This window comes from Cricetulus griseus (genome assembly GCF_003668045.3).
Source record: "Cricetulus griseus strain 17A/GY chromosome 1 unlocalized genomic scaffold, alternate assembly CriGri-PICRH-1.0 chr1_1, whole genome shotgun sequence".
Classification (NCBI taxonomy): Eukaryota; Metazoa; Chordata; class Mammalia; order Rodentia; family Cricetidae; genus Cricetulus; species Cricetulus griseus.
The window spans coordinates 165,732,397-165,804,485 of NW_023276807.1; the positions used below are offsets into that span (position 1 = coordinate 165,732,397).

Genomic DNA, 72,089 nt, shown 5'->3' on the forward strand with positions numbered 1-72,089 from the left:
GCCCTGAGCTACATAGTGAACTTAGTACTAGCCTGAGCTACATTTTTGCCTTCTCTAAAAGCGCAAAAAATTAAAAGGGGGGGGGGTGTTGTGGAACACTAGTGATAATATTGGCAACATTTCTGAATTCCTTTAACACTGCCCCCACCCACGCAATAGTGCCAGAGCAAGGAAGATGCAGAATCCTTCACAGAGACTCTAGAACCACAGCAACCGAGGCACAAAAGTTGTTCAATGTATACAGCTGCACTGATTCACTGGGCACGGAAACCACAGTCCTAGGACTTGAAAAACCAGCTGGTATGGTTTTGCACCCTTCAACAGCGGAGTAGAACAGTGGCACTAGGGCAATATACAAAACAGCTACAGATTTGTGGGCAGTATTACTATAAACTAATGGCCTAAGACCATGCAGAGCTGGGGAGGTTGGTTCACACTGTAACTCAGCTCCTGGGAGGCCGAGGCACGATCACACAGTTTAGGTCAGCTTCAACTACACGGCTCTAGAGATCTGATTCCCAGAACTGTAAACAAAACCCAGGTAACAGAACTGACACAGCAAGCAGACATTTCAAAATACACTGCTTAAAATGGACAACAATCAAACCTCAGTGTACATATACAACATACATAGACACAGAAAAGGAATAGGAAATTTCAAATAGCCAAAGAGAATACCTTACTAGTTTGCTGTAATAAAACTAAAGTTACACGAAACATTAGACTCTTTACAAACACATATTTCTAAACTTGAGACAAAGGGAAAATGTGTAACTAATATTTACAAATATTTTAAAGTGGATATTATATGTAAAATTTGTGCCAGCAAGTAAGTGTCTTTGTTTTGTTTCCCATTACTTGATGAATACTCTGACACGCATGTACATACACACGAGTAAAGGAAAAAGCACACAGTGGGTACCCAGAGAACACAACCTCCACTTGCACTGTTTGGGAGCCTCTAATGCTCACTGCTAATAACTCAGGTGGGGGAGCATCCTGCACTGAGGTTTTCTTTTTGGAGCAGAACTGTCCACCCATGTAGGGCAATTCCATTCAAACTTTTAAAATTATATTTTAAGATTAGTTGCATAGTGGGTTTGCATAAGGTATTTTCATATTTCCGTTTTGGTTAATTCCCCCACTACCCCTCTCCCTTTTCTCCCCTCCACACCCTGTCCAATCCCCACTTCGTCTATGAACCTCCAGTGCATTCCCCTCCTCTTTTATATTGCATGTAGTCTACCGTGCTCATCTATGAACCTGCAGTACACTCCCTCTTTTATATTACATGTATTCTGCTATGCCTCCACTTAAAGTTTTTAACTATGAGATGATAAGCTTCCACAGGCTTTTCATAATCCTTCCATTGGGTTAGCTTCCCCGCTTCAATTTCTTCCATGTCCATGTGCCTCTCTCCTGCTTAAACAGATTTACCTGTTATCTACCCCTTAAATCCTGGTATGAGAATCCACTGAAACATTCCTCGACAACATAACATGAATAGATACTAAATACTTTCTTTTTTGTCAGACATAAACAGAAGCAACAAAGTAAATTCTCAATTTTGTCAGTTACAAAATCATTTTGTACACTTCAACAATGTCTTATGTAGGCATTTAACAGCACTGTAAGTTCACAGTTCACCTGGAAATTAAGGAAATGAATGATACTCCTTAGAAGTTAAACAGAACATCTACTTAAACATCAAAAAAAAAAAAAAACAACTAGTTACATAAAACAGTGAAAAGACAAAGACAATGCTAATTTGTTTAGAAAGTCAGTGTCAATACAGTACAGTGTGGCTTTAGTGACCAAACGGGGGGAGCCACACAGAGAGGAGCCTAGACATGTGTCTTGAAGAAACAATACACAAGAGACTGGGTTCAGTGCAACAGTCCCAGCTTCATGGGAGGTGGAGGCAAGTGCATCACTTGAACCCTAGTTTTCAAGGCCAGCGTGTGTGTGTGTGTGTGTGTGTGTGTGTGTGTGTGTGTGTGTGTGTGTGTGTGTGTGTGTGTGTGTGTGTGTTCATTCCTGCTAGGTGATGGTGGTCCACACCTTTAATCCCAGCACTCAGGAGGCAGAGGCAGGTGGATCTCTCTGAGTATGAGGTCAGCCTGGTCCACAGAGTGAGTTCCAGGACAGCCAGGGTTACATAGAAACCCTGTATTAAAATTTTTCCCGGTGCATTTTCCACCCATAATCTCCATATTCTAGCTGTTTCACAGCATTTTTTGGTAGGTGCTGCTCCCACCTGAGGTGAATGTGAGGAGTCTCACCAGAGGTCACCCCTCATTTCTGTGCACGCCCTCGTCATCTAAGCATGCATTCCTCGTTCCCTATTCATACCTTAAAGCGTATCTTCTTTTTCTAACCTATAGAGAGACTACCTACTGACCCTGTTTGTTTTCTTCTGCTGTTGTCAGCCCCTTCAGGCTATGCTTCTGACTGCCAATGTTCCCTTTATCTCACATTCTTTTATGAGTACCTCATATTTCACAGGGGCAAGAGTACAGGCAGCATGTTAGATGACCTCTGTCTATTAAAAATCAGAAATGGAAGTACACACAAACTCTCTACGTATAACAGAATGCTACATAGAAGAGTCTGCTAAGAGAAATATTTTAAATAATCAAATGATATATTAAGATCCTTAGCCCTGACAATAAAAACATGCATGCCAGTAACCACAAGTGTCCAGCAATCTACTAGATGAGAAACTGACAGCAGCCACGTTTCAAGCCGTCCTTCACATTCAGCTAGATGTAGCTAGTCTGCCAAGTGTGATGGTTAAATGCTCTGAGGGCTGGCTGAAATACAGTTGGCTATACTAGAGAACACTGACCCAGCAGAACCTGCTCAGAGGCTTACACTAGCAAGCCACCGAGTGCTGCTTAACCTCCCTGAGATGCTGGCTCTGGAATTCAAGTTGCCATTCCTCCCGCTTCAGACCCAAGTGCTCCTCTGCCTCCTGAGAAAAGGAGCACAGCACAACAGGCCATGAGTTAAGATGCTACGGTGTCGAGAACAGGTGGGTAGACTCTAAGAGTAAAAAGACTGCTGCCTTGAAGATGGAAGGCAAATCATCCTAGACACCTTCCTAATGCAAGATACTCGGTTACTGCTTGTCCCACGATATAAAATGCCTGTGGTGGGAACAACTAATGAGAAAGCCTGATGTGATATTCTCCTGTCTTTCTGCTGCTTGCTATTTAGTCTTTTATTCCCACTTGCTGGATACTTAGACACAGAAACCACAGCTATCATGAACCATATAAAACAACCTGAGAATAGGGGGGGGGGAAGTAGCCTAATATGTGGACCTTAAGGTTTGCTGGATGAAAGGCAATGATGCCAGTTTGAGCACTTGGGTTTGTTTTGGTTTGATATGTCTGGTAGGCACTGGGCCAGAGTTCACATCCCCATTACTCACATGAATGCCAGGTAGGTGAAGCGACCTGACTATAATTCCAGCTCTTTGGAAATAAGAAGGGGATGTCAGGGGCAGGCCAGATGTATAGATGAGCTCTGGATTCTACTGAGAGTCTACCTCAGTGAGTAAGATGGACAGCAATCTAGAAAGTCTTTGATGTTAATCTTGTAACCACATATGAATGGGAACACGTGTACACGTGCCCATACAAATGTACCACACATATATACACATAAAAAACAGTAAAGAGGAGTTATGTCACAGTGGGATTATCAATATGCTGGGCTTCAGAATATTTGTAGAAATATCCAATTACGTTTCAATAAATACATTGCGAGATATTAAATAATGAGAAGAACTAGTATCCATTTTCTGTTTTTACCAACAATGTACTTTATTGACAAACTTAAACTAATCATCAAACTATACTGCATAAAAGGCTTCTGTAAAAATGCATTCATTTCCTGATAATAAATAAATCCAGCTTTGTACAATTAGAAAAACCAAGACAGTGACAAATAACAAAATAAGAAGAAAATGGGTCCTGGGACCAAAACCCAGCAACAAAGCTGAAGAACAAAGATAAAGGAACCTTTAGATTTCCTCCCTAGGTGGTCACAAATTCATACAATTCCTTTTCAAACTCTCTCAATGGGGCACTAGACTAAAGTGTTACTAAGCTGTTACTAAGACATTTTGCATGAGATGGGAGAAAAAGAAAACAACAGCCCTAACAGCCACTACACTTGGCGAGGGAGCCAGCATGGTTGCCTTCTAAAACTCCAAATAGAAATGAAGGGCTTCTTTCAGACACAGGTTTCAAGAATGTCACAGAAACACACATTTTCCCACTTTGTAAATACCCAAGAACTGAAAGTCATTGTCTAGAGACACAAGGCAAACATAATTCATCAGCACCATGTAAAGTGATCCTCAAGGGAACAGGCCCCAAGTCCCCACATTGATGAGCAGACTTATCCCTCCTGGGAAAAATCTACTGCCTGAAGTCATATCTTCAGGAAAAAAAACAGATAAAAGTCAATAAATTACATTTTATTCATCAAAATAAACAGTTATTTTAAGGTTTGGCACTACATGAAATGTTTTTCAGAACAAGAACGGGTTCAGAGATAGCCTACTTCCTGCCTACTTCATTATTTCTAGAGCAGGAAATGCCACGCGCACTTAGTGCTATGACTAACATTTCTCCAGCTATCAGTCCACAAGGTGAACTTACTTAGTATACAACAGCTGACATTCAACAGGACAGTATTGACAGTCACAATCAAAATGCTGGCTGTCTTCCCATCCATCACCTGTGGTTGCATTGTTGCTGCTGGGACTTAAATCACATGCAGTCAACCACATTAGTGGACCCATGACCTACATCTCGGATCTGGCTGGTTAAACAGTCACACACGGCTACACCGGCACCAGCTCTGCAGTGAGACACAGGTCCAACCAGCTCCCACCTGGAAAGGCAGAAGAAGACAGTCACCTCAGAGCATAGGGATCCTAACCAAAGACAACTTGGGCTAAAGTATAAGAACAGTGATGCTGGAAATTTTATTTCGTTATGCTACTAAACACGCTCCATTTTATTAGTAACTGCTAACCTTTCACCGTGCTAGTTTATGCACTGGACTTTATCTTAAGCATGCATGGACAGGGGAAGCAGAGCTATACACGTCAAGTTTGATTCTACCTGTGGTCTCAGGTATCCACCCAAGGAGGTTGATCCCAGAAGATAATCTGAGAGCTCAGCCTTAATACTGTGGAGTGATGAGGTCCGCAGGAGAGGAAGAGTGTGTTACTTACTTATTCAGCACTGGATCAAATGCTTCCACTGTGTTGAGGTATGCATTGCCATTATGACCACCAACGGCAAAGATTTTGCCCATCACTGTTGCGATCCCTACTCCACCTCTGGGAGTGGTAAGTGCTGCCACATAATCCCACTTGTTGCTTCGAGGGTCATACCGCTCAACGGAGCTCAAAGGGGAGTTATCATCAAAACCACCTATGAAAGAAACATCATTAAAATGGAATTGCATTTCACAAAAACTGACAACTAAATCTCAATTCAACAGCATATAATACTCAAGCTTTTTCTGAGCCTCGTAGAGCACATTCCTTTAATCCCAGCACTTAGGAGGCAGAGGCAGGCCCTACAAATCCCTGAGTTTGAGTCCAGCCTGCTCTACATAGTGAGTTTCAGGACAGCCAGGACTATGTAGAGTTGACCCTGTCTCAAACAAACAAACAAACAAAAAACAAAACAAAAAAACAAAACCCTCAAGATTTTTTGTTTGTTTTGTTTTCTGAGACAGGGTTTCTCTGTGTAGCCTTGGCTGTTCTGGAACTCAAGCTATAGACAAGGCTGGTCTTGAACTCACAGAGATCCACCTGTCTCTGCCTCCTGAGCACTGGGATTAAAGGCATGTGCCACCACTGCATGCTTTTAAAGCTATTTTAGAATGATTTACAGACAACAGAAAACAATTACCCTAACAGCTAGCTACCACCAACTACAGTTTTCTATAATTCATCTCTATTTAGTCAGCATTGTACTTTAGCAGTAGGCGTGGATCCTTTTTTCTCTTGGTTTTGAGAATGGGTTTCAAAACCTGAGAAGCCTGAGCCTCCTCAGTGCTGGGATTGTGGGTGTATAACACCATGTCTGGATTTAAAGTCTCAAAGGGAAAAGGAGCAGGAGTTGCTGTAGAAAAGTAGATTTATGGGGAGAGATTGACATTTCATAATCTGGCCTGAGATTCCTAGGAGCAAGCAGGATGGGGCTTTCCTCTCTGTGTGCCATCTAAGTAGCAGGGAGGCCTGAGACATACTAAACCTCACCAGAGAAAAGTGCAAGTTTTCCAGAGGTTTTTTGTTTTGTTTTGTTTTGTTTTGCTTTGTTTTTGGAGACAAGGTTTCTTTGTGTAGCTTAGGAGCCTATCCTGGCACTCCTCCGGAGATCAGGCTGGCCTCGAACTCACAGAGATCCGCCTGCCTCTGCCTCCTGAGTGCTGGGATTAAAGGTGTGCGCCACCAACGCCCGGCATTCCAGGGTTCTTCTTAAAACCATTCTTGCCAGCACAACTGCTGAGCTGGTGGGCTATGGCTGAATCCTCATCCATTTTGTCAAAGCCATGTCTTCCTCCTGTCCCATAGTCTGTGGTAAGGTCTTTTCAATAGAGGATGACTTAGCACATTCCCGAGTGATGCCCAGACAGTTACTGTAACCTCCATTCTTTCCAGGTCCCTTCAAGTGAGCAGCAGTCTCTTTAGTGACTCAACCTATTTTCCTGATAGGAGGAAGTATTGCTACTGTGATCATTTCTTTAAAAAATAAGGTCAGCTTAACTGGCTTTGGGTACATGAGAGTGGGAGAGCAAGCAGGCCCTGAACCTCAGCAACTGTAGCACTTGGGATAGCAGGAGAGTAGGCCCTGAATCTCAGCAACTGCAGCACTTAGGAGAGCAGGCACTATACTTCCACTAGGTAAAACAGAGCTGGCCCTGGTGGTATGGGTGCAGGTGCTGGCCCCTGAAGGTGTTGAGAGCAGGAGAACTGGTCCAGCTCCTTGCTGCCTGCTGTAGAGTGTGAGCTAGCCACAGCAGTGCTGGAGAGCTTGCCCTGGTGGTGTCAATGAGGGAAAGCTGGCGGGTTGACCAACCCAGCTATCACCCAAGCCCAGAACCAGGGCTATGAGTTGGCCCACCCCAGCATGGTCTGCTAGAACATGAAAAAGGGTCGGTCCCGCAGATCCAAAGCAGCAGGATCTCTATGACACAGAACAGCAACAGGACATCCCAAGAGGAGTCCCAGTGAGAACCTAGTATCAAGAGTGTAGCACAAGCCAGAGGCCTCTAACCAGACCAATGACGCATTGCAATGAACACTTACAAGTAAAGATGCATAGTCTAAAGGGTACACGGTGTGACTCTGTCACACTACAGGTCCACACTGAGGCTTTTTTCTTTTTTGTATGTTTGTCTGTTTTAATTTTTTTGGGGGGTGGGTGGGGGGAAGGAGAGGTTGCAAGGGCAGAGGACAGACATGAAGGTTTAGGATCAGGATGCATGGTGTGAAATCCATAAAGAATCAATAAAGTCTAAAAAGGGATCAGCTTTAAAAAATCAAGTAAAATATTTCTTTTTGATATTTTGTTTGGTTTTGGTTTTTGTTTGTGTGCGTGTGCTTTTTTTTGTTTTTGTTTTTGTTTTGTTTTGTTTTATTTTTTTTGATACAGGGTTTCTCTGTTGTAGCTTAAGCTGTCCTGGAATTCACTTAGAGATATCCACCTCTGCCTCCTGAGTGCTAGGATTAAAGGCATGTGCTACCCCTACCCAGCCAATTAAACCTCTTCAACAGGTTAATTTTATTATATCAATTAAAATGAAATAAATTCACTAATTTTATATACATAACCAGATGTATTTTGAGCAAATGCACATCGCAGTCTCATCACAACTATAATTCTTTTCCTTGTAATAAAATGTAGTTACTGCTCATGTTAATGTGGTTAGGTTTTTAGAGTTACATTCTCTGTAACCTTTTTTTTTTTTTTTTTTTACTGCTCCATGTAACCCTCCCTAGGTAATAAGAAAGAATCAGTGCTGAGGACGTAGCTCAACAGTAAAGTCCTTGCCTAGCAAAGGGATGAAGGAAAAAGTCAAGGCAGAGACAAGGCAGGTGCAGTCAGGCTGTTACTCATGCCTGCACAACATACTGCTGTTATTCACATTGGTTGTACCTGCGGGATGTGGATGTCCAAGAGGTTGTGTGTCGTAGTTCTCAGTGCTCACGATTGAAACTGAGCCTGCATCTAGGCAAAAGCTTTACCACTGAGCTGTCCCAGTTCCCAAGAGGGTTGCTTTAATGTTCAATCTGAGATGTTCTTTTTAGCTATAAAGATCCCAAAGACTTAATAAGTAGCAGCAAAGTGACACTCCTGTGGCCATGTCACACATGGTGGTGACCTGTCTATGGTTAGTCTGGAGGTGTGACCATATACTGTAAGAACTCTGGTTTCCACACACTCAAATTCAACCTCTACTTTTATCACTGTCTAGGCATGCCACTGTCTCTGCAAATGACTACAGTGTTAAGGAGGTGAGGTTGAGGTTAACTGTTATTTCCCATCTTTTTCATGCAAGAGCACAGAAAGACTCAGCATTGCTTCTACTTGCAAATGTTGAACACTAATAACAACCCACTCTTCTACAAAGAGCTATAAATTACATAACCCAACAGAACACTTTGGTGTCCAGGATGCAACGGCCTCTCTGTAAGGAAGATTACTAATTACAAAAAAGCAAGGCCTGTGCTGCGCACACTGGAGATGCTTAGGCTGCACTGTCTCTAACTCCTGACAGTTCTGATGGGGCATTCTCATCCTGGTTCACAGTTCAGTTATGGAAGACCAAGCTGCCTCCTTTCCATCCATCTGGATTGTTCCTGTGCATGCCAGGAATCTGAGAGAGCACAGCTAGCTCTGGAAGTCCTTCTAATTCAGCTCTTCAGCAGTCAAAAACCAACAGAAAAACTAACACATACTTCACAGGGAAACGCCACTGGCTTTCTTGAAATTGTAATTTGCTTTGAAACTAAGTAGAAGGAAAACAGGTCTTTGGGCCTTTTAGGGTTGGTTTTAGCAAAGTGCCTTTAATTTATGTTTCTACACTTACAAATATATGTCTCATTCAAATGCCATCCCTACTTTAGATATAATCTGAGTTTTGCTTTTTGAATTTTTGTTATTTTGAGACAGGGTCTCACTGTATGGCCCTGGATTGCCTGGACCTCACTATGCAGATCAAGGCGACCTCAAACTCAGAGAGATCCACCTGCTTCTGCCTCCTGAGTGCTGAGATTAAAGGTGTGCATCTGCCACCACATCAGGCAGAAGTTTTAACAATGAAAATTTAAATCAAGAAGCATTAATGTCAACTTTAAGGACTCAAAAGCACATCTCAGGACTGATTCTCCAAAAGATTACAAGTGATAATCATTTGTCACTGGGTTACTTTAAGGCATTTATCATCATGTCCCTTGATATGTTAAATTAGACAGATGGCATGGACTCACCAACAACATACAAGCAACCATGGAGTTCACTAACGCCATTGCCTGCTCTTCGTTGACCCATTTCCTTGACTTCTATCCACTTATCCAGATGGGGATGATACCTTTCTACACTGGACAAGGAGGCCACTCCGTCATTGCCGCCCACTGCATAAACATGGTTCTGAAGGAAGGAAAACATGCATCAGATTTTAAAGGGTTTATCCGCAGCCTAACAGCTGGGCAGAATGTGGGGAAGTCCGTGTTTCCTGAGCAGTTTGGTGTATAGTCAATCCTGTAACAGCTGATGTCAATCAGTCCACATTGACAGTGGATGTGATTGGTGCCTCTCCATGGGAAGTGGCTGTATAACTTACCACTAAAGCCACAGAGCCAACGCCTCCACGGGGAGTGTTCATTGGTGCCACTGTACTCCACTGGTCAGATTCAATGTCATATCTCTCCACATCACTGAAGCAAGTATTGTCATCTAACCCTCCAATTGCATATATTGGGCCCCCTAAGGAGGCCAAAGCAATTCCTCGCCTGCAAAGAAACAGTAAAGCATCCTTTGTTTCAGGAAAAAGAAGAAAACTGTAGCAATGTAAACCACTTCTGAGGATAACCAAACTGTGTGGCTTTCCTCCAGTGTTTTAGTGTGTTAACTTTTCTGAGCAGGTGCCCAGGTCCCATGACTCAGTACAGCGCCTGGCCTACACAGACCACTGGAAACTTGGGTCAAGCTCTGCTTTTCTTTCTTTCTTTTTTTTTTTTTCCTGGGGGTTGAGCCCAGAGCCTTGCATCTATCAGGAATGCATTCAACCCCTGAGCTACATGCTAAGCCTAAACTCAGAACAAATAATACAAAACCCAGCAAAACAGTATAAAGAAACCCAAAGTGTTGAACACCAAATAGACAATTACATAACTGAGGAGTTAATGGGTTGATAAGAGAGCAGTCTGCTGTGGACTCAAAAGGCCAACTCCAGTTCGGAACCCACCAGCTCTTGTATTACATTAACACACAGTCCAAAGGACATTCACGTTCCTGCCACAGGCTTTCTATGCACTGCTTCACTTCTCAAGAGCGTTTGTTTCCTTTGAAAGGAAGACTTCACCCCTACTCAAAGTTACCTCACTGCTATATGAACAATAAAAAAGGACACATTATAGCCACCAAAGGCTGAGCTATTCTAAACTGCTACAGTAGCCTTAGAGGCCTCTGAGGATAAACCCTTCACCTAAAGTTGGCTTTGGATCCCACCTCCCATTTCCCTGATAACACTAGAAGAGTAAAGTCTGCTTTGCCACACCTTAAGCTTCTTGGTCTGCAATGCTCTAGTCCCAGTGGACACATGCAACACGGCAAATAAAAGGACCCTGTACAGATATTGGGGTTCAAGCTGAAGATCAGGGAAGCAAAGCAGCCAAGCTACTAGAGAGCGCTTACCTCTAACAGGGCCGGGCTGTCAATGTGGCTAGAGAATGAATGTCTTATACTGAGACCTTGCTCCTGTCTTTTCTCAGGAATCCTGGGATTAAAGGCTTGTGACCCCAAGCGCTGAGATCAATTTCGTGTAGTCAGTGTGGCCTTGAACTCACAGAGATGCATCTACCTCTATCCTGAATCCTAGGATTAAAGGGGTGTGCCACCACCTCCTAGCTTCTGGCTGCTGGGATTAAAGGTGTGTGCTTGGCTTCTATGGCTTGTGGCTGACTTTGCTTTCTGAATCCTCAGGAAAGCTTTAATAAATCATAAATAATATATCAACATGGATACACACATTCATCTACTGTCACACAGCATGTTCTTGGCTGTATTCCTAATTGGTTAGTCTTTCCTTAATGTAGCCTAGGCGATTATCCCTATGTTTACATCATTCAACTTTTTGTGCATCCCTGGATACACTTTATTTTCAAATTATAAACATATTTTTCTGTATATACATATTACATTAAATGCAAAACATGCACCTAAAGTAAATGTTTAAAAGTTGATAGAAACCAGGATAAAGAACAGCACTGCTCTCATCATATGGAGAGTACAACATAAACAGCAGTATCACTGTAATCCCCCCTGAACCCCCTTCTGTTCTCTGAATGTGGGCAACTATTCTGTTAACACTCTATCCTACCGCTTTAATGTAGGACACTGTAGTGTGAACACTCTATCCCATCCCTTTAATGTAGGACAGTATAGTGTGAACACTCTATCCCATCCCTTTAATGTAGGACACTGTAGTGTGAACACTATCCCATCCCTTTAATGTAGGACAGTGTAGTGTGAACACTCTATCCCATCCCTTTAATGTAGGACACTGTAGTGTGAACACTATCCCATCCCTTTAATGTAGGACACTGTAGTGTGAACACTATCCCATCCCTTTAATGTAGGACACTGTAGTGTGAACACTCTATCCCATCCCTTTAATGTAGGACACTGTAGTGTGAACACTAACTCATCCCTTTAATGTAGGACACTGTAGTGTGAATGGTCTATGTCTCACACTTGCACAAGCCAACTACTTTACTCTGCACAAAACATCCACACACCCAATCTCCCACCTCACAGTCCTGTTATAACGGACATAATTTAGGTTTAATATCTACCCTCATTTGACACTTTTTAGAGACATTTGTCTACAGAATACTTTGTCTGCTTGGTTTTGCTGCTGCTGGCTGTCACTTTGTGGTGCTGGGGAATTCCACTCAGGACCACAAGCACATTAAGTAAGCACTGTGTCACAGAGCTATGTCCCCAAGCCTACTGACTTTCTGAATCCTGTTTTGGTGACATGATTTTAGTTGCTCTTTCATCTCAGGATGTTCGAAGTTACAATTCAAATTATTAATAAAAATTTACAAGAGGCTTAATTACTGAATCATGTAAATAACAATTTCCCCTTCAGACAATCAAAATATAATTCAATTTATTATAGATAGGAACTTAATATATCTTAAAATCAGCAATGAAAACAGAAATTGAGAGAACTATTTTGTTAAGATAATAATAAGCCTTAGTCCTAGTTAGTATCATATTTAAGAGAAACACTACATGCACTTTGATTAAGGTCAGGAACAAGATAAAAATATGTGTTTCAATTTCTATTTATACAGTATCAAACTACCAGCTAATAAAGGAGGTATGTGAAATAAATTAAAAACCTAAGAATGTATGAGGAGGGGCTGAAGGGATGGCTCAGTGGTCAAAGGCACTTGCTGCTCCTGTGGAGGACTGGAGTTTGATTTCTGCCAGTCCTGTTAACCTGCTCACAGACAACTGTAACTCTAGCTCCAGAGGATCTAATGCACTCTCTGGCTTCAGTTGGCACTTGATTGCATGCATGCACACACACACTGCATTGGGAAATTGGCAAAAGCTGACAGCATCACATCAATGCTTATCTCTGACATGCTGTGAGATGTTAAGGTACAGGATACATGGATATACATTGGCATGACTGGAACTTCAAGCCAGGAAACCCTTTGCTCTAGAGGGCTGCCCTCCAGCATTGGAGGGTGTTCAGCAGCATCCCTGACCAATTCCTGTGAGATACTAGCAGTAAACTGTCTGGCAGAGGAGGTAATGTGATCTTCAGCTGAGAATACCTGATACCTATAACTCTACATTTTCTTGCATAGCAAGGGTGAGGACTGTCTGCATGACATGAGATCCTGTCTTGACACAACACAACCAAGCAAAACACCAAGGGCTGTGGAGGTGGCTTGGGCAGATAAAGGCACTTGCCACTGGGCTTGATGACCTGAGTCTGACCCATGATGGAAGGAGAACCGACTCCTGTGAGCTTTCCCTGACCTCCAAATGTGCACCCCTGGTGCAGGCGTGACATGCACCTCCCTTCTCCTCAGCCAAAAAAATTCTTTTTGAATGCAAAAAGAATTTTAAATAAAATTAAACAAAACAAACCAACAACAACAAAAAGGAATGCCACCTATTTGCAACTTTTCTGGAAAAAAAAAAAACTAAAGTCATTTCAAATACAAAGTATTGAAAAGAGCAGCAAGGCTTCCTACAGAAGACCATGGCTGCCATAACAGGAACTAAAAGTCAAGTCCATTCAAACCAATTTCAAAGTGTGTGAACGGTTGTGAGCTGCTCAGTGTGGGTGCTGCAAACAGAACTCAAAACCTCGGGAAGAACAGCCCACATCTTAACTGCTGAGCCATCTCTCCATATCCTTATGACTCCATTCATTTTTTAAAAAAGATTTATTTATTCTATGTGCATTGGAGTTTTGCCTCTGTGTATGTCTGTGTGAGGGTGTCGGATCCACTAGAACTAGAGTTACAGAAAGATGTGAGCCACCATGTGGGTACTGGGAATTGAACCCAGGTCCTCTGGAAGAGCAGCCAGTGCTCTTAGCCACTGAGTCATCTCTCCAGCCCCCTATGATTCCATTCTTAAATCCAAAAACTTGTGACAAAGCATTGCTTTGGATGCTTTCACTGGGTTTGAGAAGAATAAGTTTCTAAAAATAGAAAAAGCTTCAAAATACGATTTTTCAGTTGTTTTTTTAACTTAACATTATCAATTCACTAGGAATCCCCATGGTGACCTACCTCTTGGTGTTCATTGATGCCTTCATCATCCACTTATTAGTGAGAGGATCAAACATCTCCATGCTTCCTAAGTGTTCATTGCCATCATGCCCACCCACTGCATACACTTTACCTGTCAAATAAAGAAGTATTTATTTGATTCCCAAGTGATACCAATGTCATTTATATGTAAACAATACATAACTAGAATGTCATGATAAAGTAACTTTTTTTTTTCAGACAGGGTTTCTCTATGGCTTTGGAGCTCTTGTAGACCAGCCTGGTTTCAAGCTCACAGAGATCTGCCTGCCTCTGCCTCCTGAGTGCTGGGATTAAAGGTGTGTGCCACCACCGTATGGCAATAAATTAACTTTTAACATTATTTTCTGTTCAACATTGAATTGGTGTCATCATGAGGAAGTGAAAATCAGTGTAAGCTATCACTAAACATGCCCTGTGGGAAACGCTATAATGCTTTCAAATGCCATTCTTGGGTTTCATCGATTTTTATTAAATAGCAAATGAAATCATTAATTTTGCCTTCAAAACAGGTCAATAAAATGGAAAAAGGCTAGTAACATAAGGAAAATACAAAATAATCACCTTTTATCTTAGTGAAAAACAAAAAGCATACAGAAAGTGAGAAGGCCGTGGTCTATCACCGAGCTATAGCCTCAGGACAAGCCTCAGTGTCTTCCTGCACTGTATAGTTATGGAAACTAGATTTTAAATCATTACTAAAAATTAATTAATTGAAGAACCATAGAAAAATTATCAGAAAGATTTTAAGAATCACCTTTTCCTCATTCTATAAGAGGACAAATTTTTCAGAAAACACTGGCTCGGGGATAGCTCAGCAGTTAAGAGTGCTTGGTGCTCTTGCAGACAAGCCAACACCACCACACTGAGGCTCAAAACTGTTCGGAACTCCAGTTTCAGTGAAATCTGATGCTGTCTTCTGGCCTCTTCTTGCACTAGGTATACACATGGTGCACATCCACAATGCAGGTAGATAGTCATACACAAAATAAAAATAGCTGGGCAGTAGTGATGCACACCTTTAACCCCAGAACTCGGGAGGCAGAGGCAGGAAGATCTCTATGACTTCGAGGTCAGTCTGATCTACAGAGTGGGTTCTAGGACAGCCAGGGCTACACAGAGAAATCCTGCCCCAGGAAACTGAATAAATAAATAAATCTCTTAAATATATATAAAAATAACATAGGAGCTGGGAATGCAGCTCCGTTGGCAGAGTTCTTGCTCTGGGACAGCTCCCAGCACTGTGTAAACTAGATGTGCTGGTACACACCTGTGATCCCAGCCCATGAGGTAGAAGCAGGAGAGTCAGAAGCTCAAGGTCAGCCTCAGGTACATAGTGAGTTCCAGGACACAAGGGACTGTCTCTTAATAAAAAACGAAACTGATGTAGAACTAAGGATTATAAGCATGTGCCACCATGCCCAGCCATACGAATTTGGCTTTCCAGCTACTTATTTTTAAATTTATATACTAACATGCTAATTTATATACCGATTTGCTAGTTTATGTACCAATATGCTAATTTCCACACCAACATGCCAAGCATTTGTGGAAAGAGGCAAGCAAATGACCACCACTCCAATATTTCATCAATAAATTACTTCACAATGAATATGTTTTTCTATAAAAAGAAAATCTCAAGCTCATGTAATTAAGAAAGGCACCATGGTTTTACGACATCAACTTCAGCAACAGACCCACCTTCCACAGAGATCACACCCACATGTCGCCTTCGACTATTCATTTCTGGTCCAAAGAACCAACTGTTTTTGTTGATAGAATAGCATTCAATACTTCGGAAGGGGTCGCCAGATCCACCTCGGCCACCTACACAGAACAGTACACCTGAAGGCAAAGCCACAGACACACATTAGTACCATGGCTTTTTTTTTTTTCTTTAAATGGATTCCTATTTTATTCCCCAAAGAGGAAAAAAGGACTGAGAAGTTCCTATTGGCTTCGCCCATCTGCCTTCCCTTCTCAACTTCCTCTTCTCACGTGTTGGGGACATGCATAAGTACCATGGCTTTTAAAGCTTTATTTTTTAATTTTTTATTTAAATTAGAAACAAGCTTGTTTTACATGTCAATCCCTCTCCCTCCCCTCCTTCCCTTCCCCCCACTAACCCCCCTCCCATTATCTTTCTGCTCCCCAGGGAGAGTGAGGCCTTCCATGGGGGATCTTCAAAGTCTGTCATATCATTTTTGGAGCAGAGCCTAGGCCCTCCCTTGTGTATAGGGATAAATACCAGAGGCCCCATGGACTGCCCAGGTTTCCTAACTGACACCCATGTTCAGGGAGCCTAGTTCGGTCCTATGCTGGTTTCTGAGCTGTCAGTCTGGTGTCCATGAGCTCCCCCTTGTTCAGATCAGCTGTTTCTGTGGGTTTCTCCAGCCTGGTCTTGACCCCTTTGCTCATCACTCCTCCCTCTCTGCAACTGGATTCCAGGAATTCAGCTTAGTGTAAAGCTTTCTTTTTATTTAGTGTGAATTAAATTTCACTAATTAAGTCAAATTCTGAGTAGTGTTTGTTTTTATAAGGATGAGTTATGAAATCTAGTTTCCTTCTGCCGCCTCTCCTTGAACTCTTCAAAGAACATGATTCATCAGCTATCTATCCTTTTTTATATATCCTCACTCACTACAAGTGTCAGAATCAATAACTTATTTTGCTTTAGGGAAAAAGGCAAGTGTATTCACATAAGGCCACTGCAGAGCTGTCTGCCTCAGTCACCTCTAATGTTTCCCTACTGAACACAGAGTTAAATACATTTGTTTCCTGTTGGGAAATATCCTTTCTTTGGTGCCTGTGACATCCAGGCCTTCTTCCTGTTTTCACGGTCCACCCACTGCCTACTCACCACTTATTATAGGCTTAGAAAAGGAAGTGGCACTATTAGGATGTGTGGCCTTGAGTGGGTGTGGCCTTGTTGGAGTAGGTGTGGCCTTATTAGAGGAAATGTATCACTGGGAGGTGGGCTTTGGGTTTTCAAATGTTCAAGCCAGGCCAAGTGTCATTCTCTGTACTGCACGTGATGTAGAATTTCAGCTACTCCTCCAGCACCATGTCTGCCTGCATGCTGTCATGCTCCTGGACATGACCATGATGGGCTAAACTGCTGTGGGAATGATCCTTCTGTATGCTGTGAATATGTGTTGTTCTCACAGTTGATAATAAAAGCTAAATTGGCCTGTAACAGAATAAATCTAGGCTGGAAAGTAAAATGGAAAGAGAGGGAGGAAAAACAAAAAACAAAACAAAACAAAACAAAAACCAAAAAACCTCTGAACTGTAAGCCAGCCCCAATTAAATGTTTTCCTTTATGAGAGTTGCCATGGTCATGGTGTCTCTTCACAGCAATAAAACCCCAATAAGGACAATCTGATAAAAGACTATTTCAATACTCTCCCATAGGCTCTACCCTAAAAAGTTCAGCAAATGCTCTGAATTGAAAAAAAAATGATTAGGATGTCTTATTTTATATCTATTTACCACAACTGGAAGAAAAGCAACTTTAATGTGACTTGGAATCAACTGAAGGTATAAAGCACAGATCTCTGGTTCAGTCATCTGTGGAAAGGTTTAAGGACTGTATTTCTAACAGGCTCCTGTAGTGACTGTTTTCATCACACTCTGAGGAGCACTGAGTGCCTTCAAGGTAAAGCCCTAAGACTAGAGACACACTCAGGGTTAGAATGCTTATTTGAGGGCTGGGATTCATCCCCAGGACTGCAAGAAAAAAAATGACACCATTAGCACAGCATAAACACCCTCCAGTCTAACCCTACCAGGAGGTCAAGCTCCTACACATGCATCAGTGCCCATCCGTGGTGCTCCCACAGCACTTTTGGGACCTATCACTTACACATGATTGAAATACCCATATGCTGACAACTGCCACCCTAAACTAGAGTACAACTGAGACAGTGAGCATTACACACTAACTAGACAGTGCCTGGCATGTGCTCTGCACTCTGGGGAGGTAAAGGGGGCTGAAGAGCATTTCCCTAACTGGTATCCTAAAGTTTATCTGTTTATTACTTAAAACAAAGGCTGAAGTTTCTTTTCTCTTTAAGACTTTTCCTGTCCCTAACAAAGTAGCCACTGCCACCCTTTGCAGCCTACACTTGGTGGTCACACAAAGCACCTGCAATACTCTACTGAATTTATCTGCTCATTTGTCTTTTCACTACACCAGACCATTTCCCCCAACACAGGATGTATGTCTACATTTCCACAGCCTATCCCAGAGCCTGTAAGAGCAGGCATCCAATGTCTGCTGAGTGACTACAGAAATGAATGGGTTTACCCTCCCATGCTACCTCTTACCCTATAGGCAACACTTTGAGTCCTCGAAGCTCAAGTTAGAGGAGACCTGAAAGATCACAGAGTCTGCAAGAGTTAGTTCCAGGACAGGCTCCAAAGCTACACAGGGAAAAGCTGTCTCAAACAAACAAACAAACAAAAATCACACACACACACACACACACACACACACGCACACACACACACACACACACAAGACACTCAGACTGGAATTATGTGACTATTAAGTTTAGGCATACATAACCAGTAGCCCTCAGCTATGTTAAATGCTTTCTGGAAAGTTACTGAAATGAGTAATTTGCTTACCAGCTGTATGCTTCCTTGGGGTAGTCCGGACCGTGTACTCAAAGTCAGGGACAGGCTTGCTGCTCAAATGAAGGTGATAGTTCCTTGCTTCATCCAATAGATCTCTACATTTTAGATTTTGCTTGACAATCTGTTCTTTTGCCACAACACCCATAAGAAAATCAACCGGCAATAATGGCAGACGAACCTAAGATCATGAACAGTTATGTGCAGTTAGAAGTTGAAAAATAATTGTTACACATGCTTTAAAAAACCTAATTATAATCACACTTTGAATATGTCTTCTTCCTGAGTAAAAATATAAATAATTTTGCTTTTGGTAACACCATTAAATTTGAGCATAACTGAGCATGGTGAACTCATCTCTGTAATCCCAGAATATGGGAGGCCGAGACAAAAGGATTCTGAATTTGGGAACAGTCAGTCTAAGCAACAGAGTGAGTACCAGGCTAGTCTGAGCTAGACAGACTCTGTCTCCAAACAACAATAAATTGAAATTAAGTACCCAACGTTTTTAGTTGTTTTGTTTTTTTTTGTTTGTTTGTTTTGTTTTTCTGTTTCATTTTGAGTCAGATTTTAATGCAGCCCAGACTGGTCTCAAAGTTGCTGTGTAGCCAAGGATGCTTGCCAACTCTGCTCCTCCTGCCTCTGTCTCCTCAGTCCTGCAATGGCAGACACACATCACCATGTCTGACTGTGCTGTGCTGTGCTGGGGGTCAGAGGCCAGGGCTTCACTCACGGTAGGCAAGCATTCTGTTCACTGAGCTACATTCCTACCCTGACCCAGGACTTTTAGCAACTACAAAGTTTTAACAAAGCATTGATTTCAGAAAAAGGTAGGTGACTGAAACTGTTCCTCTTCTAAGTAGCTTCATTTCACTTCTCAGTAAACAAAATGAACAAAATGAGGAAGAGGTGGAGGGAGAAGGAGAGGAGTCAAGAGAGAGGGAAAAGGGAACACTCAGGGCACAGACCCTGGAAGGCCTGTTTGTTACCTCCTTATCCAAGGCACCTCAGTACGGTTAAAAACTTTAACAGTCACAGCAGACAATTTCTGAGGTTTCAAAATAAACTTTAGCATTCACAGTGATGCTATGTGTTTTTTTTTTCTTTTCTTTTCCAGAATAGGGTCTATAGGTCTATAGTCGCTAGGAATAACTACACTTTCACTAGGAAAATGACTCATCAAAACTTAGAAACTTCATTACAAAGTAAGATATAAGTTACAGGCAGAGCTGTTTCCTAACACAGTATCCATTACTACTTCACATGGATAATTTAAATATTGGAACTAAAAAGCATTCAAGCACAACAAATCCAGATTACCATTAGTGTAGGAACTGCACAGGATATGAAGAGTTAACTCCAGAGCATTACACCCTTCAGGTAAAGGACAGCACACAGAAATGGCACAACGTGCATTTGGTTCCATGTCACCTGTCTCCACACAGTCCTGCTTCAGCCCTACCTGTGCAAGTGTCTCATCCAGCCATTTAGAATGATGCTGGGGATTGGCAAGAAGCCACTTGATAGCAGCACTGTAGACCTGCTTTTCACTGTCGATGTTGAGGTCGCTGGAGGACAGGAGCTTGTGGAGGTGTTGGGGTGACACACTCACAAAGTCTTCACATTCCACCACTTCAGTAAAGTGTTCACAGGCATACTGGTCTGCCATGTCCATTAGGTCTATTCGGTTGTGACTCTCTGCAAAGGCTCGTACTGCCAGGCAGTTGGAGGGATGGAAATGTAACTTCATGTATTCACAACAAGCTCTGGCCACCAGTTCAACCTGCAGGATACATGCTGCATAGAGGAGAGGCTGGACGTTGTCCACCGTCAAAGTGAGCCGTGAGGAGTACACGAACTTCACCAAGTCCTCCACGGCATCACCATCAAAGTCTCGGATCTCAATCAGCGCCTGCTTGGCTTCAGCCATTTCAGAAAGAAACATGGCTCTGAAGTAGGGGATCACACAAGCCAGCACCAGTTTGTGACAGGAGATCAGCTTTGAGCCAACCTGTTCAAGACAACAAACACACACACTGAGAAGGCAGCCAAGAGCACATGCTGGAGATGAGGACAAAGTTCCCTGCAGCTCTGACTCAGGATCCATTTGAATAATGCAATCCTTCAGCTATTTAGCCTTCAGTCTAAGCCAGTTTCTTAAAGTCAGGTAAGTTTCATTCCAAGTTCACCATGCTGAACTACTGTTTTCTATATTATCTCATATATGAGGATCATTTTGTGAAATAGAAATTTTTAAGATAGACTAAAACTATTTTAACAATTATCTGAGAGCTGGGTTTATAGCTTAGTTAGCTGGTAGTGGGTTTGCCTTGCATGTGTGAGGCCTTGAGTTGAATTCCCAGACACAAAAGTAAAAATTGACAACACTCTATTATATAATAGCGTAATTTCCAGAGAATTGCTAATTTCTCAGTCAGGCTGTAAAAATCAACAGCCAGAGTGATGGTTTGCAAGAGAATGTCCCCCATAGACTAATATATCTAAATCCTTGATTCTGAGTGAGTGGAACTGTTTGGGAAGGATTAGCAAGTATGGCCTTTTCAGAGAAGGGCTTTGAGATTTCAAAAGCCTGTGCCATTTCCAGTTAGCTCTTTTTCTCTTTGCCTCTTGGTTGTTGTCTCAACATTTAAGCTCTTAGCTACTGTTATAGTATTATGTCTGCCTGCTACCACATTCCCTGACACGATGGTCATGGACTCACCCTCTGGTACTGTAAACCCCCACAAATGACTGCTTTTATAAGTTGCCTGGGTATGATGTCTTTTCACAGCAACAGAAGAGTAACTAAGTCAAAAAACCAATTATTTTCGCGTAGATTATAATAAAACTTTGACCCTTCTCCACCTCTATTTCAATCTCTTGATTTAAGAGAAAAAAAATTTAAAATGTGGGCATGCCCTCTCAACCCCAAATGTTCTCTTTTAGAATATCTATCCATCCTAAAGTCTAAAGAGCTTTGGACAACCATATATGAAATACACACAAAATAACTGGCCTTTTTCTATACTAATTTTCCTGTGGTGTCATATATTTCATTATATTCCATAAAGTTTATTTCTGCATTTTCCTTCCTGGTACATAAAAATAATTATCAGTTACCAAAAAATATTTAATCAGAAATTAGATGCTTCAAACTGGATTTAAAAAACAAACTACAAAATAACTGTATAATCTAGCCACAGAAATAAGAACAATGAAATATATGATACATATGATATATGTGTATCCTCAATACTAGTCAATTTTCTTGTTTACATTTTTGTTAGATCAATGAACATATGAATAATTTAATATAGTAAGAAAAAAATTCATGTCAACCTTAACCTTTAGTAAGATATTTAGAACATCATTACTGAAATGATTTCCTATTAAAACATTTGAAACATAAACTGAACCTGGCCACTATGGATCAAAACAATAAAACAAAGGCTTCTAAACCAGTAAAGAACTTTCCTATCTCTATGAGGATGTGGGAGGCAGAGGGCATCATGTAGGCTCTCTTTCACTGATGACTCCATACTCAGAATCATAAACTAAGAACTCTAGTTCAGTAAGTACCCTGCTGAATTATGATGTGAAATAAACTAAAACTGATGAAAAGAACACTAATAACCCTATTTACTCTCAGTTCTTGGCTTATTTGACCTTTGAAAACAGTTTTTCCCAAGACTTTTTCCTCTGTCTGAAATGCCAAGTGAACACAGAAAAGCACAGAGGTTTTACTCCCAGTTCAACTGCCAACTTGCTAATACATTGCTTCAAAGACTTCTATGCAAGTAGAAAGAGAACTGAGAGTTTCCTGAAATATAGTTACCGAGCCTTTGCAACCCTTCTATGCATTGGCTGGCTGCTCTTGTTTACAGTAGCTGTAACACATCATTTGATCATCTGAAATTAGCCACTTAGGTCATTTCAATCTTTTATTAGTTTACACACAAATGATACCTTAGAAAAAGATGGGTATTTTTTCTTAATTTGGGGATGCCTTTGGAGCCCCCACTTTTTATAGATTGTTACATTCTGTGAAGCTGCTTGTCAAGGACACAGAAAAATTTCCACACCCAGCAACAATGCTTGTGACTTTTCATTTTGGCAACACTTACAGCAGTGTTCTGGTTGACATGTTGAAAATGAACCTTTTTCATGTTCTTTTTTCCTTTATTATTTAACTATGCCACACTTTTCAATAATGTGGTCATTCTAAAACAATTTTTCTGTTAACAAGATAATAAAAACAAACCTGTATCTGAACCTCTTTTTATATCCTTTATAAGTTATATTCTAAGTTTTCAGTTCAACCTCTGGTTATTTTGCTCTATTAATTATACTACTTTTTAAAAATCAGCCAATTTAAATCACTGAGTGGCCCAAAAGCGTTTTATTGTTAAGATCTAAAATGGAAGAGGTTAGGCAGATTCACCAGTCTCAAAATAATCTTAACTTGTACTAAATGTGCATATGACAGTAACTAGCCACTGTCCTACAATAATTAGCTTCACTCCGATTCATTTTAAATTACATAATGGAGATAATCCAGATGGCATTTAAGAGTAGAAATAAAAATCATGAAACAGACATACAAAACCCCCACCCCCCCAAAAAAAAACCGAGTTACCAGCTGAATAGACAAAAGGAGACTTCCATAAGATTCTGAAGACACCTGAACTACCTAAGAATGGCTGCTGGGCATGGAATCAAGGGGATCTTCTCCATAATCATTCCTTCTTACTAAATTATAGCTGAGATATGGTCTCCCATGTGGTGGGTCTTTGGGAAATGAAGAAATCACATAGGTTCTGAGCTCATGAAAGCAATGGCTTATAAAAGGGTAGCTGGACTGGCTTAGGCCTTTCTCCCCACTGCCTTCCATGAACAGGGATGAAGGAACCCTCACAGATTCATCCTTGGAGGAGGAGGCAGCAACCATTTTAGGAGCACAGAGAGCAGCCCTCACCAGACACCAAACCTGCTGTGTCTTGAGCTTGAATACCTCTGCCTTCAGAACTGTAAGAAATAAATATCTATTATTTATAAATTACCCTATCTATGGTAATATCATGGCAGCACCAAGGGATTCAAACAGGCTGCTTTCAGGTCAGAGGTCAATAGTGACAGGAAGTCAACTCATTTTCTCTCCTTTGGGCAGTGTTACTATAATGCACATTGCTTCCCCATCATCCTTTAGAATGACTGTTCTTACCTTGGGAAACATTAACAGAGCCTATGAACACTGGCTTAAAAAACTCAAATGTTCCTTTTTTTAAAAGTTAAATAATTTAAGTACTATATAGTCTGGTAACATTAAGAGTTGCTACAGGGCTGAGGCTAGAGAGATGGCTCAGTGGGTAAAAGCATTTGCTGCTCTTACAGAGGACCTGGGTTTAGTTCCCAGCACCTACATAGTGGGTCACAGCCTCCTGTAACCCTTTTTTTTGGTCTCTATAGGGACCAGGATGTATACATACATACATATATGGAGTCAAAACACTCATGCACACAAAACAAGCAAATCTGTTTTAAAAGACTTGGTACTGGGTCTCTCCCCACTTTATTTCTATTACATGTTTCTAATAAAATTAGCCTGAACCTTTACTAAGGGGAGTGGTGCATCCTCAAGCTACATACATGTGAGTGTTGATGAGGTGTTACTTGTACTGATCTGCACAGAATCCAGAAATGGGTGCTATGAAAAGACTCTTCAAGAGGAATTCTTCCTACAACTTTCCTCGACAAAGCAGCTGCCTTCAAGTAGCTCCTCTCAGAGGTAGGAGAATTTGTCTTAGCATGTGAATATTCTGTTCACTCACTAGCACCTAAACAATAAAAAGAGCTTTCCTTACATACAATATTTAAAAATATTCCCTTGCTGGGCGCATGCCTTTGATCCCAGCACTTGGGATGCAGAGGCAGGCAGATTTCTGTGAGTTTGAGGCCAGCGTAGTCTCCAGAGTGAGTGCCAGGACAGGCTCCAAAGCTACACAGAGAAACCCTGTCTCGAATATATATATATATATAATATATATATATATATATATATATATATATATATTCCCACTAGTAAACATCACAGAACATAAACAAGTTTACCTCCTGAAATGACCTTAAGGCAATATAATGGCTGGTTTGTAGGTCAACTTGACACAAGCTAGAGTCATCAGAGGAAGGAGTCTCAGCTGAGGAAATGCCTTCATGAGATCCAGCTGTGAGGCATTTTCTCAATTAGTGACCAGTGGTGGAGGGCCCAACCCATGTAGGGTGGTGCCATCCCAGGGATGATCATCCTGGGTTCTATAAGAAAACAAACTGAGCAAGCCATGTGGAGCAAGCCAGTAAGCAGCATTCTTCCATGACTTCTGCATCAGCTCCTGCCTCCAGGTTCCTGCCCTGTTTGAGTTCCTATCCTGACTTCCTTTGATAATGAACTTTTGATATGGAAGTATAAGCCAAATAAACCCTTTCCTCCCCAACTTGATTTTTGGTCATGGTGTCTCTTCATAGAAATGTACCCCTGACTAAGACAGGCAATGTATGTACTCTTAACATAAAATCCCTCTAACCACCTTTCAGACATCACTAATGGAGCAACCTCTAAGCTCCGTAAAAATGCCACTGGGTACCACTGAATTATGCTAATGTGCCATCTGCCTCAATTCAAGCTCCCCAAGGCAGAAGCAACCCAAGACTCACACTTACTTTTCTCCCCACCTAGGAAAAGTCCTAGGTGTCTGCTCTGGAATTTAAGTGAACAGTGGCTTCATCCATGAAAACAACCCAGCAGATTTTATGGTGCCCGTCCCAGACACAATTTGCATCAGTAAATGATCCTCCCATTGAGGCATGCATCAAAAGTAATGATTTACCAGGCCCTGTTTAAATCTTTATAGAAAGGCTTTAGTGTTAATTATTTTTCTTCGTATTCTTTTTCTCCCTTGTTCCCTATCCCCCACCCCATTTAACCTTTCAAATACCATTATTACCTTCCCCTTTGTGTGATATTAAGAATTGTTTATTTTCATTTTATGTGTATGTGTGTTTTGTATGACTGTATGGATGTGCACTACATGTGTGCAGTGCCTGCTGAGACCAGAAGAGGATGTCGGATCCTCCGAAACTGGAGTGACAGATGGTTGTGATTCATCAGGTGGGAAAAAGACCAAGTAACATGTAAAGGCAGTCGAATCAGAATGACACCTGACTTCTCTATGGAGACTCTGAAAGCTAGAAAGACCTGGACAGATGTTCTAAAAACCCTGAGGACACAGAGATGCCAGCCCAGATTACTATGCACACTCAGCAAAACTCAATCACAATAGATGGAGGAATAAGAAACTTCTAGAGTAAAACCAAATCTAAGCAGTAGCTACTAATCCAGATTTACAGAAGCTGCAAGAAGGAAAACTACAACCCAAAGAGGTTAACCACACTCAAGAAAAATAATTCCAGACCAGTCAATCAAAAGAGGAGGAGACTCCATTACACAACAACAAAACAACAGGAAATCAATAAACACTGCTCACTGATAACTCTCAATATTAATGATCTCAATTCCCCAATAAAGAGAGACAGACTACACCCAAAAACAGCATCCATCTTTCTGGAGCATCTAAGAAACACCTTAACATCAAGGATGACATCACCTCAGGACAAAAGAATAGAGAAAGATACCCAAGCAAGAGGACACAGTATCCAAGCTGGTATATCCATCTTAATATCTGACAAAATAGACTTCAAACTGAAACTAATCAGAAGAGATAGGGAAGGAAACACACTCTTCAAAGGAAAAATCCACCAAGAAGACATTGAAATTTTAAACATTTATACTCCAGATGCAAGAATGGTTACCAAATTCATAAAAGAAACACTGTTACAGTTAAGATTATATATTGAGTATCATACACTAACAGTGGGACACTTCACTACCCCACTTTCACCAATAGACAGGGATTGACATCTGAAGCAAGCTTGTTCCCAATTTGAACTAATAAAATAAAAAAAAAAAGTTATGAAATCCGCAGGTAAGTGGTAGGAGCTAGGAAAAAAATCACCCTGAGGAAACCCAGACCCCATCTTATATGTGGATGGTAGCTGCTAAGCCTGGGATGTGCATGCTACAATCCATACAATCACAGTGGTTAGGCACCTGGTAAGGGACTCCAGAGGAGAGATCTCCCTAACAAGGGGAACTAAAATAGACAGTTATGGAGAAACGGGGGTGGGTGGGAAAACTGGGGTGGACTGATTAAATGGAGAGGGGGATAGATGAGAGGAATAAGAGGAGAAATATGCAGAGGGACAAGTAACATTAAGGGCCATTTATGGGGTCTTATGAAAACTTACTACTGTATAAGTTTCCCAAATATATACATATACATAATACACACACACACACACACACCAAAGAAATCTAAATGGAGTCACCAAATAACCAGAGACAAAGTTTCAACTAGACATCTCTCACAGCCAAGTGAAACCTCCAGTGTCAGGGATAGGTTACATCTAGTTGAACCGTTGGCCCAAGGGGCCTTCCAGGAACTCCCAAACATCTCAGGCTATTGCCAAAGCACTTGCTTGTTCTCTGCAAATTGAGGGCAAGGTCTGATTGCTAAAGAGAAGACTTACCTATCTCTCATTGAACATAGAGGAGTTGAGCTGGTGCCTAACCAGAGGCTTCACTCCTACTGACTAATGTTCATGGTACTCTGCACACTATCAAAGGAAAAAGGGAAACACCAGCTTAGCTACAAACCTTGTGGTCTACAACCTGCCTGTAAGATATGCTAGTGAAATATTGGCACAAACACTGTGGTAGTAACCAACAAGTCTCTGATTGGAATTAAGGCCAACTCCATGAGATGGTACCCATGCTGGCACTGCTTAGGTGGACAAGAGCCTGAAACTGAGTAGATCATGGGTCTAGGGGAAAACCAAACACCACTGTTGTGCTAAAGGAACACAGCAATAAACTGACTCCTAATGACATTCTACTGCACCCACAGATCAGTATCTCACTCAGCCATCAGAGACACTTCTCTCCTGCAGATGGGAATTAACACAGAGACCCACGCTGGACAATATGCAGAGAGTGAGAGACTTTGGAGCACTTGGTTCTAAATGAGATATCTTCATCAAACCCCTCACCTCAGGGCCCAGGGAGCTATGTGGAAGAGGAGGCAGAAAGGTTTTAAGAGCCAGTGGGGATGGAAGACTCAAGGGCATCATGTCTTCCAGACACAACAGGGCTGACAAACATATGAACTGACAATGACTGTGGCAGCATGCACAGGGCCCACACAGGTTCAAGAGAGATGGAGTCCCGGTGCTGAGATGGGGAAGTGGACACAGGCTTCCACCCCTATCCAAGAAGCTATCTCCACCTGACAACTACTTCCAAAGGAAAAAATCAGTTTTCTCCAATGGAGTCTTACTGGGTATGTTAATCACACACACTAAGGGCAGGTTCCATGCCCAGCAGTACATGGCTAACACAAACTGATCTCACTGGTGTTTTTGTAGAATTTTTTTTTCATGTTTTTTTTGTACTAGTGTTTTGCTTGTATATTATGATTTCTGATTTTGAGAGGTTTGTGTGTGTGTTTCTTATGCCTCCCCTCCTAGGTTGTTTATAGTTTTGTTTGCCTTTTCATTTGAGAGAGAGAGAGAAAGAGAGAGAGAGAGAGAGAGAGAGAGAGAGAGAGAGAGGTGGGGAGTGGTGGAGAATCTGGCAAAAGTGGGGGGAGGGAATGTGGTCAGAATATATTATATGGAAATTGTTCCAATTAAAAAAGAATAATACTAAATTAGCCTAACAATGTGTCTATTTCCAGGCACTGTGCCACACATGCCTGTAATCGGATACTAAGGAAATACGAGGCAGGAAGGTCATGACTGGGCTTCACAGGAGACAATGATTCACAAAGAACTGAAATTAAAGTCATTCCTAACATAACAAATAAATGTGACACCTAAAATTTTTATGTAAGTTCAGAAACTCTCATTTTCCATACTCCACCAAAGTTGAGGGAAAAAAAAAGCAGTCCCACCTTTAGTGTGACGTCGCAGAGTTCCCCATTTTCATAGAACCGAAGGAGAGAGCTGTGAAAGTCTTTCCAGGCTTCGTTGGCTTCGAAGATGAAGGAGTCATCGCCCTCGCACTCGCTGACAGAGGACCTGCTCCTTGCGGGCTGGTGCTGATGCTGCCGCCTCCCCTTTGTCACATGACTCCTAGCTTGTTTCCCATTGGTAGATTCTGAAGCCATTTGCAACACTCTTTATATAGCTCTCTTCTGAAACATCCCATTTATTCTTTTTTTTTTTTTAAGGGTGAGAAGACAAGACAGATGTAGCCTCTAAACTTTAGACATCCTTCAAAATTCCTTCAGTTGTCATTGTACAGTTTGCTGAAATGTTAAAAAAAAAACGCAACGATAAACTAAAAGGTGTTATCACGATTATAATTTATCAATACGATAATTGCGACCACACATGGGACCATGGTTACACTGGAAATCCTGCAGCATTATTCTTGATGTCACATGACTCACTTCGTCTAACTACGTCAGTGAAAGAACGCTTTTAAAATTCAATACAAAGCAAAGGACATAACATTTGAAACACAGAATGCACTGGCTTCAAAAACAGAAGCTGTGAAATGAACTAAAAAGTTTAAATTTAGAAACTCTGAGGACTCAAAGCAAATTCAAAGGCTATTTTTAATGAATTCGGTTCTTAGAGTCTACGTCAGACTGATTCCACCACTTAGAAACTGCTTAAGTCAGCTATCTCTTCTGGGAAATGGGTACATCATTTACAGGAATAGTTCAAGAGTCAAAGATATACAGACAGAAACAGGAACAGCTGAACTGCAATGTACAGACCTCATTGTATCTGCATTTCCATATACAATTTATTATTTACAAAAATATCACATTTACTTCATTAATAAACATATTTGATGACTATTCATATCACTAATAGATATATGCTACAAATCTGCCTAATAGAAATGAAGGGATTTTTACTGGCTGTGATCTGTTTTGAAGGTTTTCTTGGCCCTTGGTTTCTCTATCTGTAAGCAGGACTATCCTGAGGGTTGCAGAGCTGCAGTAGACTTCAGGAGCACTTACAAAACTGTAAACAAAGCTGCAGATGTTTGTGTTAGAATGGAATCTTGGGATAGTATGTGGCTTTTAAAAAATTATAAATGCCTGAACCAGCATGTTACTTTTATGAGGTTCTTTTACTGTTAATCTCTTCTCTCAGCTTTTGTCAGGAAACAAAATGGGTGATGTAAATTCTGTACTGTAGTTACTAATCTGTTCTTAAAGTTTCTGTGGCTGACACAACATGATGGTGATCCCTAACAGGTCACATCTGTCTGTGATCACTTTGCCTGTAAGAACTGTAACCAACCTCTAAGCTACAGAATGGGGAAAGGTGATGGGTGTCATATTCTTCATTACATTAGGTACATAGAACTGTATAAGGAGACTAAAGAGAAAGTCTCTCCTGCAATCCATGGAGTTGCCATGTAAAGCAGCCCCTAGGACCTGAGGGAGGCCTCTGCTTGACAGTAAAAACCTAGGACCCTCAGCCACAGAGCTAAGAAGAAATAAATTCTACAAGCAAGACTTTCCCAAGGCTGAGATGTGAGAATGCAGTCCAACCACTTTTAATACAGCTAAGGACAGACTTCTGATGATCCACAGAAACTGTGCTATAAGAAGTGTGTTATTTTAAGTCATTAGGTTTCTGTAATTTGTTATACACAATAAGCACATCTATAGTTTGGATCTCAAAAGCCACCCAACAGTACATGTGTTACATGGTCATGCTGACAGACTTGTGATACTACTGGGAGGTGGTGAAACCTTTTGAAAGGGGTGGAACATAGCAGGATAGTCATATTAATGAGAGCAGGTCCCAGAATATGATGCTGGGCTACTAGAATCCCGGTCACTTCCCTTCCCTGTTTCCTGAGCAACGTAAAGTGAGCAGTTCCCTCTATATACACTTCACCATGGTGCTCTTATCTCATCACAGACCCAAAGGCTCCTGGACAGAACAAGTACAGACTGAAATCTCTGGGCTATGAGCCAAAATAAATATTTCTTCCTTAAAGTTGATTTTCTCAGGTGTTTTGTTCACACCAAACTACCACAGAAACTTTGTTGACGTTAAAATTTTACCCGAGGGAAGCATTTGCAAATATCCTAGTAGGTATCAACAACCTTAACAACGTTTTGTGTACGTGTGTGAAGGTGAAGTATTCTGTGTGTGCAGACTGGAGGTCTACATCAGGCATTTTAATGCCTTTATTTCTGAGGCAGGACTCTCAAAGAACCTGAGGGTCACAGTGTTAACTAGGCTGTCTCCATCCTTGGCACCTGGTTTTTACATGGGTGCTGAGGAAGGGAGCTCAGGTCATGCTTGTACAACAAACATCTTACCAACCCAGCTCTCCACCTCCCCCCCGCCTTGCAACTCTTTAGAGCCTGGCATGGTGGTGCACACCTACAATCTCAGCACTTGGGAGACTGACGCAACATGACTATCCTGAGTTCAAGCTACATCATGAACCCAATCATAACAAACAGAAACCAAGCCGGGCAGTGGTGGCACACTCGGGAGGCAGAGGCAGGTGGATCTTTGTGAGTTCAAGGCCAGCCTGGTCTACAAATTGAATTCCAGGACAGATTCCACAGCTACACAAAGAAACTAAAGAAACAGAAACCAAATAAGAACAAATAGAAAAAAAAAGCAGTACAATCAAAACCATTTTTGCAAAGGGTCAACAAGTAAGTACCTTTGGGTTTGAGGGCCATTTGTACGCTATCACTACTCAATTCTGCCTTTGTAATAAAAGAGGGTCCCCAAGTGAGTAAATGAAGGAGCACAGTTATGTTCCAATAAAAGTCTCAAAAGTCTTTTGTGGGTACAATTTGGTTGAGTCATAGTTTGTAAGCGTTTTGCAAGATAGACATCTTTAGTTTAAACCAAATCAACCCTGGTCTAAAAATATTAACAGAAACTTACCAGAAATGAACAATTCAAAGGTTTTGAACAGAAACTGGACATTCTAAGGAGAAGACAAGCTCTTGTCATCTCTGTCCACCCTGCTCAGGATCCTGTGTTTGCTTAGCATATCCAATCTTAGACATAGTCCACCCATTGGCACTTAGCAGTAGCTGTTGTGTATCTCGTGTGTGTATTCCAGGTAACCCATACGTAGTGGCCTAATGCTACATCCAGAACCACCACCCTTCTTCTCATTGCCTATGTATTGCAGTGCTGTCACCACAAGAAGAGTATTGTATATAGTAAGACATTTGAGAGAAAGGAAGAGACTGCATTCATGCACTTTTATTATAGTATGTTCCTAAAATCATGCTGTCTCATTAAATGCTATTATTACTGGGCTTAAGTTACAAGTTAGATTTCATGGATGATGATGGAATGTATGATATGGAAGTGGGCACCCATGTGTTATGGCACACATGTAAAGAGCAGAGGACAATACAGCAGAGTCAGTTCTCTCCTTCCAAGTATATATGTGCTCGCAAAACTGTCTGTTTGGAGATGATACAATCTATAGTCTCAGGTATCTATTACAAGTCCTGAGACATATTATGCATGAGCACCACTGTCTGTAATAGTCTCAAATGACAGGACTACAGAGATGGGGGTTCCAAGGAAAGGAAAAGGTGAAAGAGAAGGGGCTGTGACTTTAACTAGGTAACAGAAGAGAGCCAAACCACACTGATGGAACCGAACACAGTCCTCACTGCAGCAGGGATCACATGAATCTGCACATGATGGCACATACATACACACTAGCCAGAGCAGAAGACAGGTGAAATGTGAATTATAATTGCAAACCCTAGTACTGAAGCCACACAAAATGTTACCGCTGTGGGAAACAGATGACGAGTGCATGGGACTTACTGTGACCACTGAAAACATTGCCTTTAAAATTAGACAAACATTGCTAGATTGGATGAAAAAGCAAACTCCAACTATAAGATGCATACAAGGAAAAATAACCATTTAAGTCTCAAGACACAAATACACTAAACATAAATGAGATTTAACCAGACTAACAATATTTTTAAAAATGCATGCAACAGCTAGATTAAAAGACACAGATGTCAACACAGAGAAGCTACTGGGGAGTTAAATGGAGAAGGTAGAGAGAGAGGATACCAGGAGAACACAGTGGCGACGTGTGAACCCAGGACCTAGGAGGATTACAGGAGGCACGAGGATAAGAAATTTGAGGATAGCCTTAGCTTCATTGCAAGTTCAAAACCAGCTTGTACTACATAGCAAGACCTGATCTTAATAAAAAACAAGGGCTAGAGGTGTAGCATGTGTTTAGTCCCCACAAGAAAGAAAAAAAAAAAGCAACCAAAGAACCACCAAACAAACAAACAAAAAAAACCTAGTGAAAAGAATGAAGCTGGTCCCTTATTTTCTCCTACTGATGAACATTAACTAAAAATGGAGCTGGACCTGAACATAAGTAACACAGCCTGGATAATACAGCCCAGAAGAACCAGCGTTCAGGCCACAGACAGGGCTCAAAAGGAAAGTCCACGGCATAGCACAAACTGATTTATCTATCCCAGGGGTGAGGGAAAATACACTCATACACTTTCCTGATGTTTCCTTTCTTTATTCTCTCATGATGTCCCCACTTCCCTTTGTGCTCCACAGCTATGTATAACCAACAAAATCTTCCAGGCAATACAAGAGTCACACAGAAGGTCACAAACCATTTTTTTAAGTAAATGGTTAAAAACAGAGTCATCCTGACAACTCATGAAATATATCTAAATAACCAGCTATTTCATTGGCAAGCCGAAAATTGAGGTAGTAAAGAGAGAATCAATCATTTTGTTATCTAGAGAGGTAATCTTATAAAGAATTGTAAAGGAGTTATAAACCTAAAGTACTGAGAAGTCTAAGAAAATAAAGAAATTGTGTACTATAACCTATACTTCTGAGTGTATAATAATTTTAATCGTACATTCTGTGATCAACAATACCTGGCTTTCTCAGACTCAGAGAGCATTGTGTTTACTGAGAGGTGTGTGTCATAAATTTTTCAGTTTGGGCTCAGGGTACTGTATATCATTTAGTATCAACTCAATCAACACTCTCAAGACAAAGTGCCTTAAATCTCAAAATGCACTCTCTGCCTTGTGTGCAACCATAAAAAGGAAACTTGTAACTCTTTCTCAGGGCTATGAAGTCAAATTATTTTTGTAGCCCTGACCAGTTAGAAAAAACAGTTGGCTGAACTTTGAGTCTTCGGACTACATGCCCATATGAGAAAACTGAGGTTAGGAATTAGTGAAGTTATTCCTTTTAACCTTAGCTCAACAAGTCAGACAGTGCAGCCATATGTTCTTATAAGTAATATTGCTTTTCTGGGAAGTTTATCTTAACAGCCATTAGCAAGGCATCTGACCTAATCGAAAACTACTTTGAAGTTTTATATCAGCTAACAGTGCACAGCTATTCTGGCAGCTGGGGAAAATTCAACTGTTTTCCTAATTGTCAACCAGAGCTATGTTCTAAAACAGCTCCAAAGTGGAACTCATAAGCCCTGTGTAGCATTTCCTTGCATTCATTATTATTCATCAGAACTCTGTATAAGATAATATTATAGGTATCAATTAGACAATACAACTTGAGGAGTCACCTTCTAGACAATCTACAGATAAAAATGCCCGGCAGATCAGGATGAAATCATGAGATAAACACACTGCAGATACAGGCACTGGGGGGACTCCCCATAGCTGCTAGGAAAAAATTGCAATGACACATGTGAAATTATACACAGAAACAAAAGATATTCTGGAGTCTGTAGCCTTGTAGCCTTGCCTAACTGGGTTTTTCCCATCAGAGAATTTTCCTCCTGGTGGGCTGACACCTTGAATATTAATTACCATCTGCTGTTTTTATGGCATGGCCTCTGACACTTAAGCCCCGTCACTGTAGACTAATAGGGGACGGGGCATGCTGTAATCCTAGCACCTGAAAAAGGAGAGGAGCAATGAGAAGGAAAAATGTGGTGGGATATTATTTAAATGGGCAAAGATTTGTTTATGCCGTGTAAAGGTGTATTACTTTTGTTTATGCCGAATTTGTTTAATGAAGTAAGGATGTGTGCTTAATTATGTAAAGACGAGTTGCATCTGTTTTACTTTGCCTGCCTAAGGCACCTGATTGGCCAATAACTAGGCAGGAGAGGGACAGGCGAGGCTGCTGGGCAGGGAAAATATACTGGAGGAGAACTCTAGGCTTCAGAGGAGGAGCAATGAGAGGAGGAGGAGAAAATGAGGGACATGCCCATAGCAAGAAGCCAGGCAGCCAGACACGACAAACAGTGAAAGTAAGATACACAGAAGGAAGGAAAAGTAAAAAGAACCTAAGGCAAAAGGTAGATAAAGAGAAAACAGGTTAATTTAGGTTAAAAGAGCTAGCCAGCTGAGCGCTCAAATTAGTGAATCTCTGTGTCATGATTTGGGATCTGGTTGGTGGCCCAAAAGAAAAAAGCCTGGTACAGAAGAAAAACACTTAAGAAATATAAGTTCTCTGGTACAATAATCCATTATTGCATTCTTCCAAGAAGCAAAAAGGCATGAATTGGAAGGAAGCAGAATTGTTCACATTGGTGTGACTGGTTATGTGCAATCTCCTGGTGAAATTACAAATCATACTATTCCAGAGAGAGTAAAATGGGTGCAAATTTTACTGAAGGGAAGGAAAGGGAGATGATGGGAACAACATTGGTGGAAAAGAATCAGGTTGGATCTGTAGACCAGGGACTCTGTGTTCTTATTCTTTCTGCAGGGCTTACAGGAGGAGGCTGTCTGTGTGGATATGTATCAGAAGATATGTTCTCTATGTTCTGGCCTTGAGCGGGAAGCAATGAGCTTACACAGAAGCTATTATGTTCTTCCTGCTGGCATCTTATACTGTGTATAGACAGCCTACTGTGTAGTAACAGTGGGCCATCATTGTGGTCAGTATATACAAAAGAGTGGCAGAAATATATACATTGACATTTAACAATTAAGTGCCAGGACTTTGTTCCTTGTAGGATCCTCATGTCTCTCCTTTCCCCCCACCCCCACAACCACCCATCAACCCAGTTTAACTGTAGAAACATTGTGGTAGATATATCCCAGTTTAATGGCACACCTGATATTAAGGCTGATAAGGTGGGTGGGATAAGAGAGAGAGAACACGTCACAATTCAATGGCTAAGGTTATGAGAAAAGGCTCCAGATTTGCATATGCCCTTTGTCCCCAGGGAGGTCCCTTTATGTCCCATTAGCTGACATCAGCAATGTAAAATATTTCTAACAAGAAGGAGCACCTAACACTAGTAAGTTTACAAGGTCACAAAATACAAGGTGAACACACAAAGATCAACTTTATTTCTGTGTAGTAGCAATGCATGATGGAAACAGGAAATTTGAAAAGTTTATTGTTTCCACAAAAAAAAAAAAGGGGGGAGAAACTCAGGCATAAGCCCAGTGAAAGGTACAGAACCTACACACTAAATAGAGAGTTCCTAGGCTAGAAGGCTCAATTTAGTAAACATGACTGATTCTGATTTAAATCAATTCCAATAAAATCATATGAGAATTTTTATAATAAAGGCACTGGCATACTGAGTCTAAATTTTCAAGTGGAAAGGCAAAGAAGCCAGGATACATAAAGCCTTTTTGAAACAAGGTTTGAGGAATCGTCACCTCCAATGTAAAACTCAGTATTAAATGCCTTCAGCAACAGCGTCAGGTTACATAACCCCAAGAGAAATTACTCTGGCCCACGCCATGTTGGCATAAATATAACACACAAACTCCCCATGAACAACAGCTTCAAGCTGTAAGAGGAAGATTCAGGGGGAGAATGATGGCCTACTGTAAACTGCACTCTGGTTCATTCAATCCAGAAAGAGGAAGGGCGTAAGTGTGGAGATAGAAAAATGTCCAAATAAATTATGAAGACTTTTCACTCATATGTGCATGAATGTGTGTGCACATGTGCATGGCATGTATGTGGTGGTCAAAGGGCAAGCCTAGGTGTGAGTCCTTAGGTGCCTTCTACCTTTTGAGACAGACTCTCATTGCCTTACAACTCTGCCAAGCAGGCTAGGTTAACTGGCCTCACTTCCTGGGACCCACTTACCTTTATCACTGAGCTTGCCATCACTGTTGGAATTATGGGTACATGTCTCCACACTTTTATATGCCTGCTGAGAGTGTGAGCTTGGGCTCTCATGCGTTTGAGGCAAACGCTTTATAGACTGAACTATCTCCCCAGCCTTGAGATAGTTTACTCCTGAGGTGTGGTCTATATATAGTGGCACAGTAACCTCACTCTAAAGAGCACAGTACGAGACAGGTTACAACAGAGAATTAAGTTCACAGTGGTTCAGCCAGGTGACCAAGATGAACTGCAACTCACTGATGTCATGGACTTCCACAGCCTTGACTCAGCCAGCATGCTCCAGTGAGATAGCGTATGTCTACTGTCTCTGCTTCTCAGAGCCCACATCCTCAGTTTGGCCATGAGAAAAACATCAGATCAATGCCAAATGAGACACTCTACAAGTTATCTGACCAATACTCATCAAAGTCAGGAAAGACGAGGAAAATCTGGTTATCATGGCAGCCAGAAGACCAAGGAGACACAGATACTGAATTTACTTCAGCTTCCTGAATGGGGTCCTGGAACGGGGAAAAAAAGTAAAAAGCAGGAAATCCGAATAAAGTGTCAGCTGGTTAGTGTTTTTGTCAACTTGACATAAACTGTATCATTTGGGAATATGGACCCTCAATTGAAAAACTGCCTCCATCATATTAATATATCAGCAGTCTGTGGGGGTGTTTTCTTAATTGCTAATTGATATAGGAGGGCCCAGTCTACTGTGGATGATGCCACCCCAGACAGGTGAGCCTGGGCTGTGTGAGCCAGGGCAGTATGCAGACCCACTGGGGGCAGTGCCATCCCAGGCGGGAGAACCTGGGCTGTGTGAGCCGGAGCAGTAAGCAGCTTCCTCCATGGTTTCTGCTTCAAGCTCCTGACTCAGGTGCCCTAGATGACAGACTACACCTCTAAGATGGAATAAACCCTTTCCTCCCCAGTTTGCTTTTGGTCATGGTGTTACCAAGGCAACAAAAACAAACTAGGACAACTTTAATTAATAAAAATTCATTAATAAAAGCGTGTCCATTGATTGAAACAATGACATCAAACTAATATATAAGTAACAGGAGAAACTGGCTAAGGGGTCTATCGAAGTTCCAGTACCTTAATATGTTACTATAGTTCTCAAACCAATCTAAACCAAAATGACAAGATGGTAAAAGTCAATGCAGAGACATCAATGACACACATGAGATTCAGAAATAGACCTAAGCAAATACTGCCAATTAATTTCAAAGCAGCACAAGAGCAAGTCAATGGAGGAAAAAAAAAAACTTTTCAATAGATGATGATAAAACAATATAGCCATACAAACAAAAACTAAACACACCACTACACATTATATACCGTATAAATATAAAGCTTTAAAAAGTCATGATCGGGGTTGGAGAGATGGCTCAGCGGTTAAGAGCACTGACTGTTCTTCCAGAAGTCCTGAGTTCAATTCCCAGCAACCACATGGTGGCTCACAACCACCTTGAATGAGATCTGGTGCCCTCTGCTGGCATGGAGGCAGAAGACTGTATACATAATAAAATCTTTTTTAAAAAAGTTCTTTCATAAAAAAGTCATGATTTTATTTGGTAAATAAATGTTACATAAGTGTAATTACAATTAAAATTATAAAACTTTCAGAAGAAAACCTAGGAGAAAAGCTTCATGACTAGGAAATATCAAGTTACAGTTCTGAGATGATAAAAAAAAGTTCTTAGACATACAAAAGAAAAATTGTTGAGGTGGACTCCATTAAAAATAAGAGAACCTGTAGGCTTGGAGTGTCTCTCAGTGGTCAAGTGCCTGCCTACATGTTCAATGCCTGGGGGAACATTCATGTTTGGGGCATGGCAACAACAAAAAGTGAACCTTGCACTATGAAAGCAATACAGTAAGAAAACAGACACACTTAAGCATGAAAAACATCTGCGAATCACCTCACAAACATGTGTCCCAAATAAAGAAAGAACTTGCAAGCTCAATAAAAAACCAAATAAACAAAAACCTCAAATTAAAATATGGACTCAAAACACATCACCAGTGAAGATGGCAAATATCTCACAAAAAGATGTTGAGCATCACTCCTATTAGAGGAATAAATTTAAACTATGAGGAAAATACCATCACACAACTATCAGAATTTCTCAGATAAAAATATTAATATTATTAACATAGTTGAAAACAATCCCATTAATCAACAACTGAGGTCGCACGAAATTAAACAGCTTCTATAACACAAAGGAAATAACAGGATGAAGAGGCAGCCTAAAGAATCGGAGAAAATCTGCCAACTGTAATCTGATAAGGGATTATTATCTAGAATCTAAAAAGGACACAAAATACCAAACCTTAGTAATACAATCAATAAAGTGGCTGAACTGACAGATGACAACTGGGAAGAGATACACATGATCAACAAACACATGAAGAGTGTTCAACTCCTTTTGACCATCGGGAGAAGCCAAGGTAAAAGTGCTTTGAGGTCCATCTCACCTGTCAGAATGACCATTAATAAGAAAACCTGTGCCGGTGAAGACATGTGGGCAAGGAACCCTTTAGTGGGATATGTGTGGAAATATAAATTAAGTGTGGTCACTATGGAACCCAGTTTAAAAAAAAAAAAAAAAACTACTGTATGATGCGGCTATGCCACTCTTGTGACTCAAGGGTTCTAAATCATCGTCCTAGAGATCCTGGCACCTTCAGGTTTATGGCCACATTGTTTCACAATAACCAAGACATGGACCCACCTACACATCCATCAGCAAATGAAAGGCTAAAGAAAACGTAGTGCATGTATGCAACAGAATTTTATTTAGCTGCAAACAAGAGTGAATGATTACACTCACAAGAATATGGATGAATTGGAGATCGTTAAGTGAAATAAGAGACTCAAAAAGATAGTCTGTTTTCTTTCATATGAGGAATCTAGATTTAAATGTGTGTATCCACAAGTACATGCCTGTGTGTGTAGTGAGGGCGGGTACATGCGGCTCCATGAGAGCAGATGATGAGGTCTGAAGGGAGGAGAAGAATGCATATGTCATGAAGGAAGACTATTGGTTGAGGAGGACCGGAAATGTGAGAGGGGGAGAGGAGAGGGCAGGCATAGTGAATGAGAACAAGACAATAATATAGATGTATGAAGATGTCATAATGAAACACACTTATCTGCATGCTAACAAAAATTATTCTAAAATTTACAAGTGCTGATAAAGAAGTGCCTGAATATTTTAAACATTACTACTGAGAATACAAGACAGTTCATGTATTCTAAAATAGTTTTGATAATTTTTTTTCCATAAGCATACAGTATGACCAGGCAATCTGACTCTTGGCAATCTTCACTTAAGGAAAACTTACATTTAAAAATTTGCTACAAAATTTGATGACTGCTCTACTCACAACAGCTAAAACCTAGAAACAAGCTAAATGATCTGAGATAAGTGGATAAACTCATGGTGACACACCTACACGATGGGACATTAGTCCACAATAAAAAGTAATAAACTATATTCTATAAACCCACTTATATATTTTCAAAAGAACATAATCAGTGACCAGCAACAGTTGAGTAGTTGCTAAACTTAGAGGTGGGTAAAGGTATGACTAAAGATGTCACAAGGAGGTTTTAATGATGGAACTGTCGGGTATCCTGTTACAAATGTATAGATTTGCACACCAAAAATATCAACTTGACTATATGATAAAAACTAAAACAGACAATAGCATTCTAACATGTTCATTATACAATTCAGAGGACAAACAAACATATACATCACATGCACGCACACGTATGTATTCACAAGCCACTCTACTGCCCAATGGATAAGTCAGCTCATGGAACAAGGTAAAAAGGTGTCACCACCACCACAAAAATACAATTGTCCTCTAAACTATGAGCAGCATCTTAGTCACAGAAACAGTATCCAGCCACTGTCCTACGTTGGTGCTTTATGCATATTTAGCCTCCACTGCAGCTCAACGAGCTACAAGGATGCTTCTTTTGCCCTTTTTATAGATGAACTGAGGACACAGAGTAGAACCCAGCACCATGGTAGAGGCAAGATTCAGAACATGCAGCGGAGCCCTGTGGACTGCACCGTTTACCACCACACTCCTGTTCAGAATGCTGCATGGAAGGGAAATGAAGCAGACCATGAAGAACTAAGACTCCACCTTCCCTCCTAAAGCCAGTCACTTTCCAGGGGCAATGCCATCTTCCCAGTTCTAATTCAAAAGGTGAGTCAGGTTTGATTTCCAATTTTCACAACATGCAGGTGTCAACTTCTCTGGATTCTAACTGAAAATTTTCTTACACTATTTTCCTACTTCACTGAACAGCATTGTTCTTGGCATATTTTAGTCTAATCCACCTAGTATCTCCCCTGGACTACCTCACCATGGCCCTCCTACCAATGCTAACACCTAATAGCAATGCTGCCATATTTATCTAGCTTTGTCATCTCCAAACTGCTGAGAATATGCAGTACAGTTAGAATCACCTTCCTTGCTCCCTCTAACCTATCTTCTTTCTCCTCCATCAGTTTTTAATACAAGGTAGGGGGAAAGAAAAACGAGACACAAAGGTCCCTCACTAAATTGCTGCATGCCACCCACACAGGCTTGCTCATTTAGGCCCTAACAGAACAGAAGGCCTAACTGTCCCTATCTTATCAGGCGTCGTCCCATTCTTTTTCTAATGTGCCACGTACCTCATCAGCCTTGCAGAATTAAAAGCACAGGCGCTTGCTTGATCCATTTGCTGAAGGAATCATGTCAAGGCCCCACTTAAATAATGTGTCTTTTATGAAGTCTTCTCTAATTCTCCCAGGGATGTGTGAGCTCTTCCTTCTTAGAGACTTTGCATATCTCTGATTTCTTCTTTTATTTGTGCTTTAGATTTACTTGAATGATTTTGAATAATGCACACTAATATCTTTTGTTTTCTTCAAAAAAAAAAAAAAAAAAAAAAAAAAGGATTTCTCTGTGTAGTAGCCCTGGCTGTCTGGAACTCAAGGCACAAGTCACCACCGCCTGCTGTACATAACATCTTACAAGACAATGGTGGTGTGTTTTTCAGAGGTAGAGGAGAGGATTCAATCTAAAGTCTTGTGCTTGCATGCACTTACTATGCCAGTGAGCTATGTACCCAGCCCCAAAAGATTATATTTTAATCACATCTATGTAATTGCCTGGGTCATGAGCAATTAACTCACATGGACTTTTGTGGGCTAGGTTACCACATAAAATCTTGGTTGACTATTACAGTCATAATGATTAGGATCAGCAATTCTTTCACCTACTATTTTTGTCATAGCTAGATGATAAATAGATTGGATGGAGGCTATAAATGATAGATCTAGATATACAGATGGCAGATGATAAAGATAGGTGATAGATGTGTGGAAACAGATAGATGGGTGAGAGACAGGTAGAGACAGATACTGCTCTTAATGTCTGAGTATTAGGATAGCATGGATCACCACCCTATCTTTATGTTTAAATTCATGCGCTGCCACATCCAGTCCTAGAATATTCATTATTCTAAAATTATTTTTAAATTTGAAGTTAGATTTGGACCACATTCAAGAGTTCAAAACTGTCTATAAGGATAGAGAGGCACACCAATCAGTAAAATACTTGCCATACAAGATGAACAAGTCTGAGCTCCAACACCCATACAAAAAAATTGGGTCTGCAGCCAGTCAACTCAAATTGGCTAGCTCCAGATTTGGGGTGAGACACTGTCCCAGAATAAAATAAGGTGGATCACAATTGAGGAAGACAATGCTGACTTCTGGCTTCCATATACACTGACACACATGGGTACACCAACACTTACACCCACACAGCTGATTCTGATGGTGCAGACTTGTAGTCAGAGTACTGGAAGCAAAGACGTCGCTCCCTGGAGCTGAGTGGCCAGCCAGTCTCACTGCTGACTCACCAGTGAGTGACCCTGTGTCAAAAACAAAGGAGGAAGCGTCCGGAAGGAGGACTTCTGGCCTCTGCGCGCTCACGAATGCGCGCGCGCGCACACACACACATACACTCACTCACTCACTCACTCACTCACTCCATAAACACGCCTATACAAAAATGCCTATATGGAACCCTCTTTAAGTAGTCTATTTTAAATGCAATCTTTTCAACTTTGAAAAACAGCAAGAATGTTTCCCATTGAATGGCTGGGGTCTTTGTGGTGAACAGGAGCTCTTCAGGGCTCATCTTCAGCAATGCTCACTCAGTCCTTGATACAGCAGCAGGAGCAGCCTCATGTTACAGCTCTCACGAGGCCTCAGGCACCAGGACCTTAGCCCTATAGCTCTTTCTGAGGCTAGGACAACAGGATTCCTCAGTCCCTGCCGGCAGCTAGCACTTTAGCCTCTAGGTCTTTGACAACTGCATCTACTAAGCAAGGTGGTCACAACCCCATAGCCCTTCACGGTGCTTCAGTTCCCGGTCTCCAGAGGCTGCAGTTATTCTCTGGATCTTTTCAAGTTTTTCAGTCGTCCTCCTTTGTGTTTTTGCTCTCCACCATCTCTTGCCCTCTCTTCACATCTACCGCTTTTCTTACTCCTCCCCTGCCACCCTTCCCCGGGGCTGCCGTGGCCTTGCTGTTGTGACTTCCGTAATGGCTGCTGTTGGTGCTGGGGCAGCAGCCACCCTTGCCTTTTCTACCCTACTTCCACTTCTGCTCTGCTGCTGGCCCTGTGGCTCTGCTTCTCCTGTGGCTGTCAGAGCCTCTGGCTGCTTTCTGGCTGAGTTCCACTTCTGCTGTTCAGCTGCTGGCCTCTCCGTGTGGCTCTTGCCTCTCCTGTGGCTGTCTGCACCTCTGCCCCTTTTGCAGATGTCCCAGCCACTGCCATAATCCAGCTCCATCGCTTCTGCGGTTCAGATGCCAGCATTCCACTATCACTTCTGCCACTGTTCCACTTACTACCACCATTTCTTCATTCTTTGCATTACCAACAAATGGGGTGTGTGTGTGTGCGTGCGTGCGCGCATACAAGAAAACACTGGAGTGGAGAGATGCTTTTAATTGAACACAATATGTTAGGAGGCACAACAGGAAGACATTTGTATTCAGTTCACTATGTAAGTATAATAACCCGCTTTATGGAAACAGAAAATGGGTGTTTGCACCGTCACTTCAGATCTTCAAGTAAATTATCAACCTTGTTTTTACCAACTTTGGCTGTCCCTTATGAATAGTCTTCTATTAGGTCACCAGGGGAATTACTCCCTCTCAGGCCAGGACATGGTTGCATGGAAGGTCTGGAGTAAGATATTTTAAGCAGTCATGCCGGGAGCCACCTCTTTAAAAGCCAAGCTGTGCTTCAGCAGCAAGTGGCTTCAATTGTTGTGTAACTTCCTCAGGTGCCTAAGGAGTATGTAACACGGCATACGTGTTGTCCAGTTGGCTGGCTGGAACTCCTGTCTTGGGGGGAGTTAGGGCACCAGAAAAAGTTAACAGCCAATTAAGGCATCCAATCATCCCCCACAACATTTTCATTTATATGAAAATAAACCTCAGGAGGAGTGCTTACAGGAAGAACTTACTATTAACACCAATACTGACTTTGAACCATACTCAATGGTGCTTTAAGCAATGTTCCACATCTGTCCTGCACTCCAGGAAGAAATGGGTCTCTTGATTTGTCTCAGGAAGGCAAATGTAGGAAAATAATATTCCCTTAAATACATTATTCTGCCTAAAGAATTTAATGTAATTTGGAATTTATAAAGACTGTATCCTAAGGGCTAGGAAACAGCTCAGTAGGAAAGTGCCTGAACACGAGGCCCTAAGTTTGGTCCCCAAACCCACATAAAAAGCCGGATCTGTGATGAAGAAGCAGGAAGAAGTGGATCCTCAGGCTTCTAGATGGCCAGCCTAGCTGAACTCGCAGCCTCAGGTCTTAGTGAACAAACTAGGTAGGCATCTCCTGAGGATCAGCACCCTGTCCTCCAGAGCACACATACGTACATGCACATGCATCTGCCCACACAAGCACCTGCACAACACACAAGACTGTGTATTAGTATTCAGTAACAATGCAATTACATCTAAGCTCCAGAATTTAAAGACACCAAGAATTTCTTTTCAACTACATCTAAGATTCCTGACCCATATGGAGTGAGAAGAGAACCACTTCCCCTTCTCATAGTATGTTAAGCTGATTTAAAAAGCAGCAGCAGCAGCAACAGGAAAAAGGAGAAACGGCCATGTAAGTCTACCCCAAGATACCCTGGAGCACTAAGATACAGAAACATAACTGGAGCCTCCACTGCCTGAGCACCAATATCAACCCACAAGACATGTAGTGCTGAACCAAAAGTAGTATACAGAGCAGACCGGTTCAAATGACTTGATGTAGACACTGTAACAAAATGATGTTCCTAACATGCAAATAAAATGTACAATGACAGAAAACAAGACCAACAGCAGAGAACACAATGCTCAAGCAACCTAGCTTATTCTAACTCCTTTACTTTCACCTTCCAGCACATGGCATCACAATGGCACAATGCACTAACGACTAAGGCAACAACAGCAACTTCATTTTATACCACTGTAATGAGAAAGCGTCCAGAAGAAAGAACTCTAGATGAGTGTAGATGTTGTATACTTTTAAGACTCAAGCCTTCTCCATCCTGTAATCCCAGCCTCAAGCAACCAAGGAAGGAGAACTACAAAAGCTTAAGTCAGCTTGAGCTACATAATCAGTTCCATGACAACAACCAAACACACCTTAACAATCAAGTCTTAGGGCTGGAGAGATGGCCCAGGAATTAAGAGCACACACAGCTTCCAGAGGATATGAGTTTGATTCCATGTACCCATGACAGGCAGCTCACAACTTCAATTTCAGCTCCAGGAAGGTCCAACTCCCCTGGCCTTGGTGGAAACAGGCATTCATGTGCACATAACTTCATACATTCATGTGCGCCCCGCAAATACACACAAATAATAAAAGTAAACCTCTAAAAATTAATCAAGCCTTAACAATCTTCCGATTACTAGTCTGGGTTGGGTGTGCTTCTGTGTGCCCACCATAGTGTAATCTTATCTTTCCATTGCAGTCATCATAAAGTCGGTCATGTTACATACATCTTTTTGGCAACATTGAAAGTATCTGCAGTGACTGTGTTAGGTACTTCTCCAGCAGCTAACTACGTAAAAGAAGAGGGCTACTTATTTTTTGCTCATGGTTTCAGAGGCTTCAGCCCACAGTTTGTTGGTTCCATGAACTTCTGTAGAACATCATAACATTAGGATATATTGGTTACTATTATCATCTTAACAATGATGATATTACTAAAGTAATAAATGCCTTATATGACAGTTCTATTCAGGGGACTAGTTTATTTAGAAGGCACTCAAATCATAGTAATTACTTCATTGCTTGAACTGGATCCTTTAGTTTATTACAGACATGCTCTGAAAGTCTAGTACACAGAACTAACAGGACATGGATTTTATCTAAATATGTACATTACTTGTGGGAACTATGTTTTACAGAGGAAACCTACATTGCTTATTGCTTTTGAGAATGACATAAAGCTTAAGGCTAGCAAATGATCATCACTGAATACAAAGCCAAGCAAAAATAAATGTATCATCATTTGCTGCCAAGTATCATCTTACAGGCTATTTCCTACTGGTCATGTGAAAGAAAGGAAAAAAAAAAACAAAAACAAAAACAAAACAAAACAAAACCCCAATCCTAACTGGTTTAAAATCAATCCTAAAGACCTGTCGTTTAGAGTATCAGGTTCAAGCAGGTGCCAGCGATTGAAGCCTGATGTGAAGCCCGCCCTCCTTCTTTCCCTCCCTCCCTCCACACCTTTCAGGGTGGAGGCAACTTTAAGGGGTGGACATGAGTAGAAGTCTTAGAGCAGTGGTCCTCAACCTTCCTGTGACCCTTAATACAGTTCCTCATGTGGTGACCCCAACCAAAAAAAAAAAAGATTTTTGTTGCTACTTCATAACTATATTTGCTACTGATATGAATCCTAATGTAAATATCTGTGTTTATCCAATGGTCTTAGACGACCCTTGTGAAAGGGTTGTTCAACCCCAAAGGGGTTGTGACCCACAGGTTGAGAACCACTGTTTTGGATTATAGAGGCATGCTCTCAGAGAGGCTGTGGCACATTGAGCTTCCTGTTTGTTTTGCTCCAGGACACACTCGGGTCCCCCTCCCCTGTCCCATCCCTCCATGATGTCTGGTCTTAACACAGACCCAAAGCCAGCCAAACGAATCATGAACTAGAACCTCCAAAACTGTGAGCTAAAATTAGCCTCTTCTTTTTATAAACTATCTTCATAATTCTGTTATCATGATAGAAAGCTGAATAGCATGTGGCCAAAAAAGAATCAGTATTTTCCTAGGAGTCTGAAAGCTTTTAATTTTTACAGTATGGATACAACCCAAATTTAGTTTGAACACACAAGAAAACATGTGATGCTACACAGAAGTCATAGAGGTTTAAAAAACATGCCGTCATTCAATCATTCAGTTATCCCAGGCTCTGCTGTAGATTCAGAGGATGCAAGAATGAATACCAAGAGCGAGTCTACAGTTGGTAATGACGTAAGTGATGTAAATTTAAAAATGGAGTCTTTAGGAATCTAAATGACAAAGTGATACTTGAAAGAGCAGTTTCATATCTGCTGAATAATGTTATAAATTTTATGCCCCCTTCATTTTATTTTCATGTCTTTTATGAAAATGCTGTTTCACAGACTAGTCTTTGACCACAAAGAGCTTGAGAAGACTAACCACTGGTGCTCCAGAAAGGAGGACACCATGACAGACAGCTGTTAGGCAGAGAAGCATCTGTCAATCACCAGCTCTCACAAGCAAATCACTCAATGCCAAAGCTCATTCGATGCCTGAACCACTGAGTCTCCCCCTCCCCCCATCTAGATGGACTCAGGAATTCCAATGTAAAACAAACGACTCATAGAAAATCTGCTTCAAAAGAATCAGACCCCAAAGTCAAACATGGTAGCATATATTCTATATTATAGTCTATCACTTGGAAGGCTATGACAAGTGAATCACCAGTACAAGATCAGCCTTTGCTGTATATCAAATTCCAGGTCTGGGCTACAGAGAGACCACTCTTTTTTTTTGTTTGTTTGTTTGTTTTGTTTTTTTGTTTTTCAAGACAGGGTTTCTCTGTGTAGCTTTGGAGCCTATCCTGTCACTCGCTCTGGAGACCAGGCTGGCCTCGAATTCACAAAGATCCACCTGCCTCTGCCTCCTGAGTGCTGGGATTAAAGGCGTGCGCCACCAACGCCTGGCGAGACCACTCTTTTAAAACTTCCTTTTTAAAATTTGTATGCACAAGTCAGGCGTGGTAGCACATGGCTTTAATCCCAGCACTCAGGAGGCAGAGGCAGGTGGATCTCTGAGAGTTTGAGGCCAGCTGGTCTACAGAGTTCCAGGATAACCAGGGTTGTTACACAGATAAACCTTGTTTCAAAACACCACCCCAAAATCATGTACAAAGTAATCTTACTCTAAAACTGAAATAAGCCCCAAAATAATAATAAGACATGGTAATAACCCTGCTATTGAGGAGCTCCTTCATCCAGAGAAGGACAGACAGACAGCAGCAATAACTATGTGCTCAAGGCAAGAACAGAGACATACAGGCTAGTGCAAGTTCAGACGCTATAGTCTGGACAGCAAGTAAGGCTGCTAACTGTGGTGTATCAGCCCATGGGTCCTCAAAGCTCCCATCCATCCAGGCACAACCAAGTCTTAGACATTCTATGCCCCACATTTTCCACTGTTGGACTTGCTTCTTTAAGCTAGTTCCCATCATCAGCTATCCCTTACTAAAGGCTCTCCTTTCCCTCCTGACTAATATCACCCCCACACGGAATCTAATGACACTAACTGCTTTAAAAACTTTTATACAAACTACACAAGCTCTGCTTGTAAAATAAAAGATGTGACTGGTGTATACAATTCCTGTTTTGGACTCACATAATGAACTGATTCCAAAAGTTAAACAGAGCTATGTAGGGGAAGTTCAAATCGGACTAAAGAACTTTGGGCATGGGTCATGTGAACAATATTCCCAAAGCACTTCAAAGTAAGTCTAAGAAGGGAGAGTGAGTAAATGCTACTGTTATTCCAGCTGGTGTTTTAAACTGATTACTATCACACCCCTTTGTACTTCAAAATCCCGTGTGCAAGCATCACATCTGTTGATCTTACAGTCCTTACAAGAAGTATGATGGGTCAGCAGAAATGACAGTAGTGAGAGGTTATTCTTGGGATGTCACATTCTCTCCCGAGACATTCACTTACAAAGGAACAGGATTGGTCTAGCCTGGGAGCCAGCAATCTTTAGGGAGTACAATAGCCAGGCAGGAAATACTTTAGGCTACATGGGCTATACAGGGTCTATGAAAACTATTCACCATGGGCAGGTCCGACATGAAGGAGCACGTGTGTCCTAAGACATCTGCAGTCACAGAAACAGGCAGTGAGTCTACAGGCAACAGTCAGACCCTGGGTTTAAGTCAGTTTGCTTCTAGTTCTAAACCACTGCATCGTTACAGAAAACTGTTGCCTTTTATCTTTTGGAGAAATATGTTAGGCATGTCTAACACAAGGCATATAAAGTAAGGGCTCATAGCAGAGAGTTGAGAGTCAGACAGTCTGTATACTCTAGCTGTGGAGGCTTGCGTGACTCACAAAGATACTCTGAACTTCGGCTTTCCTTTAAGGTGGTTGTGAAATTCAAATGAAGTAATACAACAAAAAGCTTTTGGCTCCTGATTTAGTATATAGTAGGCATCTAATAAACGAATGGTTTTACTTTAATAAAGTATTGGCCCAGAGGTTTTTGGCTAGGAACACAGTTCTCCAATTAATACTTTTTTTTTTTTCAGCAAAAGAACAAAGTATGCTTTATAATGACTGACATTAGGATACATACATTGAGAATCCTCCATAGTAAAACACAAGAACTACTGACCTATATCACCCTGTTGTCCTTCTCTCTCTCTCTCTCTCCACCCAAACACACACATACACACACACACACACACACACACACACACACACACACACACAGAGCACATGTAGCTATGATGAACAAATACTTTATATGTATTCATCCCAATCCCACCCAAAGAAGAACTGTTTTTAACTGTAGTGGATAAAGAGGCTCAGAGCCCATCCACCAATCACACAGGTATAGAGTAGGGTACCTGCCCAGGAGTCACCACTGGTGGGCCCTGACTACAAAGCCCATGACTCACCACTAGTCCAAACATGACATCGATACTAGCTCTGTATTTGTGAGTGGGGAGGGGCCTATCCATGTCTCAGTGAGCACTAAAACAGTATTAATAATCTTCTCTCCACACATGTATTCCCCAACTTTTTAGAATTCTAAAGTAGAATACCCATTAAAAAAAAAATCACTGATCTTAAAACACCAGTATTCCCATCCATATACTGTGTTTTTTTAAATGATTACATTGGCTTTTTACATACAGCTAATTTAATTCACACTCTCACAACTGAAGTAAATATGAAGTAATAGTGTTATCTCGTATACAAGAAGCTCTCCACAGAGCTCATGTGACCTTTGCTCCAATTATCTGTATGAAAAGCAACTGTAGATGGCCACAGTTCTGTTCATTATTCCACAAATCCCTGAGCACTTAAGAGATTATGAACCTTTAACTCCAGATTTAACTCCAAATAAAAACACTGCCCAGTATGAAGGTGGAAAGTCCAAGGAGAAAGAGTTTTTATAGCATCACAGATCCCCCCCTCATCCCCTCCCCCCAAGCACCGTGAATGCTGTTGCTAAGTGATCTAAAAACAGGAGCTGGCTTCAGACTGTAAAGTCTTAGGAAGCCCAGCACTCTAATGCTACTCAGGGAAAATGGTGCATCCACATGTAGTTGGCTCCTAAATTCTATTGTAAGAGTAAATTCAAACTTAGAAATAGACTCCAATGTTGGAATATTCAAGATTAATTTAAGCTGTGATAAATTAAAACCATAAATTACAATCTAGTAATGGATCTATGTAAGATCTATGTTAAAATTTTCTGTAAAATATACCTTATACATTCTTTCTAAACAAACAGTACCGAATGTCAAAATAATCATCAATTAAGATTTGATAAAACTTTTTTTACATTCAAAGTATTATATAATTACAAGTATAAATAACTACTTTGAAAGGTAAAATAATTTCTCTTATCATTTGGTATTCTACTGAGACAAGAATGTCCAAATTTTAGAATTGGTTATCTTTTAGCATGGAAAATAATATTCCAACACACTGGGCTGTGATATGGTGCTGGATCACCAATTCTAATACCATCCAAGCTGGCAGGCAAGGTGGGAACAGACAGTTATCTACTAATGATAATGATCAATCAGTGGCCTTGCCTCCAGAAGACAGCACTGTATTATAAACATCACCCTCCATTGCTGGAGCCAAAGCGAGTACACTGCTCTACCGCCCACCCCAATTTAAAATAAATCTGCAAGTATTCTAGAGAGAAAACTTGGAGACAACAGAAGCCAATGGTCCTTGGAATCTGTGTGTGCGTGTGTAGTGTAGCTTGGCAGTAGAGGGCTTGCCTGTGATTTGAAAAGCCCCAAAATTCAACACTCACACCCTCTCCCATTCCAGTCAATTTTATGAGGTGTAGTTCTGAATACCTATAATCCCAGGGACTGGAGAGTTGAGGCAGGAGGATATCAAGTTCAGAGTCAGCCCAGCTACACAGCAAGATGCTGTCTCAAAAATTTAAAAAAAGGAAAGAAAGAAAGAAAGGAAGGAAGGAAGGAAGGAAGGAAGGAAGGAAGGAAAGAAAAGAAAAGAAAAGAAAAGAAAAGAAAAGAAAAGAAAAGAAAAGAAAAGAAGCTCTGAGGGGAGGAGGACCATGAACCCCTGTGAGTATGTGTTGAATCTGGGCTGCTTCTGCAGAATACAAACACACAGGGTCCTTATGCTCCTGGAAGACTACCTGTAGACATGCCACAGGATCCGACTAAGAATTACAGAGACAGGGAAAAAAGTTTCCAAGGTGTCTCCAATCCTTCCTAATTCCACCTGATTTACAGAAACCAACTACACAAATCATAAGCAAATAATAAAGCAGGGAAAGAGTTAAGTAACAATACTCTTGTATTAATAATATGCTTAATCCTTCAAAGACAAAACAAGGTGACTGTTTATAATGCACTGGCCACCAGAGAATAAACTGTAGGGCCGCATTTTAAAATAAAGCATTCAACTGGGGTTATCAACAAGGGTTGGAGATTATGGAGTATAAAATGCCCCCAAATATAATGATGATTAATCCTTAAAATTCCAGGAAGACAAGGGCAGACAGTATTTTTATCCCTCTTCCACAGTTAAGGAAGCAGAGGTTCAAATAACACGTTGCCATGATTAAACAGCCAATGAGTAGAGAGCAGGGATTCTAACCCAGAACTAATTGCAGAAGTGAGCTCAACCCCCTATTATATCCTCCTCAGAACAGAGAAAACACACCAACAGACCATACGTAAGTTGTTGGCAGGGAAGCAGTAAACAATAATTAGTGTAGTTTAAGTACTCAACTGAATTTGATCTCCAGTTTTGCAAAAAAAAATTAAAAAATTTAAAAATCCAATTTCCTCTTGCTTTATTGTTTAATATAAAACTTATTTCACAAAAAAGATACAGTGACCATGAAGAGCCTACTGCTGAAAACCATGACATTTTGTTGTTGTATCAAACATCTGTTCTTGCTCATGTCTTTTAATTCTTCATGTACAAAGATAAACTCTTAGTTGAGAATTCTCATAAGAAATGGAAAGCTTAGATAGGCACTTTGGGTTTTTTGTTTAAATTTTGCTGCTGCTGCTGTTGTTGTTTTTAGACAGGGTCTTATATAGCCCAGGCTAGCAGCAAACTCAAGTAGCTGAAGATGACCTTGAACTTCTGGCTCTCCTGACTTGGTCTCCCAAGTGCTGGGATCACAGGCACGCACCACCAAGCCCAGCTGTGCAGTGCTGGACATGGAATCCAGGTCTAAGCATGTACTCCATCAACCAAGTTACTGCTTCAACTCCTAAATGCCATCTGAACCCTAAGGGAAAGGACGAATTTTTGAGTGATAAGGAAATTGTCAAAGTAGGTTCTGATCCTGCAAGACATTTGCAGCAGGGAGGTTGAGTTTCCGTAGGGACAGGAAAATGATACGCTCTGCTTAATTACTCACTGCGATTTTAAATTAGGATTTGGAATTATTGTGGAATAATTGTGGAATAAATATGACGTTACAAATCATTAACACTATGAAATGCTGGAAGAACCTCTTTAAGTGCAAAAATTCGGACTGGATATATATATATATATATATATATATATATATATATATATATATATATATATATATATATATATATGCACAAGGCCCAGAGGGCGCGAGGGGGAGCGGGCAGTGGTGGTGAAGGGGAGAATAAACTGTGAGAATAAACATCAAACCAGGTGCATACAGCATCTTGTGATTTCTTTTTATATTTGTGTTTCTACTGTTCTAAAGGCATCATGACTAAAGTTTTAAGTAGGTCAGTTTGACTAACCAAAAGAGGTGCCAGGAGGAAGCAAGTGGAAAAGCAACAGCTAATGGCAAAGCCACCTACATGCAGTTATCAGGCTGAGGCACCATCAGCTGAGGGCTTCTGCTCAGCCAAGAGTATACCACCCGCCCCTTAGCACAGCCAGGGCTCACCGGACTTGCAGAAACAAGAGTGGAAACAATTAACTTATGTAAGAGAGAAACAGTATTTTAAAAGAAAAAAACCCACGTGCACCTGGCAGGTTAATTACTTGCAGTCACCCAGGTTCTAAGTATCCCCCACCCCACAAAGTATCCTCCTGGGCTAGCTAACAATAGCTTCAGGTAAGCAGCAAAATAAATCAAGGTGGTCAATTACAGCAGGTTAACAGGAATATTGAAAACTGCCAAGATTTCCACGCAGAGCGTGAGATCCGACACTGCCTGGAGGGGGGGGGGGGTGGATGTGACAAGCGTCCCAAACCGTAAACCTCAGCGTCAGGACCGTGCAAACCCGGGAGCCGGCTAGGAACCCCAAAGTGAGTACACACATCGTGCGCCCCCCCCACCCCCCAGGAGAAGGCTGCGAGCTCAGCAAGGGGCTGCGTCCGCAGGACCGCACCGACAGCCACAGCCCCCGGGAGCCCCGCCGAGGGGAGTCTCCGCAGGCCGCCCGCCTCGGACACCGAGCACCTGCGCTGCCGCTCGGGACAGCACGGCCCGCGAGGCCCGCCCGGTCCTCTCGGTTCCCTGGGAGACGGCGCCACCCGGCCGCCCCTCGTCGACGCGGGCGAGCGCGGGTGGCCGCTGCGGGCAGTCCGCCCGCGGGACGACGCGGCGGTTACCTCGCTGTCCGCGCCCGCCGCGCAGGCCGAGCCGCCACACCCGCTCCGCGCCGGCGCCGCGCCAGCCCCGCTCGGCCACCCGCTTGCTCGCTCGCTAGTTCGCTCGTGCCCTGCCCGGCGGAGCGCGCTTGAGAGCCGCGGGAGCGGGGAGGGGCGAACAGGACGGGGGCGGGGCGCGCGGCATACTGGGAAATGTAGTTTTCTGTTGCCTCCTAGGGAAGCGCGCCCGTGGGCACGCGCACTGGCCCTGGGCCGCTTCATTTCTGCGGTCCCATCGCAGGCTCTGCAAGACGTGTACAAAACAGCTTGTGTCTGCAAACTAAGGAAGGAATTGACTGAACTAAGTACCGAGTGATGAACATTATTGCTGGTAAAAAAAAAAAAAATGGCGAGATAAGACAAATCCTCAATAAAGTCGCTGGAAATGTAGGAAAAGAGAGCAAGGGAGTATTTTGGGATATTCCCCGAACTTCCCCCCCCCCCCCGCCCCCAGGGCATCCCAAAGTTCCCAGAATCTTCAAAACTTATAAGAATTGGAGCCATAGACTGGGTGCCAGTGTTGGTTTGGAAAAGTAACCTCAGCTGTTAGCATGCCCGAGGGCCGAGCATTAAGGTACAAATTGGGTCCAGCCTAGGCAATCTGGGGAGACCCAGCTGGGCCTGAAAGGGAGACAGGTGTAGTCCAGATCCCGCTCCCACGGGCCTTCTTAGGCAAGCTGGCCCCAAAGGATCTATAACCCGCTCAAACATCACCCACAGGTGGGAACCAGTGCCTTTGAGCTACTTCATCAGGCAGCCTCTACCATGAGGAGCTCAAAATAAATAAATCTCTGGTAATCTCTTTTCACTCTTATCTCTGAAATATTTGAAGTTCTTCCATTTCTGGCTGGGATTTTGTAATTTCTGCTTTGTTACAAGACATTTAATTACACTGTGTAAAGATAAGTCTTTGTGATTGGCTTAATACAAAGCTAAATGGCTAATAGTTAGGCAGGAGGTAATAAGCTGGGCTTACAGAGAGAGCTCTAGGAAGGAGAAAGGCAGAGTTAACAGCCAGAGGTTGAGGAAGCAAGATGGGCAGTACAGAGTAAAGGCAACCGAGCCACATAAAAGGATATAGATTTAAAAATATGGGTTAATTTAAGTTATAAGAACTAGTTAGGAACAAATCTAAGCTAAGGCCGAGCTTTCATAATAATAAGTCTCCATGTCATTATTGGGGAGCTGACAGCCCAAAGAAAAAGCCTGCCACACTGCTTCTTTTACCAATTTTGCCTGTGAAACCCTGACAGCCTTCCAAAATCACTTAGACTTTTTAAACAGGAAGACTTCTCACACCCACACAGTCTCTCCACACACATTGAGACCTATCTTTATCCTTACAGTAGCACTAACCTTCAAGCATTTTAATTGTCTTTTTCATTTGTGTGATAATTTTCTTAGACAGAAAAGAGAAGCATAGTACTTGTTATATAGTATATTCATAATAAATAATAAGGGAACAAATATCAACTTTGTGTAATAAATGGTTTTGTATGTATTTCTAGGTTATTGGTTTTGTTTACTTAAAGTCTGAAGGTTATTAAGGTTTTGGTCACAGTTCCTCAACTCTGCTTCCTAAACAACCATGATTAGTTCTCACCATGGCTCCAAGTATTTGTGTAAAAAGTTTGAATGAAAGGTGTAAGGGTGCTGCTCTGATTGAGGTGGCACTGTTGGGAAATTTATTCATCCAAGAGGCTCCCTGTTCTTATTTCCACTGAAGATGTATTTGAGGAGTTTGGGGATGGGTCTGTGGGTGAAACTGAAACAAAAGGCATCCTTGAGATTGCCACTGGGGCTTCAGTTATGCTCCTTGGAAATTCCCAGTGTTTGGTAAGGCTGTTTAGCTTGCTACCAATGTGCCATCCCTTTGGTCTTTGCCTTCTACTATTTTTTTCAATTTTAGAGTTTCAATTTTGTTATTCTGCCATGCCCAAGTCAAATGACCTTCCACCTGCACTGATCCTGCCTAGATACGCCTGACTCCTCAGGCTGCACATTTAGGGAACTGGAATTATTTTTGGAGCAATATCTGAAATGTGAAGGTAATAGCAGTTTGCCCCCATTCGAAACAACAATAAACAACAAAAATGAACAGCTAGGACTTGAACAAGGGGTGTAATTCAGAGATGGAGCATTTTCCTGGTATGTGCAAAGGCTTGGGTTTGTTCATCAGCATACATGCACACATGAATACACATACACACAAAGAGAAACTTATTTTTGAAATATATGTAAGATGCTTCAAAGAAAATTTTCATTCATACTTTTTTTTGAGACAGTATCTTGTTATCCTATAACTCACTATGTAGACTGGGCTGCCCTTGAACTCAGAGATCCTCCTGCCTCTGCCTCCAGAGTTCCAGCGTTAAAGGTGTGCACCACCATGCCCAGATTATTCATACTTATGGTTGGAACTGGCAATATGTTCTCATAGCAATACATTTCAAGTCCATGTTTTCCAAATTATGAAAAGCACTTCTTTTGTTGAGACAGGGGTTTTGCTATAGCCCAGGCTGGCCTCAAACTCTCAGCAGCCTTCCTATCTCAGCTTCCTAAGTGCTGGGACTACAGGCTTCACTACCATGCCTGGCTTTGGACATCCTTCTTTTTATTAAGATATTAATGTTATATTAATTCTCAGGTGTCACATTTATATCTTCATAATACACTCTATTTCTTATAATAAAAATAAATGGAATATACCCATGCCTTCATCCTTGTCAGAGAGTTCCCACACTTTATAGGGATGATTACAGAAGTTTACTTCTTCTTCCTTCTTACAGTTACTTTTAAAATCCAACCTGGACATGAGACATAAGTCCAGGTGTTTCATGAGACTTCACTGAAAGTTTTTTGAAAGGAATTGAGCAAGCTGATGGCAAGAGGTATTTGTCTTACAGTTTTACTTCACAGAAGGATTTTAGCAGCCACCTTTATTTATATATTTTTGAGCTATCTTGGTTTCATAAAGCTATTTGAGAATGGATGGAAGTCTTGTATCGGAGGGTGGACAAATGATAGAAGCATTGTGAGTCCCTGGTGTCCATTGAACCATTATTTCACCCTAAGATTATTCTCCTTTGGACAATGAAAGCCATTGTATTACTTATAGCCGGACCCAGCCCTGACTTAAGATCATGCAAAGAAACACGTGCAATACTTACACAATGGAGAATCTGTTGGGTATTAGGTTATGATAAATTATGTAACTTTCTTCTCCCTCGTGTGATATTAGTCCGATCTCCTGACCAATGATGATTGTAACTAGGTGGCCCTTGGCTTAGGCGTGTCTACCCAAGAAAACCCCAATAGTGGATCTGAACTCCAAATCTTCATGGTTTGGGAACACTGATGTGCCAGGAAGGTAACACATCCTAACTCCATGAGGAAAGCATACAGAAGTTCTGCTTGATATCTTCCCTGACCTCACCCTATATTGTCTCTTCATTTGGCTTATATTCATTTGTGTTCTTTATTTAAAATATAATTATCAATATAGTACAGTGTTGATTTGTTTATGATTCTAACTAATTACTGAACCCAAGAAGTCATGAGATCTCGGAACTAGCTGCTGTTCGGTCAGAAGTACAGGGGATGTGGGGCTCCCTGCACCTGAAGTGAAGGAATCTTCCTGGGCACTGTACTGCCCTTAATCAATGGATTCTACACTAATGTTGGGTGGTTTGTATGGGACTGCACTTCAAGATTGCATCTGAGGTGGTGGTTTGTATGGGACTGCACTTCAAGATTGCATCTGAGGTGGTGACCTCCACCAAGACAGCCTCATTAAAGACTCTGAGGCCCTGTAAGTCACCATTATAAAAGTATACTATTTGCATAAGCAAATTATATCTGCTTCCAAATTCCTGTGTGGCCTCCCAAATGTACATGTTTCCCTTGCTTGTAATAAGCAACATAAGATGGCCCTTTACTGTCAGGGAAGAAAGAAGTAATCAAGAGCAGTGTGGAGATGGAAGACAGAGGGAAACCACTGATCAAGAGACAACAGCACTGAGTAACACACAGGGTGTGTGTGTGTGCATTTACTTCACCAGATAGTGATCATTTTGCACAGAAACTCTTAAGTCTCATGTTGCAATCTTTGTAGATAAGGCAATTGTTTCCCTTCAGTCAAGTTGAGAATGGTTTGAAGCCACATCTAGAAGTCACACACCCACAGCCCTGGCACATATGGATACAGAGAGCGCTTCACATCCTCTAAGTGATTCCCTTTGGGGACTTATACACCAGTATTGAAAAAAGAAAGAGGGGCTATAATTCGATATTTCTTTTTCAAGGAAGCAGAGCCAGAAGGAAGCAATTCAGCCCATGTGCTCAGAGGCAAAGGCAGCCAAGTAGGAGAAAACAGCCTGTTCAGCCTGTTTGAAAGGTTTCAGTTGCTGCCTTAGCCATCAGCGGAGGCTTGAGTTACTACAAGTGCAGAGGGTAACTGGATGTGAGCCCAGCTGGTGCAGCACCACACACAACTGTCAAACCAAGAAGGGATGAAGCCAGAGAGCTCCGGGCAGAAGACATGTAGTCGCCTTTGCTGCAAGCTTATGGCAAGCAGCCATTTACAGACCAAGGCACTCAGGACTGTGGTGTGTGTGTGTGTGTGTGGTGGGGATTGAATCCAGGGACCTGCACTCTACTGAGCGATGACTCTCGGGACTTTTGAAAACTTTACCCAGAACAGTCTCCTCTAATCTATTTCTTTTAAAACAGGGTCTCATGTAGCCCAGGATGGCCTCAAACTTTGAGCTCCTTATCCCCCTACTTCCATTTCCCAAATTCTGGGATTATAGGCATACGCTACTACACACCCAACTTGAAATACTATTTTTTTTTTAGGAAAAAACCTAAATTGTAAATAAGTGTCCATTTGATCACCCTGCTCTACACACACACACACACACACACACACACACACACACACACACACACAGACCACCCTCTTTTGCAACCCGATGATCCCCCCCACCCCCAGCAGTAGCTACCTCATGTTCTCTCAGGGTCTGTGCTACACTTCCTGGGAGCTGCTAGGAAGCTGTTATACTCAGCGATATCAGCAATGTTAATAAAGATGCAGATGGAGTTTAGGGGAAGCTGGAGAAGAAAGAGCTGATGTGATAAGAGAGCACCAGAGCCTAAGGGGAGAAAAAACTGTGCAGAGAGCTGCCTGGCTATCACAAAAGATTTGACTAGTCATGTCCCCATGCAAGGAGGAAGTTAGAATAGAACACTCTTTTCTTCCCTTCCCACAACACCCTCAGGGGACACACCTGCCCTCAAGGAGAGCTCTAAGCTTGGAGGAGGAGGAGGAGGAGGAGGAGGAGGAGGAGGAGGAGGAGTCTTCCTACATAAAGACTGGCTCTTTTGACACTGGGCAAGCTGGAAAAAGGTTTGGATGGCTCTGTCTGGAGAAATGAAGCACAGCAGCTGCAATTACATTTTTCTCATACTGGGCTAGTCACTTAGAGCACCTCCATTTCCAACTGTCACACAATCCTCCGGCTTGCCCAGGAGTCAGTCGGTGACCTACTTTAAAGCCAGGAGCAGTGGCTCTCCATCGTTAGCACCTCACATCTCCTAATGCTGCACCACATGTGCACTCTGCCTTCCCTGTCTGCATAGGATTTGTTCCCTGAAGACCTTGGATACCAAACACAACCAATGCCCAAGACTCAGGATAAAATGCTATAACTCTGCATAAAACCCAGGCGTGCACCTACACACTTTGAATGGTTCCTGACTTTCTATAAAACTGAATACAATCTAAATGACATGTGAATGGTAGTCTCCATGTTCTTGTTTGGCTTCCGGGAGTAAAGATAAGAAGAGTCCTGTCCAGAAGGCCTAAGGGTTTGTGACACACAAAAAGCTACAGTTGATGGTATCTACACCTTGCTTCATACTTCTTGTGGTTTCAGTGTGGTGTCTGGCATGCACTGAGCTTAAGCCTTGAACTTCAGACCTTCCTGGAATTTTTTTCTGAGTGGTGTGCATGCAGGGGTGAGGGAGGGAGGTCAAAAATTAGCACTGGGTGTCCTTTAATGTTTGAGAATGAGTGTAGAGCTCCATGATTTGGGTAGGCTGACAAGCCAGCAAACCCCAGGACCCTCTTGTTGCTGTGGAGTATTTGTTTAACAATGAAAAGATGTGTTATATTTGCTTAATTATGTAAAGATGTGTTGCTGTTTCACCTTGCCTGCCTATTATTGATCTAATAAAATCCTGAACAGCTAATAGTGAGGGAAGAGGTATAGGAGGAACTTCTGGGTAGGGAGAATAAGTAGGAGGAGGAATTTATGCTCAGGGGAGAAAGAAAAGGAGATGACACGAGGAGCCACCCAGACAAACACAGAGAAAGCAAGGAAATAGGACATACAGAAAGAAAGGTTAAAAAACAAACAAAAAAACCCCAAAACAAACAAATAAAAAAAACACCCTGATACAAAATGTAGATGAATAGAAACTGGTTAAATTAAGTAAAAAGAGCTCCAGGGACAAGCCAAAGCTAAGGCCCAAATACTCATAATTAATAATAAGTCTCTGTGCCTTTATTTGGTACCTGGTTGGTGGCCTGAAGAACATTCCCTATTGCATCCTGTCTCTGCCTCTTCAGCTCTGAGATTACAGGTGTATGTGGCTGCACCCAGCTTTTTAAGGTGGGTGCTGGGGATGGAACTGAGGCCCCCATATTTGGGTGTCAAACACTTCACCAACTAAGCCATCTCGACAGCCCATTTTTCTGAATTGTTCTGATACGCAGTTGATTCTGGATATGGGATCCTCAAGTACAGACTATATCCTTTATTGCCACTTAAATGTCTCTGTGTATGTACATTAGCAGGAATTAATCTCATTAGCAGCTGTGCTAATTGTAAGCACAAAGGACCAGTAATGTGGGGAGTAGGTAATCAGTAGCAAGCTACAAGCTGGGGGGAAAACACAACTAAGAATTGTTTTTTAATGTATGTTAAACTTTTAATTCAAACCATATCTTGATCCTGTAGATGCCTCCACACAGCTTGCAGCCCCATCTAAAGGTGGCAACTGTCTCCTTATTCTCACTCTCCTGCCAAAAGAGGTGTGGAGTGTCACGCCTCCCACCTACAGCCAGTGTAAACAATGTATGTGCGCCTGCCCCACAATTGCTTTATAAAACACTTGATTTTGAGATCTTCAGAGTTTTTCAACTGCCACCGGCTTTGCAACTGTTGGGGAACCATTACAGGAGCAGGCCTTTTACTTTTTTTCTGGTCAACATCTTCAATGCCTCAAAAACCCATTATCTAAGAGATCGATTGTTCTCTAGAATTTCAGTTGGACAAAGCAGTCCATTTATGTTTAAGACCCAGGGGCCATAATTAAGACTCATATTTTCTTCCCCGACACACTAACTTGGGTCAAACCAGTTAAACTCAATTGTAATCCTCTTATGTCCCACTTTGCCCCTTTGCCCACTCCCTACCTGTCCCGAATAGACTTTTATAATGTTATGGGGAAATAATTTTAAGTCGGTGCCAGCAAGAACAACGGGTATGTTAGGATTTGTATGTAGTCCTGCAAGCGTTCCAGAAACTCGGGGGTGGGGCACAGCACTCCAATAGAAACTAAACTCCCACCCAGCAGGCATTGCAACTCTACTACAGGCTTTTTCTATCTACAAACTGGCATAACAGCAAGGGAGGCAAGGAATGCTGGGACATTTCTCTGCGCTCCTCTGCCAAAGACACTTTCAACCAGTGGGCGAAAGGAGCTGGTGACTTAGAGTCACAGTCCCCTCACTCACTGTTGGGGAGGTGACTTTAAAGTACTTTTTAGGCTGTTTTCCAGAGTGTGTATAGGGGAAGGGGGAGAGGCTGAACCCAGTGTCCTGAGCAGACTTTGAATGGCCAAGTAATTGTTACTGATGCTCAGTTCTTTTCTTGTCTCCTTTCCTCCACCAGTGCTTCTTAACTGGAAAGTCAGAAAAGGAAATGAAATACACGTATGTTTATTTGCTTGCATGTTTGTGTGTGTGTTAGTAAGGGTTCTCTAAAGGAACAGAATAGATAGGATAGGAGAGATTGATGATAGAGATAGATAGATAGATAGATAGATAGATAGATAGATAGACAGACAGACAGACAGACAGACAGACAGACAGATAGAAGACAGACAGATTCGGGAAAGGATAGATTGCTCAGCTTCTGAGGCTGGAGTCTCAGCAGTCTTAATCCTGTGCTGAGGTCCCAGGGAAGCCCTAGAGAGCTGCCCGTTTTCAGTCCACATCGGAACCCTGAAGAAGGGTTCGTTCTAACACCAGCAAAGGAATGCCAGCAGTAAAGTAGATGGACTTGCCAGCGAGATTGAGGGCAAGCAGGCAAAGAGCAAGCTCCCTTCTTCCATGTCCCTTTATAAAGGCAGCCACCAGAAGGTGTGGCCCAGATTTAGGGTGGGTCTTTCCACCTCAGATTATCCAGTTAAGCAAATCTCTCACAGGTGTGCCCAGTTGCTTGGGTTTTAGCTGATTTCAGATGGCTGACAACCAAGATTAGCCATCACATTATGTGTGTTCTGAAATTTTGGGTGGTGTTTATCGGTGATATCTAGATTTAACTAAAAGGAGAATGTCTAATGTGGCTGCTTCCCCATATCACATATTTAAATACTTCAGTTTTAAAGTTAGCATAGAGTGATAACATTTTCACACATGTGTAATTGTACTTTAGCCTCTCCCCTAACCACTGCCCCTATTCACCCCCTGCATGACTGTCCTCCTCCTTCTTGCTGCTCCCCTCCCTCCCCCATATAGTCTTCCCTTATGCTTTCATGTCACATGGACATAAATTCCATTACCCTTAAGATCTCTTCTTCCCCTTTTTTGTGGTCCCCTTTCTACGCTCATGACCAGAACACACATACGCATACATAAACTTAAATCAGATTATGCATACAAAAGAAACCATAGGGTTCACCTTGGTTTGTTTATGAGCCAGAGTCTTACTATGTAGCTTTGACTGTCCTGGAACTCACTATGTAGACCAGACTGGCCTCGAACTTACAGCGCTGCCTGTCTCTGCCTCCTCAGTGCTGGGATTAAAGGAGTGGGCCATTATACCTGACTTGGAATCACCTTTCTTAATTTGGATTATTCTGCATAGCATGATGTCCACTTGCTTCTCTAGAAATGCCAAGTAATCGCAGGGAGGAAGTCCCCATCCCAGTTCTAGCTTGATTTCTCCATGTCCTACAGCCAGAGGACATGGTGTCTTCAGCAATACGGTTTTACCATCTAGTTCTGGCAAGCAGCCTCATTGGTGGTAGCCTGTTAAAAGGTATCTTTTAACAATCTTGCTTTCTAATGCTGTCTTCCGAATGGGCAAGAATGGAACAGATCAACCTTTACTTAGCAGGCAGAGCCTCTTTAAGAGCGTCTAGTTGGGCATGGTGGTGGGTGTGGAGGTAGGCGTGGCAATAGGTGTGGCAGTGGGCATGGTGGCAAAAGACCTTTAATACCAACACTTGGGAGTCAGAGACAAGCAGATCTCTGTAAATTCAAGATCACTTCAGTCTACATAGTGCATGTTCCAGACCAACCAGGGCTCCATAGTGAGATTCTGTCTCAAAAGGAAAGAAAAGAAATCCTGACCTATTATGGTGGTATGTACTTGCAATCAACTACTTGGTTGGGTAATTTGAACTCAGTAGGTTGAGATCAACTTGGGCACCACAGTGAGACCCTTTTTGTTACAATAAGAGGAGGAGCAAGAGACAACAGACTGCTGTCCATGAGGCATGCAGATACTTAATTTTGAAGTTTTTATTTTCACATATTTAAGTGGAGTTGCTCTAAAATAGATTTTAATATATAAAATTTTATTGTGTCATTATCTATGCTTTCATTTTAGGTAAACTACAGGAGAAAGTCAATATTTTCAATTTTTTTTTTTTTTTTTTTTTTTTTTTTTTTTTTTTTTTTTTGTGGTGCCAGGCCTTTCTTTGAACTCCAGGCCTTGCACATGCTAGGCAGGGTGCTCCACTACTAAACCACATTCCCATCCCTTTTTGATTCAGTTATTATTTTTTAAGATTTATTTATGTGTGTGTGTGAGCATATATACAGTGCTCAAAGAGACCAGAAGAAGGCATCAGACGTGTGGAATTAGATGTGGGTGTTGGGAACTCAATCCAAGTTTCTTCAAAAGTAGCAAGGGCTTTTCCCTGCTGAGCCATCTCTCCAGTCCCCTTATTACTGCTTTAAATTAAAATTTTAAAATTACATTTGTCTGTGTGGGCAAGAGGTGAAGTGCATGCATGTCACCATCTGAGCGTAGTCAGAGGACAGCTTGTGGGAGTCAGTTCTCTCCTTCCACCATGTGGATTCCTGGGCTAGAACTCAGGTCAGTCTTGTTGGAAACTTTTTACTCTCTGGGTTCTCTTGTTGACCCTTGTTTATTATTTTAAATGAACACTTTAAGTATTATTTTATAATAACTGCTTCTTTTAGAGGGTCTCCGAGATGTCTTCATCATTGTTTAGACATTTCATAAGCTATAACAACTGAAGCAAGCCAACTATTTGCCACAGTCAGCACTCCATCTCTGCTGTGAGGATCTACACTTTAGAAGTAGGAACACTGCCAGATGAAGGTATAAAAATATACCGTCCTACTATTTGAGGTGAATTGGACACACTATATTTGGGAGAGTCATCATTATCGAAAGATTATCACCCAATGAAGGCTCTGTAGCAAATCAAGCATGAAAATTACTCTGTATGGCTGGGATATGGTGAGGGGAGGGAGGGAGAAAGTGGGAGTAGAGAAGGAGGAAAGAGAGACAATATTTCATGCTGTATATTTAAATGTGACCTACTTACATATGGAGAGATGCTGTAAAGTGAACCTCTGCTTAAGTTGCTCAGAGCCTACCAGGTCCTAATGGACTCTTGGGGGGAAACAGGCCCAGCCAATTAACTGGTCCAAGAAGAACTGGGCCAAAACTTAACCTTTGGAATTAGGTGATGCAGAAGGAATTGAGGGCACCACAGAATAATTGTAAAACACTTGGAGCGCCCTCTGCTGGAACATGTTGGTAAGGGGGCAGTCGTGAAGGCAGCAAGCCTGACACTGGCTCAGAGGGAGCTTTTAAAACAGTTGTTTTGACAAGAACGGAGATACCATAATAGAGGGAGACATTTTAGGTTTACAGAAAAATCAGGCACTAGGGAAATGTCTGGAGATCTACAAAGATGACACCATCTAACAATCTAAGCAACAGAGGAGAGGCTACCTTAAATGCCCTCCCCTGATAATGAGATTGATGACTGACTTATATGCCACCTGATAGCCCTCATCCAGCAGCTGGTGGAAGCGGAAGCCAACACCCACAACTTATCACTGAACTGAACTGGAATCCAGATGCAGAGAAGGATGAGTGAAGAACACAGGGGTCCAGACCAGGCTGGTGAAACCCACAGAAAAAACTGACCTGAACATCAGAGAACTCTTGCTCCCCAGACTGATAGCTAGGATACCAGCATGGGACTGATCCAGACCCCAGGAACCTGGATTTCATTGAGGAAACCTCGGAAATCTACAGGACCTCCTGTAGTAGTTCAGTACTTACCCCTAGCATAGGTGTAGACTTTGGGAGCACATTCCACATGGAGGAATACTCCCTGAGCCAAGACACACGGGGGTGGGCCTAAGCTCTGTCCCAAAGGATATGATAGACTCTGATGACACCCTATGGAAGGCCTCACCATCCAGGGGGAGCAGAAAGGATATGTGATAGGTAGGGTTTTAGTTGGGGTGGTGGTGGTAGGGGTGGACGGGAGGGATAAGGGAACTAGGATTATCATGTAAAACAATCTTGTTTCTAATTCAAATAAAAAACCTGAAAAAAACCCAGTTGTTTTGATTTGCATTTCCCTGATGGCTAAGGATGTTGAGCACTTTCTTATTTCTTATGTGTCTTTCCACCATTTTAGATTCCTCTATTGAGAGTTGTCTATTTAGTTCTGTACTCCACTTTTTAATTGGATTTGCTGGTGTTTTGGAGATTAGCTTCTTGAGTTCTTTGTATATGTTGGAAATAAGCCCTCTGTCAGATGTGGGGTTGGTGAATATCTTTTCCCATTCTATGGGTTGCCATTTTGTCTTGTTGACTGTGTCCTTTACCTTACAGAAGCTTTTTGGTTTCAGGAGGTCCCATTTATTAATTGTCAATCTCAGTGTCTGTGCTACTGGTGTGATGTTCAGGAAGTGGCCTCCTGTACCACATACCTTCTCTTCTAAGAGGTTCAGTGTGGCTGAATTTATGTTCAGGTCTTTGATCTATTTGGACTTAAGTTTTGTGCATGGTGATCGACATGGATCTATCTGCAATATTCTACATGCCAGCATCCAGTTATGCCAACACCACTTGTTGAAGATGCTTTCTTTTTTTTTTCATTGCATAATTTAAGCTTTTTGTAAAACATCAGGTGTTTGTAGGTATGTGGGTTAATATCAGGGTTTTCAATTCAATTCTATTGGTCTACCTGTCTATTTTTGTGCCAATACCAAGCTGTTTTCAGGACTATAGCTCTATAATAGAACTTAAAGTCAAGAACGAAACAACTCTGAGATACCATCTTTCTCCTGTCAGAATGGCTAAAATAAAAAACACCAATGACAGTTTATGCTGGAGAGGACGTGGAGAAAGGTTGGAGTGCCAACTTGTACAGCCATTTTGGAAATCAGTATGGCGGTTCCTCAGGAAAATGGGAATCAATCTACCACAAGATGCAGCAATTCCACTCTTAGGCATATCCCCAAAAGATGCACATTCATACAACAAAGACATCTGTTCAACCACGTTTATAGAAGAATTATTTGTAATAGCCAGAAACTGGAAGCAGCCTAGATGCCCCTCAACTGAAGAATGGATACAGAAAATGTGGTACATTTACACAATGGAGTACTACTCAGTGGGAAAAAAAACAATGGAATCCTGAAATTCGCAGGCAAGCAGATGGAACTAGAAGAAACCATCCTGAGTGAGGTAACACAGTCACAAAAAGACAAAAATGGTATATACTCACTCATATATGGATTTTAGACATGGAGCAGGTGATTGCCAGCCTACAATCTACACTGACAGAGAATCTAGGAAACAAAGAGGACCCTAAGAGACGCACACATAGTCCCCCTAAGCTAATGGGGATCATGGTGGGAGGGGAGAGGGAGTTAGAAGAAAGAGAAGGGGAGCAGGGAAGGGGAGAGGAGGACATGAGGGAGCAGAAAGATCTAGTCAGGGGAGGAATGGAGGAGAGCAAGAAAAGAGGTACCATCATAGAGGGAGACATTATAGGTTTAAAGAGAATTGTGACACTAGGGAAATGTCCAGAGAACTACAAGGTTGACCCCAACTAACAATCTAAGCAATAGTTGAGTGGCTACCTTAAATGCCCTTCTCTGATAACGAGATTGATGTCTACCTTATATGCCGTTCTAGTGCCTTCATCCAGTAGCTGATGGAAGTAGACATAGACACTCATAGCTAGACACTGAGCTGAACTCTGGAATCTAGTTGCAGAGAGGGAGGAGTGATGAGCAAAGGGGTCAGGACCAGGAGAAACCCACAGAAACAGCTGATCTGAACAAGGGGTTGCTCATGGACCCCAGATTGATAGCTGGGAAACCAGCATAGGACTGTTCCAGACCCCCTGAAGGAGGAAGTCAGTTTGGAGGTCTGGGCAATCTATGGGGCCACTGATAGTAGATCAGTATCTACCCCTAGTGCACAAATGAACTTTGGGAGCCCACTCCACATAGAGGGACACTCTCTTAGCCTAGATGCACTGGGGAGGGTCTAGGCCTTGCTCCAAATGATATGACAGACTTTGAAGATCCCCGATGAAAGGCCTCACCCTTCCTGGGGAGCAGAAAGAAGTTGAGGGGGGTCAGTGAAGGGGCAGGGGAGGAGGGGAGGGAGAGGGAACTGAGATTGACATGTAAAAGAACTTGTTTCTAATTTAAATAGCTATAAAATAGCGGTAGGTTTTCTTAAGGTCTTCATAATTTTTGTCACTTTTCCTCTAGCATTAGGAATATTTAACTCGTAGCAGGAAGAGACAAGATTTTGACTTCTGAGGAGGCACATTAACGGGTCAGCTTTGCTATAGGCCGTAACTGCTGAACAATGAATTACGTCCAGGAGTGTAGTATGTAGCTTTTGCAATGTTGTTTACCTTCTTTATATGGTGCTTTGTTTTAAATAAAACCACCAACAACAACTTAGGAAGACTGCTAAGTGCTTGGCACACTAGTCTGAGGACGTGAGCCTGAGCCCCAGACAGTCACAGTGGTGTCCTCTTGAAGCCCCAGAGCAGTGTGGGTGGGGAGACAGGCAGATCCCTGTGGCTTGTTGGCCAGCTAGACTAAGTGACAAGCCCCAGGTCTCAGTGAGAGATCCTGTTTCCAAAAAGGGGGCAAGGGCTGGAGAGTCAGCCCAGGCAGGAATTAAGAGCATTTGCTGCTTTTTTAGAGGACCCAGCTCAGTCCCCAGCAACCATATGGCAACATAAAACCATGCATAACTCCAGTTCAGGGGATTCGGTGTTCTTTTCTGGTCTCCGAAGACACAAACACTCATACACATTTAAAAAAATCTTAAATGAACAATCAACCAAAAACACAAGGGAGACAGTTACCTGAGGAATAACGCTCAAGGCTAACGTCTGCCCACCCCCCCACACACACACTACCACCACCAGCACCCACCCCCACCCACCCACACACTTCCAACATCAGCAGCAGCAACAATAGCAGTCTTAAGCTCTCTGATAAGTAAGAATGTGAGAAGGTCCTCCTCCTCCTCCTAAACATCCCAGAATCCCATGTTCCTGGGTGAGCCCAGGTCTGAGTCACAGTCTCTGTAAGGCTCTGATGATGCAATGATGTCAGTGGTAAGATGTTTGCTTAGGATGTGTGAGGCCTTTATGAATCCCTGGCACAAATGTAAACAAAATGTAAGACAACAACAAATGAAATCACGTCCATTCTCACATTGCTCTGTGTGTGTGTGTGTGTGTGTGTGTGTGTGCGCGCGCGCGCGCGCGCGTGCATGTGTGGTGTTCATGGGTCTTGGTGTTTGTAAATGGGGCTTGAACCTTGGCTCTCACACTTCCCTCCCATGCTAACCCTCTCACTTTCAGTGATTTCTTATGAAACATCTCTTTTTTTATGTTTTTTCCCAATCACAAAATATGCCTTTTGTGGGAAGGTTTTGGATATATATATCCCCATGTGCCCTACTACTGCAGCTCCAACCTCAAGAGCATATCTAATCCATCCTATGAGAGGTTCTTTAGCCACATACTAACTTAAAAATTAAATTAAATTAAAATTAATTTTATGTCTATGAATGTTTTGTCAGCATGTGTGTCTGTGCACCACCTTCATGCAGTGTCACAGAAGCCATATAATACTTGCTACTTATGATAGGGCTTATTAAGAAGTGATCTTATTCTATGTTGAAGTCTGTCATAGTCAGTCATACAGGGCAGGCAAACAGACACACATACACACACTACAGTTCTGATAGATACTGCAGTGAATGTGAATGTGAGTTTTGGAAACATTATGTGTGTTAGGTTTTCTATTGCTGTTAAGAGACACCATGACTATGACAACTCATAGAAAAAGAAAACATTTGATGTTGCTTACTTAACAGCTTCAGAGATTCAGTCCATTATCGTCATGATGGGAGCATGGTGTCATGCAGGCAGACTTGGTGCTGGAGAAATAGCTGAGAGCCCTACATCTTGCACAGGCAGCAGGAAGTTGACTGAGACACTGGGCAGTATCCTGAGCATAGGAAACCTCAAAGCCCACCCCCACAGTGACACATTTCCTTCAACAAGGTCATACCCACTCCAACATAGTCACAACCTCTAATAGTGCCACTCCCTATGATATTATGGGGCCAATTACATTCAAACTACCACACTATGCTTAGTGGAAAAAAGTCAGAAACAAAATGCCCAATGTTCCATTATTTCATTTAGGTTCCTGTGATGTCCAGAACAGGTAGACCCAGGGAAACTGAGTGAAGATTAAAGAGAACTGGGAGCAGCCACTGGTGTGAGCAAGGCTTTTTTGTTTTTTCATGGTGCTGACACCATTGTGGGATAAAATAGTGGTTAATAGTTGCAGGACTCTGAAAATATCCCCTGCTATGGTTTGATTTTAAATGCCATGCTCATGCATTGTTGGTTTAGTTGCCAATGGGGAACTTTAGGGAGTGATTGGGTCCTAGGGGTTCTAACCTAATAAATGAATTGATCCCTGGATGGAGTCAAATATGATGACATTATAGGTAGAGAATGTAGAAGGTGGGGTCCAGTTGCAAGGAGGAGGTCACTGGGGTATGCCCTGGAGAGCTGTGTCTTGTTCGCTACCCCTTCTCTCTCTGTGCTTCCTGGATGCCATGAAGTAGCAACTTGTGCCACACATGCCTGCTGACAAAACAAATGTCACATTTTCAGTTATTTAGCCCTTGTCATAACTGTTTAGAGGATGAACTTCGAGAGGCTAAATGTCTTAATTAATGTTGCAAAAATAAGAAGGGGACAGAGTTAGCACTAACACCAAAGAGCCTGACAGAAAAGCCCATTCAGTCACTGCGGTATTTTGCTTGTCATCATGATTGCAATGATGGCCAATAAAAGGTAAATAGAGCTAGGTGGTAGTGCATGGCTTTAGTCCCAGCACTTGGGAGGCAGAGGCAGGTGGATCTCTGTGAGTTCAGGCCAGCCTGGTCTACAGAGTGAGCTCCAGGACATCCAGGACTGTCCTATAGTCCTATATGTCACATATATAGAGGAGCCCTGTCTTGAAAAAACAAAATAAATGAATAAATAAATAAAATATGTAAATAGAAAATAACCTTTCTGAAAGTATTCAGGACAACATTAGTGATTGTACCTAAAATGCCCACCTTTTAAAGCAGAATGAAACACTTGATCACTAGCTACCTCTGTTTAGGAGATGTCCCTTGCTGGCACTTCCATTTATGAAACCCCAAATCTTCATATTATTTCCCTTGGAAAAGTGTGTCTTTTTTCCTATTTTCAGTGCTCAATAGGATCAGAAACTTTCACTTTATTTTGAAATGGAAGCTGGAAAAAACAGGATGGAGAACTTGGCTCTGCTGATCTCCTTTTTGCTGCCAACCCAAGCAGGCCCAGTGAAGCTTGTGCTGTTCACAGTGGGGTTCAGTTCACACCGCTGCCAGCCAGGCCAGGGTGGACTTTGTCTCCACTCAGAGGGGGGGCACTTGAGAGCAGGCATCTCTGCCACACGGAGATCGGTCTGCCAGAAGCTTGCTCCTGTTGCTATCTGGACTCCTGAGGAGGGCAGAGGGCTGCTTGGCAGCAAGTGTGAGCTTCCACTGCCCTGATGGATCATCTTGACCACGGAAAATGTTGCCTTGAAGTCTTGTCTGAACAATGCAAGGTTCCGGCCAGTGGTCAGTGTGCCGGGTGCAACAATGGCTTCCAGTTTCCACTCTTGTCGCCCAGTGGAATCACAGCAAGGCTAGGAAAAAAAATCAAGATCAGAATGGTTTACCTGTCAC

The 72,089-nt window shown here is 42.0% G+C and overlaps 1 protein-coding gene across 1 annotated transcript; it reads right to left on the minus strand.

Moving 5' to 3' along the window:
- Window positions 1–4,473: 4,473 nt before the first annotated feature.
- Window positions 4,474–54,565, minus strand: Klhl8 (kelch like family member 8). Its single transcript, XM_027388494.2, has 10 exons — window positions 54,433–54,565; window positions 28,801–29,157; window positions 20,202–20,750; window positions 18,734–18,920; window positions 15,803–15,946; window positions 14,084–14,195; window positions 9,880–10,048; window positions 9,527–9,686; window positions 5,255–5,456; window positions 4,474–4,908 (listed from the first exon to the last, which is right to left on the minus strand). The coding sequence occupies exons 2-10, from the start codon at window positions 29,014–29,016 to the stop codon at window positions 4,785–4,787; spliced, it is 1,863 nt and encodes a 620-aa protein (XP_027244295.1). The 5' UTR covers window positions 29,017–29,157; window positions 54,433–54,565; the 3' UTR covers window positions 4,474–4,784.
- Between the last annotated feature and the right edge of the window lie 17,524 nt (window positions 54,566–72,089).

Bases quoted from the DNA above. Each gene is read 5' to 3' on its own strand.
- Klhl8 (XM_027388494.2), bottom strand. From the start codon at position 29,016: ATGGCTTCAGAATCTACCAATGGGAAACAAGCTAGGAGTCATGTGACA. The intron at 10,049-14,083 runs GTAGGTCACCAT...GTTTCTTTGCAG, and splicing joins GCATCAATGAACACCAAGAG to GCGAGGAATTGCTTTGGCCT. The intron at 5,457-9,526 runs GTGAGTCCATGC...TTTCTTTCATAG, and splicing joins TGGTTGCTTGTATGTTGTTG to GTGGTTTTGATGATAACTCC.